The 69,855-nt window shown below is 50.1% G+C and overlaps 6 protein-coding genes and 1 non-coding gene across 9 annotated transcripts in view; 5 read left to right on the top strand and 2 right to left on the bottom strand.

Annotated features, from left to right (window-relative positions):
• Positions 1 to 18,603, top strand: part of LOC135817248 (phosphatidylinositol-glycan biosynthesis class X protein-like) — a 22,593-nt gene extending 3,990 nt beyond the window's left edge. The window contains exons 3-10 of one of the 3 annotated variants that reach the window (XR_010553523.1): positions 416 to 542; positions 881 to 1,061; positions 1,555 to 1,587; positions 9,106 to 9,212; positions 10,120 to 10,250; positions 16,293 to 16,414; positions 17,097 to 18,219; positions 18,384 to 18,603. Coding sequence is in view for 1 of the 3 variants with exons in the window: in XM_065330376.1 (XP_065186448.1) it covers positions 416 to 542; positions 881 to 1,061; positions 1,555 to 1,587; positions 9,106 to 9,212; positions 10,120 to 10,250; positions 16,293 to 16,414; positions 17,097 to 17,267 (872 nt within the window). In the remaining 2 variants the exon portion in view is untranslated. Of the gene's footprint in view, positions 1 to 415; positions 543 to 880; positions 1,062 to 1,554; positions 1,588 to 9,105; positions 9,213 to 10,119; positions 10,251 to 16,292; positions 16,415 to 17,096 lie in introns of all 3 variants that reach the window. The other 2 variants (XR_010553522.1, XM_065330376.1) reach the window with 2 other exon arrangements.
• Positions 2,931 to 8,296, bottom strand: LOC135816466 (wolframin-like). Its single transcript, XM_065329665.1, has 4 exons — positions 7,919 to 8,296; positions 6,679 to 6,984; positions 6,162 to 6,284; positions 2,931 to 5,011 (listed from the first exon to the last, which is right to left on the bottom strand). The coding sequence occupies exons 1-4, from the start codon at positions 8,294 to 8,296 to the stop codon at positions 3,215 to 3,217; spliced, it is 2,604 nt and encodes an 867-aa protein (XP_065185737.1). The 3' UTR covers positions 2,931 to 3,214.
• Positions 18,604 to 22,256: 3,653 nt separating the features above from the next.
• On the top strand, positions 22,257 to 47,183 carry LOC135817246 (mucin-19-like). The gene is made up of 14 exons (XM_065330374.1): positions 22,257 to 22,631; positions 23,947 to 26,631; positions 27,314 to 30,121; positions 30,519 to 30,818; positions 31,342 to 31,587; positions 32,010 to 32,984; positions 33,428 to 33,615; positions 39,371 to 39,584; positions 39,795 to 39,949; positions 40,897 to 40,996; positions 41,381 to 41,431; positions 41,727 to 41,855; positions 43,508 to 43,653; positions 44,220 to 47,183. The coding sequence occupies exons 1-14, from the start codon at positions 22,526 to 22,528 to the stop codon at positions 46,491 to 46,493; spliced, it is 10,377 nt and encodes a 3,458-aa protein (XP_065186446.1). The 5' UTR covers positions 22,257 to 22,525; the 3' UTR covers positions 46,494 to 47,183.
• On the top strand, positions 42,212 to 42,284 carry Trnak-uuu (transfer RNA lysine (anticodon UUU)). The gene has a single exon. It is a non-coding gene; the product is annotated as a tRNA-Lys (tRNA).
• Positions 47,184 to 47,224: 41 nt separating the features above from the next.
• Positions 47,225 to 50,293, bottom strand: LOC135817247 (heat shock factor-binding protein 1-like). The gene is made up of 3 exons (XM_065330375.1): positions 50,113 to 50,293; positions 49,190 to 49,213; positions 47,225 to 47,960 (listed from the first exon to the last, which is right to left on the bottom strand). Exons 1-3 carry the CDS (start codon positions 50,209 to 50,211, stop codon positions 47,811 to 47,813), a joined length of 273 nt encoding a protein of 90 aa, XP_065186447.1. The 5' UTR covers positions 50,212 to 50,293; the 3' UTR covers positions 47,225 to 47,810.
• Positions 50,294 to 50,597: 304 nt separating this feature from the next.
• LOC135817245 (muscle, skeletal receptor tyrosine-protein kinase-like) lies at positions 50,598 to 58,907 on the top strand. Its single transcript, XM_065330373.1, has 5 exons — positions 50,598 to 51,113; positions 55,625 to 55,746; positions 56,130 to 56,249; positions 56,927 to 57,069; positions 57,493 to 58,907. The coding sequence occupies exons 1-5, from the start codon at positions 50,969 to 50,971 to the stop codon at positions 58,133 to 58,135; spliced, it is 1,173 nt and encodes a 390-aa protein (XP_065186445.1). The 5' UTR covers positions 50,598 to 50,968; the 3' UTR covers positions 58,136 to 58,907.
• Positions 58,908 to 66,976: 8,069 nt separating this feature from the next.
• On the top strand, positions 66,977 to 69,682 carry LOC135817234 (WD and tetratricopeptide repeats protein 1-like). The gene has a single exon (XM_065330361.1). The coding sequence runs from the start codon at positions 67,182 to 67,184 to the stop codon at positions 68,982 to 68,984; it is 1,803 nt and encodes a 600-aa protein (XP_065186433.1). The 5' UTR covers positions 66,977 to 67,181; the 3' UTR covers positions 68,985 to 69,682.
• The last annotated feature ends 173 nt before the right edge of the window (positions 69,683 to 69,855 follow it).

Raw genomic sequence — 69,855 nt, 5'->3', positions numbered from 1 at the left:
AGAGGTATGTGTGTGTGTGTGGGGGGGGGGGGGGGGGGGGAACAACCCCCTGGAACTATTTTGAAACTAATCCTAGCATTCCTGGCATGAAATGGTGGATCTAACACACGTGGATGGAGCCTTGCACAGCACCTGAAAGCATGCAGCTGACATTCACTGACTTCTTGTGTAGCCTGTGCTGCAATATCAAGGGTATTCCACTCTATGCAAAACCCTGTCTTTGCCCCTCAATACCAATGTCGTCCCCAACCTACCTCGCCCTTGCTGTGAATGTTGACCAAGAGGATTTATGAGAACTAAATAATGGAGTGCAGATCAGTTGCCCTGGCAACCTTTCTCAGGGACCTAACAATTGTTTACTGGTTATTGCCTTTGTGTTTTGATTTGGTCGCTCTGATCTTGTTGTTTTGCTCAGTGTTCGTCATGCTCTTGCTTGACATTGTCTGTGTCAACGGTGGTGATGGCGTAGCTAGCAGCAGCAGTGACGTCATGGTGCGTGTGTCGCAATGGAGCTGGAAAGCAACAGGTGCAGGTCTGCACAGGTAAGCAGCAGCTGCACTGGTGAGCAGTGGTGGCATGGGGCAGTGTGGAGTGGTACGCCCGGGGGGGGGGGGGGACATTCGGATTTTTTTGCCAACGGTGCATGTTTTAGCACTGTACAACCCCCAATGGGCGGACCATCCTTTCCTTTGTGACTCTTTCTTTCCAGGATACCATGTGTGAAATGGCCAGATTTTTCAAAGGCGTGGTTTTCTCAAGAGCACACTTTTTAAAGTACTTACTGTGCACCAGTGTTCTTGTGAGCTGGCTCATATTATACTAGAATTTGACAGTTGTACCCGGTTCTCCTCGTTGACATGTTTGGATGCTTTCCATGCAGGAAACTGGCTATAACGGCGGACCTGGACGTAGGTCAGTCATCATTGGCTCTGCTGCACACCAAGTCTCCACCACCGTCACCGGGTCATGCGGAGGCAGGCAGGACAGGTAGCTCGGACAGCGGCGTCTTTGTCAGACTGCTCTTCACGATTCCAAGCACCATGTACATGGATATGGACGAGGTTAGTGCATTCTCCAGACTAAGCTTAGTGGGACTGAACGCCGCTCGATCCCTCTTGGGACTTTGTGCACGGGTGATTTGTTACTAGGGCTGAAACAGGTCACTATTACATGAAAAGCCGGGTCAGGAGAAAACCTGGTTCAGCAATCGCCAGCTTTGTAAGACCACTATTCGCTGGCTCCGAATGTGTGGAATGTGCAAGGGTTACCCTGGTTTCAAAGACCACAATGAGCCAGACAGGTAGGTGGTTGCTGAGCCCGGTTCTCCTATATGACTTCATCATAATTGTTATCTCGTCACTCTTCAGACAATGGCCGAAACGGGAGTCACTTTATTTGCACTTGTATCTTAATTACTAAATCCGGATGCTGGTAACGGCTTGAAGTGGTTCTGGTCTGGTCACGCTTGGCTTTAGCGTGGGTCTCCACTCACAAGTCACATGCTTTTAATTGCACCTATGTGTTTTGACATGTGCATGCTTTCTCTCTGCTCAGCTGGCAGGCCTGGCACACTGGCATGGCTTCACCGTAAGTACAATTTGAAGTTTTTGAGTTGCAACGTTATGGCACATACCAAGGAAATAGCCAGCCCAACCGCCAAAGTGTGTTTGCTGGGCTGGGCTACCATCAGTTGATTTTGAGCAGAAGTACAATGTACAGGTATTACCAAGAGTCCATAAACAAGAGTATGCAACTGTGATCTCTTTTCTATAGGCCAGATGCGCGGTGCGCTGCCTTCATGACATCATTCAGCTGCAGTCCGCGCACTGCGGAAAATCAAACACCGCACTTTCCCTCCAGTTTGAAATGAACTTTCGTACGGAACTGGAGTTCACGCGCCAGAATTTAGAGATCACGTAGGTACTGGAACGAATCGAGCAAAAACGGATGGGCTCGTACGAGAAGTTGGGGTTTGAGTGCATGCTTTCAGAGCGTGATGGAGGCAAGTTAGGTAATGAAGGCAGCACACCGCGCACTGACCCATAACCACAGTTACATACATGTACTCTTTTACAGTATCCACTCTTGCTATTACTCAGCGTTCATACTTACAGTGCTCAGCGGTCGGGTAGGCACGTCCAAGTTACTACAATGTGCACATACTAGTAGTTGCCTCTTTCTTCTCATCTGTGAAATTCCTTCCTGACATTGAACTATGTACACTGCACTGTGACGACATGGTTGTTTCGCCACAGTGCGTGCACAGTGCTTAGCATGGCAGCATGGCTCGCCTGCTGATGGGTGAACTCAAGAACATGCACATTTTTTTTCAAAGTGATATTATTATTTTTTGAATAACCATTGAGGAATCAAGGAATCAGTGTAGGGTCTTCAGATAATTAATGATAGCTTGCATGCCGTCCTACCGGTAGGACCACGGGTCCTACCGGTAGGACCCAAGAAATCGCGCTGCAAAAGTGCTTTCGGTTGAGAAATTTCTTGAAACAATTGTTGAGATGAGGTCTTTGTCAGGCAAAGTAATGGCGCAAAATGCAAGGCTATGTCCAGTGCATTGCATACGCGCAATTTTATCAATTGTCAAAATGGCCGCACATACTCCTGTCGGAGCGCTAGCAACTCTGTCCAAAGTGAATATTGACCATGGCACATCAATCGTGGTGAGGTACTAATGTTTTTATTAGTCTGCCAAGGCAGTGGAATGCATAATTCCATACACCGTTTCCATGGTTACCATGGGCTGTTACCATGGAATTTCGTAGTATGCCTTGTGCGATCACGTCTAAAATGTGTGGACTTCTTCATTAGCCCCTGAGCAACAGTTTAGGGTCAAGTTTTAGGTCAATGTTAGAACAGAGGCCATGCAGCATGTCTGTGTATGATGGTCCTACCGGTAGGTCCTACCGGTAGGACCGAGGTCTATGCAAGCTATCATTAAAGGCCAAAAAACCAAGGACACGCTCCACGTGTACTAGCAGTTCTTGAGGTCGATTGTAACATAGGACTGCAAGCAGTTTCAGAAATAACTCTGTCCGATTGCATCGTTTCGAGCAGGATTTTTGATTTGATGAATTTTTTTGCACCTGTAAAGCAATGATTTTTATAATTTATTTGTCATAAAATTGCACAGCTATACAGCAGTTCAGCCAGACAAATATTACTGTCGACGCCATGGCACAACTCATACTGTTACTTGCTATGGTTCACTGGTTCGGCTCCTCTCACTTAAATCAAGCTTGTCGACTTGACTCACTGCGCCCGCCAGAGCTGCCATCACTTCTTGTCCTGCCCGCTCCATTTCATCCGCGACCGACCTCTGCTCCTGCGGAATCTGCGATACGTGGACCTCACGGCCGTCCTCATCGAGAACGGATACTTTCTTTGCCGTCAGCGTGGGTCCCTTGTCACTTCCGGCATTGTGAATGACCGCTTTGAACTCCAGCAGCGTCCCCTCGGTTATATACGGTACATTGGGCAAGAGATGGTGACCGACACTGATCGTGAGCGAGTCGTCTGGCTCTGGCATTTGCACGGTCAAAGAGAACTTGTACACGTTGACCAGATCCAAGTGCGACATGGCCACGTGGTGAATTTTACAGTCGAGGCCGTCCTCTTCTTCGTGCGGACACCGCGAGCTATCCGGAAAGCCGAGCCAGTAGAAATAGTAGCCAAGTCCCCATGGGATACTGGTGAGCGTGGAGCGTATGTTGTTATTGATTTCTGTTATACGCAGGTCCTGCACCGTACCACGCCACTGGATCAGCTGACCATTGAAGTGGAGACACGCCAGTTGGCGAGTTGCCACACTGCTATTGGCCTTGTTGCACCTGTCCGCATAGTCCTTCCAGCCGATCGGCAGTACTGTGGAGCTGGCCATGGGGTTTATCACCGAGCTGAAGCTGCTGTGCACCAGGGCAATTGACATTGTAACGCCCAGTATAAATCCCGCCAGCAGCAGCAGCTGCGAGCCGACCTGCAGTTTTGAAAACCAGGACAGCGATTTGGACAGGTCCAGCATCCTGGCAAGCACTACCAGGCTACCGGCCACGATCAGCATGGCAGTGAGGATAAGACCGATGGCTACCAGGCCACCGCGTGATGCCAGATAGATTGGCGTGAGGGTGATGAGTACGGGTGAGAAGGGCAGGGCCAGGACAGCAAGGCCGACTTTCAGGAAACCGGCCAGGGAACACGTGGGCAGGATGAGCAACGCCAGGTCGAACCACGCCAGGAAGACCAGATGCGGCAGTACGACCAGCGGCCAGGAGATCAGGCCACGACGCAGACCGGTACGGACCAGCAGTCCCGTACTCGCAGCCAACAGTGCAGTCTGTGGGCCAACAGTCACGCTGACGCCAGTGTAGGCTAGAGGAATACTGAACCACGCGCCCAGGAAGCTACTCAACGGCGTGCCCTCCAGCAGACCACTAGAGCAGAACCAGCCAAGAGCCACGGCAGCAAGACGCAGCTTCATGGAGCGATATATCTCCCCAAAGTGGCTGCCAGCACACGAGAGAAAACTCACCGCCGAGAAGAAGAACGCCATCAGTGTGACCAGCTCATTCAGCAATCCCATTTCGGTTGCGAGAGGCCGTATAGCCACGATGACCACGTAGGCACTGAAGAATAGGACGAGGGAATGCAGGCCATTCTTGCGAGTGAACATCAGTTCGTATTTGTTCACGTCCAGCGCGCTGTTGAATCCGCTGAAGACGTACGAGTAGACGTGGTAGAATTGAAAGATGCGCTGGAACCAGATCTGCTGGAACGTGGCGATTATCATGAACGCCAGCGATGCGTAGAAGAGGAACAGCGGTACGAAGTGCCACATGACTTTCGGCACCACCACGTACGTCATGATGTAGAGGAAGAGGATGTAGGCCAGCTGGTGGTACGGGATGGCCTTGATCAGCCAGCGCTCGCCTTTGTCCTCGGCGAAGTGCAGCGCATGCTTTGCCACATTCTTGGCAGTCTTGAGTGGGTCCAGCTGCGCCTACAGTGGGCAACACAGGTAGAATTTGACAGGTAAGGAGAAATCAATTTCATTAATACCCCACAAATTCAGGTCTTTCCAGAAGCTTGTCCGTGTGACAGAAGTCAAGCAGTCCAATGAACACTGCAGAGTAAGGTTTGGGTGCTGTGGGCAAGTAAGTGGTGCTTACGGCAAGTGAGCGCCTAACATACAGTTTTTTTGCACTGGGACGTATAATGCACCAAATGCACATTGACCACCGATGCGTGGACGTGTTCATGACATAGAGTTTTTGCAACTCTGCTTGATCAGTCCTAGCGTTTTCCCACCGCCGACACAACTTAATTTCTCCGTAAAATTACAGACAGATTCGGACACAGGGCAACGCTGTAACAAGAAACTGACACAACTTCATTTCTCCGTGAAATTACAGACAGATTCGGGCACAGGGCAACGCTGTAACAAGAAACTCACAAACACTATAGAGCTTGTTGGCTGCATTTTAATTATTGCTTCAGCAACTGAAAATGAGATAAAGCTAGCCAGAAGGTGTACAGTGATAGCAATAGGATTAGGTGCCACTAGAGAGAAGCGGAAAAGGCGTATTAGCTGGTGAGACCTTGTTTCAGTAGAGCCCGGTTTGAAGTTTGGCGTTGGGAATTTATTTTTCCTGGCAATCTGGCCTCGCATCATTTCTCTTTTGACGAGTTCACACAGAGGGAACCAGTAGCAGAGTAAGTAGGTAAGCAAGTAAGCGCCATCATCCGCCATCACTCGTAAGCGCCATCCGGCATCACTCGCAAGCGCTTGCCCATGTTTTTATCCAACATACACTGAGCAATCGTATCCACATGTGTGGACATTCCACACACACAGATGCAGACGCCTAGCTAACTGCTGTAGTGGATTGTTATAGTACTGTCCGCACGTTCTCTGCAAGACGGGGACAGCGGAACCGGTCCGGTTGGTTAGACCACGGTTGGACCAACTGTCTGTCCACCGACATGCATATTCACCGCTGAGGAGGTCATGTGACCCCGCCATATCATACACAAACTGTATGAAAACCATGGTATGGCCGGACCAATCAAAAACTGCTTCTGCCGGTCCTGCAAGATCCTAATACCCAACTGGCAAGCATATTGTGTATGTTTAAACAGCCGTCTCTTACCCGCTCCACCCATCCTAATTTGTTAAATTCACTTGACTCGCGCAGTGCCTGCAGGTTTCCTCCTGGCAGTTCACCATTCGCATAGGAAACTGCCACAGCCAGGAACTCATCCTCGGATACCATCTGTGCCACACAAAGAATGAAAAAAAACAAAAAATAAACAGGCTATGAACAGGATGAGATGTGCCATCATCACCAAACACACATCTCGTGTAGAAACGGTGGTGTGTGTTCCCGCACTACAAAGTGCATATGTGCCATCTGCATGTAACAAAGATATATGTGTGATGTATGACCGTGTTAACGTGGGACGGCCTATATCTACCACTGAACTCAGTGGCACACTGGGCTTCTTAATTAATTCTTGTTCTGGCAATACACCCAGCAAACCCCAGCCATACAAGCCCCCCCCCCCCCCACACACCCACCCACACACACACACCCATCACACACACACATCACAGATTCAGCATTACAGACACAAGCCACGGCATCCACCACACCACGTTTAGCTCACTTTCTTGTTGTCATCTCCGAGCTCCACTGTCTTCTCGATAATCGACCGAATCGCCTCCCTTTGATCTTCAGCTGTTGCTGCCCCGGCTACATCATCATCATCCGCGCCAGCCGCTTGTTTGTCCGCGCTGGTCTTTGCAAACTTTTCCTGGAGCACACGCTCCAGCTGGTCGGCCGACATATTGGCGTAGTTTATGTCGGATCGTTCCGCTGCACTCTTCAAACCCGGAGTGGCCAGCGAGGTGAAGACCTCGCGTGCTGCCATGACCACCGGCTCTGTAGTCTGATTTCGGATGGTGGAGAGCACCTGTTAGTGTCAGACGTACATGTGCCGTCACCACGGTTACCAACATGAACATACACACATGTTACACATACACACACACACACACACACACACACACATACACACACACACACACACACACACACACTTATGTACAATGCTTTCTTTCGAGCATGCTCTCAAGTCTACCAAGGCTGTAGCTGTTCATATCATCACTAGTCATGCAGAATACTTTGCCATGGAGACAGTACGCAATGCCGTAGGATCCAGATTCCAGAGTACCGTATTTTCTCGATCATAGGCCCCATCTCCATTTTCAGGCCTGAGCCATCTTGTTTCAATACAGTCAACCTCGCGAATAACAACCTCGGATCTAACAACAGCTCACGAATAACAACACTATCTTCAGACCAAGTACTAGTAACCACGTGATCCCATACTTTTAACCTCGCGGATGACGACAACTCGCGAATATCATTTTTCTCCTGGCCGAACGAGGGTCATTATTCGCAAGGTTTGACTCTTATAAGTTATTCGGGGAAATACGGTGCTGTGGTCCCGGTGACAGTAAGATTAATTTCCGCCCTCGAACTTTCTTTCTCTGTATGGCTTTCTGAACTTATAAAAAGACGGTAGCGGCTTCTGTGGTTTTAGTAGATGAAGTCGTTGCTCCTACGTGGAACACACACTTCAGGCTGCCGAATTTGACTGACTCGCAGCTGCCATCCGGAGCACGCGTATAGCACCCGTTTCACTCGGCAAACCTGCAAGCCTGCTGAAAGCACCACTCCCTGCTCAAAGGCTTTCTGTGGAGAAATTAGTTGTAATTTTGTGCGTGTGCGTAGATCTACGCGTGTGTGTGTGTGTTGGGGGGGGGGGGGGGGGTCTGAAATCACTGTAATTTTCCAAGGGCACAGTTGTGTGCTCAGAGTTTCGAAACTACTAGTATTCGTACCTCGACGATATTTTTGTGTCCGATTCCACGACCTTTTGTCAGCGCATCCTCCAGCAGTTCCCTGGCTTGCGTGCTGCCCGCACGAACAGCCCGGACTAGTAGATTGATGGCTTTCTCGGTCGTCTCTGTGCCGTTTTGCGACGATGCCGGCACGGACGACGACGACGACGGAGGCGGCTCAGCGCTGGAGGAGCCGGAGGAGGATGTTTGCGCTTCCGACTGATGTTGATTCTCTGCTATGGGACTCGCCTCCGCTGCTCCTTGTGCTGCCAGTTCATCTCCCTGCTCAGCTTCCAGCAGCCTGCTGGCTCGTCTGTACAGCTGCGTGCCATCGCTCGACGGCGACTCGTCTTTCACTGTCAACAGAGGCTCACTCATCCTCTCCGTCTTTTTCGCCTTGTCTCGGTGCAGTGACAAGAAGTCGACAACTTGAACTGCCGTGCACACGCAGGTTCAAAGCAAAGTTCTTCCTCTCGCTAATATTTTCATTTCTTGATCGGCGAGATGAATTGAAGAAATTTTCAAATTTTGTTTCCGCAACGACGTGCCGGTGCCTAGCGCCTAGCGCCTTGGCACCCCATAATATGCACACGAACGTCGTGAAGACGAAATAAAAATTTCACAGAGTAGAGCTGTCACAGTCAGATCTGATCTAGTATGCAGCTGTCGATGCAGTCGGTGGTGTGCAGAATGACCCTGACAGCAGTGGCCAGTGCTGATCAGGCGACACTCCACATGCATGCATGCCAGTCGGCAGACACAGTCTCGATCTCGTGCACCTGTTTTTCCAAGCTGATTCGCACGTGCACATCTAGAACAATTAGAATATTGAATAATAATTGTTACATAATGCTATCCATGCTGCTCAATGAAATCCTAACAGCCCAGTGTTCGCAGGTCTGCAGTTGCTTCGTCCCTAATTTCGAATACCGGTATTCGATCCGACGGTTCAGATATTCGGCATTCTTCTGTATTGGACCGTAACGAACACACGTGTATACCATGCCGCCGTCCATGGTATACTGATCATTGCGTCACTATTGTTCCAGAGAAAGTCTCTATTTGTCCATACTTTTCTTTGCCGGGAGTTCAAAACTGGAGGTTCCCCTGACAACTTCCCATGCATTATTGACCCCGTATTGCTGTGTAATGCTGTGCTGTGCATTCGTTCTATCTGATCTTTGCAGGCCAGGACGAGAACTGCTATCGACGTGGAAAAGCCAGCACATGACTCCACCGAGCACCAAGTGGCCGTGTTCTTGCCAATCGCGCAGTCAGCATCACAACTTGACACGTTAGTACACAGTAAAACCTGGTACTACAGACCAGCCTGGTACTACAGACCAGCCTGGTACTACAGACCAGCCTGGTACTACAGACCAACCTGGTACTACAGACCAGCCTGGTACTACAGACCAGCCTGGTACTACGTAACTACAGACCAGCCTGGTACTACAGACCAGCCTGGTACTACAGACCAGCCTGGTACTACAGACCAGCCTGGTACTACAGACCAGCCTGGTACTACAGACCAGCCTGGTACTACAGACCAGCCTGGTACTACAGACCAGCCTGGTACTACAGACCAGCCTGGTACTACAGACCAGCCTGGTACTACAGACCAGCCTGGTACTACAGACCAGCCTGGTACTACAGACCAGCCTGGTACTACAGACCAGCCTGGTACTACAGACCAGCCTGGTACTACAGACCAGCCTGGTACTACAGACCAGCCTGGTACTACAGACCAGCCTGGTACTACAGACCAGCCTGGTACTACAGACCAGCCTGGTACTACAGACCAGCCTGGTACTACAGACCAGCCTGGTACTACAGACCAGCCTGGTACTACGTAACTACAGACCAGCCTGGTACTACAGACCAGCCTGGTACTACAGACCAGCCTGGTACTACAGACCAGCCTGGTACTACAGACCACTTCGCCAGGCACGGACAGTCTCACATTCATATTATGTGCGGTGCAAACCTCTAACTAAAGACCACCTGCCACCAAAGACCGCTTTCTCTGGCCCCAAGGGGTGGTTGCTAGTCACAGGTTTTACTCTACATGTGTACTGTACTATGCATTCACCATGGTCAGGGTGGCACTAGTTGCAAGTCCGCACCTCGTCGGTGTGTGTGTGTGTGTGTGCATCATGTGTATGTTACTATGTTACTATGTTTGCGTGTTCTTATGCCAGCTCGGAGGCATCAGCGACTGTGAACATCACCCTGCCGATTCACTTACGCTACCAGGCGCCTAGTTCTCACCACCAGTATGCCAATGCAACGATTGCAGTGCCGGAGCTTCACTTGTTTGTGTCTGCACAGAGTACGTACTGTGTAGCACCGTTGTATGTTAGGGCCTTCATTGCCCAGTTGGTTTGGTTTGGTTTTTATTATTTCAGTTCGTTGCCTCAACAGTACAAAGTACAAATATCAAAAGGGACGAACGAAAAGAGAAAGTAAAACAGAGCAGAAAGGAGGATGCAACTGGAAGGAAAGAAAAACGGAGAAGGAATGTGGACTGGGCGGATTCATGAAGCATTACTAGAGCGGGGCAAGACATGAACAGAAGGGGCAAGTGCGTCGATATTCATGTTTAAAAAGTTCCAAGCCTTATTTTATTGGTAAAATACATTTTCAAAAAGGAGGGGATATAGGGATATTATTATAGCCAATTTGTCATCATTAAGAGCGTGAAAAAGTTCTGTACAAAATGATCTAATGTCTTCAATTCGCTTCAAGTCATCAGGGAGGGCATTCCACATAAGGGATGCTCTGGTGGAAAAAGAATTGTACCCTGCCATGGATTTAAACAAGCAAATTGGCAAATTGTTAGTTGTAGTTCCACGAGTTGACCGCATAGAGGTGGGCAAAGGGAAAAGACTACGTAAGCATGATGCAGGCTTAACAATATGACAAATAAACGTAAACGTAAGAAATTGATAAATGTATGACATTCAAGGTGTTCTATTTGAAGAGCAGCAAGAAGGGGTGGAACAGCAGCATGGTATGAAGCCCCACAGGTAATTCATACAGCTCTATGGAACAAGGTAAACAATCTCTCCCTGGACTGTGCTGATAGGTGAGAGGCGTAAACAGGGAAACAATACTCAACGTCTGGCTGAATCACACTAAGCCGGTACTGGCGACGAGCAAATGCTGCCATTTGGTGGAAGGTGCGTCGCAGCGCGCCTATCTTGCATGACGCCTTGCTGGTGAGGTGATCTACGTGTGGAACAAATGAGAGCTTGTTATCGATAAGGATACCAAGGCAGCGAATTACACTCACTTCCCTCAAGGTAGTGCCACCCAGCTCAACAAGAACTGGTCTTCGTACGTCAGGAGCATTCTTCGGCAAGATCATCATAACCACGGTTTTGCCAACATTAACGCTCATGCCCAGTGACGTTAGTTCCCTGTGTAGCTTAGCGAACCATTTCAGGGTGCACAACTCGATCAAAGGCCTTGCTTAAGTCAATAAATGCTCCAAGGGTTGTATGATCCACGTCCCTAGCCAACGTCCAGTCATTTACAACCAAGGTCATGACCTGCACTGTTGATCGCTGGGGCCGGAAGCCAAATTGATGATCGTGTAGACAAGTATACAGGTCGAAGTCCCGAAGCAGTTGATCAAGGGCAAAACGTTTGAGCATTTTGCTGAGAATGCTCGTAAGCGACACTGGGCGATAATTGGACGAAGAGGTGTGATCACCCTGTCCGAATTTAAGAGGGGGGGGGGGGGGGGGGGGTGATATTAGCGATTTTAAAAAGATGAGGGAAAGTCGAAGATTGAAGAGAAGTACTGTATTGAAAATGGCTGATATCATAGAAGGAGCAATAACATTGGATGTGGCCTTTAGGATACTGGGAAGAAGACAATCGGGTCCTGGTACTTTGCTGCTGTCGAGGGAGCCTCCGAGGCAAGTCTTGCCCTGACGTCTGTTACAGTGACTTGCTTAAACATACCAAATGCAGATTGAGGCGCGGGTCCATCTGGGATGTCGTATCTGGGGTTTGGATCAGTCACTATCTTGTGGAAGGTGTTCAACTTATCAGCTGCAACCGCAGGAGGGATGTGGGAACGACATCGATTGGTTATGTGGTTGATAGTGGACCACACCAGCTTTGGGCTCTGTTTATATTTTAGGCACACATTCTGGAAATGGGAATTTCTAAGTCGACTTCCTTCCGAGTCCATTCTAAGTCGACGGTAGAGATTGTTGCACGCAGTTCTTAGAGAGGTAAAACATCGCTGTAATGTAGTGTCAGTGCAGCCACTGGCGCGATATCGACGAAAAGCTGATTTCCTCTGGCGGATGAGTGTCAAGAGCTCTGGGGTCATGAACGGACAGTTCTTCTTGCGCGGTCTTGTGGGTCTTCCAGGTTGTTTGTACGGCGCGACCGCATCTAGAACGGTGTTGAATTTCCCCAACCATTCGTCAAGCATTAGATCGGCGTTGGTAGACGAGAACGAAGACAAGTTTGCATGCTCAAGCAGACCTATCAATTCTGGGAAGTTGATATTCCTATAGTCGCTGGTCTTCAAGGTAGCATCGTAAGCAAGTAGTTGTATATTGGTCTTTACGTCCAATGCTGCACAAACCAGATCATGATCGGAGACCTCGCAGGGAGACACTGCTCCGTCTCTGGCTGAAGCCAGATTTGTGAGGATATAGTCAATTGACGAAGCAGATGAGGGGGTGGTCCGTGTCGCAGAGCAAACCTTGTTCAGGAGGTTAAGGGGAAGAAGTAGCGACGTGTTTAAGCCATTGGCCTATTGGTCTGGAATGAATCAATGTTCAGGTCGCCTAGCAAGATAATATCCTCGCCCTGGATGTAGTGGACAAGCTCCTGAACACGGCTCCGAAATTGAGCATCGGCTGAAGGAGGACGATACAAACAGCCAAGAAGAAATGCTCTCCCAGCCAACTTTTCTGTAGAACGCAGCCAAATCATCTCCACTCCATGGACCAGTATACTTGCTTTGCAGTTCCCAGTGCAGTTCATGCAACATATTAGACTTTAGGCGCTCACTCTGGATGATTGTGCGGATGCAGTACACACGTCTTGGCCATGCATGGTGTCTGGAAAGCTGTGACAGCTTGCCACGGTAGAACGTTGATTTGCAACACGCTCACGACTCCATCACATTGAACGGCCTTTTTTTAGTGTAGCCTGCTGAGAGAGTTTTGCCGAGTATCGCCGAAGTCACACCAACCTCTTCTTTAGCCTGCTCAATCCAATGTAAACTGAAGTGTTAGTGTTTGCAATACTAGTTTTGCTTTAATATTGTAATATGGCAATAAGTAGGACGAGCTGAAGCGACATGTGGACTACTTTATTAACAATGTAAGCTTGTTCGAATCATCTTTTTTTTTCCATTGCCCTTTTTCTTCTTACATGTATTTTTCCTTACCCTTTAGGTTGTTTCTTGCATCGTCTCCATCGCTTACATTGTTAATAAAGTAGTCCACATGTCGCTTCAGCTCGTCCTACTTATTGCCATATTATTAAAAATTATTGTCTCCTCGTCGAATTTTTAATATTGTAGTTAAAAATTTACACAAGGGAATGGTCTCAAACTGCGGAGAGTGCTCAATGCAAGCGAGGCAGAGCTTCATCACACACAAGCGGAAAAACCGTCAGAGATCAAATTCCATTACACAGTGTTTCACCGTTCAAGCAACGGATCATCAGATGGATGATCAAACAAAGTATGATACACTGGTTATATACTCAGAAGGTGTGAACTCCGTCACTATGGAGTGTGAAGATTATCATTATGTCGGGTCCCGGATGTGACAAGTCCATTTTTCATGATGCATTGTACAGAGTGCCTAGGTGCTAGATGAGGGTGATGATATTGCGGGGTGTGACCAGCCCATTCTTCATGATGCATTGCACAGAGTGCCTAGGGAAAGGTGATAGCGCAGAGTGGTGCCATGCCAGGTAACAGATATAGAGGCGCTACCAAGGCCATAGAATAATCACTGTCCTTATGTGATGGGCCCAAAATTTGATAGGACATACTTGCTTTCGTGCCTGCATTTTGACACAATCTCATTTCGCTTGTTTAGCCTAGTGCGATAACACGTCCAAGAGATGCGGCCTCTGCACTACCGAGAAGTATCACATCCTCGAAACCGACGCCCGCACTAGGCTAAACAAGCGAAATGAGATTGTGTCAAAATGCAGGCACGAAAGCAAGTATGTCCTATCAAATTTTGTGCCCATCACATAAGGACAGTGATTATTCTATGGCCTTGGTAGCGCCTCTATATCTGTTACCTGGCATGGCACCACTCTGTGCTATCACCTTTCCCTAGGCACTCTGTGCAATGCATCATGAAGAATGGGCTGGTCACACCCCGCAATATCATCACCCTCATCTAGCACCTAGGCACTCTGTACAATGCATCATGAAAAATGGACTTGTCACATCCGGGACCCGACATAATGATAATCTTCACACTCCATAGTGACGGAGTTCACACCTTCTGAGTATATAACCAGTGTATCATACTTTGTTTGATCATCCATCTGATGATCCGTTGCTTGAACGGTGAAACACTGTGTAATGGAATTTGATCTCTGACGGTTTTTCCGCTTGTGTGTAGTTTAAAATTTAAAAGAAGACTGGATTGTTCTAGCAGTACCTTCTCTGAGATCATGCATAAGTCACGCACCTGGCATTGCCATACACCACTGCTGCTTCAAGGCAACAATCTACACTGAGCTACGGTATAATGCGGTCTGCATATTTTGAAAAGTTCTCAGTGTCGTCATTGGCAGACAGGAGTGTGTGGTTATGGTACATGGGCGTAACAGATACAAACCAAGAAGAACTCTGCAATCCTTATACAGTATAAACGTTTGGCGTAGCCGGGACGTGTCTGCAGTGGCTCACCAGCTATCTCACTGAACGTCGACAGAGTGTCCGAATTGGACATGCCCTGTCCGCCCCTCAAACAGTCCACTCTGGAGTGCCCCAGGGCTCTATCTTGGGGCCTCTATTGTTCATCGTATACGTTAATGATTTGGCAGGTTTGGATCATACCTCACTCTACGCGGACGATACAGCGCTCCATATAACCGAGCCAGGCTTATTGCAAGCCTGCGACTCGCTACAGTATCACATTAATCAAGTTGTGCGCTGGATGTCGAAGTGGAAACTCCGCCCCAATGTGTCGAAAACGGCAATCCTTTGTATCCCCCCACGACCCTCCAGTGACCTCACCCTCCTTACGACTCGGCTTTTTACTTTCCCTGATGATCCCATTGCTATCAACATTGTTAAAAATCACAAACACCTTGGTATATTTCTTGATGAACACTTGTCCTGGGATTCGCACGTAACCTATATTGAAAAGCGAGTTTGCTCCGCGATAGGCTGCATTTCTCCTCACATCTCCCATCTACACCATGGTTGTCGAATACAAATTTATCACTCTTATGTTCTTCCTTTGTTTGATTACTGCTCTCTCGTTTGGTCCTCCGGTCTATCCTCCGCTCTTATGCATCGGTTAGAAGTCACCCACCGTAAATTACTTCGATTAATATTTCGCATGCCCCCTCTGACCTCCTCTCAGACGCTATACATTTTGGCTTCCTCTTCCCCTCTCTCAGAACGCTTTCCCCACTCGGCATGCAAATTCATTCACCGTATTAAGCTTCAACTTGCTCCTCCTCATGCACTTGCGCATTTAAGCTGGTTCAATAATAGCTCGCGTACTAGATGTTCTCTCCATTTCCCACTTGCCAGGTCATCGATCCTTTTAAAATCCCCTCTGTTCAAGTCCTATTCTCATTGGTCTCGGCTTCCGCAGGAGGTAAAGTCTCGTGACACCTTCGCTGCATTTTGTTCCATTCTGCCCGCGCCTAAGTTGAATTGAATTGAATTCGTTGTTTTCCATTGCTAGCCTAATCTTCATACTGCTCTCTCCAGGTTCCTATAGTACTCCTTTTGTTTTGTTTTCTTTTCTCTTTTTCTTCTCCTTCTTTTTCTCAGTTGTCCCCACCATGGCTGGTTAAAATCGCCCGCATCACATGCTTATTGGCACTATGTCATCGTGATTGTGAAATAATAATAATAATAATAACTTCCCTTATCCGGACGTCCCTAATCCGGGCACGTACGTCTACCAGGCACCTTTCTGACCCATTTAGAGCCACACAAATCGTCTTGTCAATGAAAAACGGTCCCAAGAACTATTGATTGTTTACTTGCATGCAACACATAATTATGTATGTCCTTAATTACGGGCAGTGCCTATTCGCAACCTGCCCGTATAGGAGGACTTCTACTGTATGTGTATAGCTGTTCCAGGAGAGTTTACTTGTGTTCCCACGTGTGCTTCCTTGTTCACAGACATTGTTCTGCCGTTGTCCAGCGGCTGCAGTCGTGTTGATAGCGCTGATGTGTGGTCCAGCTTGGATGGAAGTAATGGTCTGCTGTGCCCAGTGTCCTTGATGTCCCCTGACAACCAACATGTACGTACAATCATGTACTTCTCAGCACTGTTAACCTGTGTTTAGTGGCTACCTGCTATAAGGGACCACCTGTGATAAGACACCACTTGTGATAAGAGACCACCTGCCTTATGCAGCCGGTCATTTCAGCACCTAAAGCATGCTTCTTCATTAGTACAATGATGGAGAATGTGTTGAAATGAGCGTAATTTAGCTGCTTTGAATTTCACCGCCGGCGCTGGGGGGTCATCTCAGGCCCTGGACCGTGCATCAACGTACATTCTGACCCGAATCGTCTGTGCACCACGATGCGTTTTCATATCGGCATGGAAAGCAGCTGTTGACGTGTGCGAGTATCGACTCCACAGTCTGTGGGTACTACCGGCATGCAAGGCTATTTATGGACTGGATATGGTTCTGCGTTCCGCATGCCACCAAGCACCTCTTCAAGTTCAACGAAGGTCCCAACAGCTGCTGGTCTTCCACCAGGTATCGTCGGCACATGTGCACCGATTTGCTGCCTTGAAATGCATCCAGTGGGATAACAACACTTTGAACTATCAAATCTTAGGTGCGTTGCGACTCCGACTTGCGAGCTTCTTATTGCTGACACGGTTCTCAGCTTTTGGACAATTTCTTTAAAAAGAAGTTGTTTGTATCATGTGGTAGAGGCTGCATTTTGTGTTTGCGTTGCTGTCTACAGGCTGCGGCCTCGATCACGCTACAAGTGCCCGTTGGGATTGCTCAGCACGAGAGCATGGTTGCTGCTGCTACCGTCCTCGTCACCGGCGTGGTCTGTGTGCTGCTCGTGTGGAGGATCTACGTGACAGCGGCTCAGACTACGCGTGCAGGAGCTCACGAACACCATGACTAGGGCACCTGCAATGCAGGTAGATATTGGTGCAAGCTCCATCAATGATCCCGTTGACGAGTCACCTCCACTGTAGGGTTTTCCTATGCTAGTAGAGATGACACAACTTGTCTGCATTCTGCACCGAAACAGTCCCTGCCATACATTGTATGCTAGGGACTGTGCTGACTACGGGCAGACACGTGCTCAGACCCATTTTACCATGTTAGCTTCTGCTACGAGCTCTTTGATGGTACCAGTGATGAACTCAATGGTAGACTACAAGCGGAAAGAGAAGTCGTGGTAGAGCTGCACTGCTGCTCAGATAACCAGTGGACATCAGTTACACCTGCTAGTTGCCTGAGCTTGCCACTGCAAACTCAGCTGTATTGCGACATTGAGCAGAGAGGGTTAGTAGATCTACTGCATCATTCCGTTTCTAATCGGCAGCAACTGGATTCCATCTCCACTGCTGGGTGGGTTTGGTAAGCACTTCAACTGCTGCCCCACACTGCAGGTCTTCACAATACAACTAGCCCACCTGCACAGCGCACACCTACATACCGGTAGTATTGGGTATGTGCACAATACGGTGCTTGTATAGCATCATCATGACATCACTATGACATGCTGGTGACATCATCGTTTTCAAGGAATTTATATGTATGTGCAGTATGCACACTGAGTCAGTTCAGAGGGCAGAGAAGGGCTGCCCAGACTGCCGAATGTGGTTCGACGTCTGCGTAATCCTCTTCTGTCAGAATACAATGTACTTCTGCCCAAAATTCGGCAGCAGTTTAATCTTGCTTCTAAACATGGCCAACCTACTTACTACTATGATGCATTCATTTTGTGAGTTGTTCTCTGCAGAATTATATGTTTGAACTGCACAACAAAACATTGGTCAGCCAGTTCATTGGTCAGCCAGTTCATTGGTCAGCCAGTTCATTGGTCAGCCAGTTCATTGGTCAGCCAGGTCATTGGTCAGCCAGGTCATTGGTCAGCCAGTGCATTGGTCAGCCAGTGCATTGGTCAGCCAGTGCATTGGTCAGCCAGTGCATTGGTCAGCCAGTGCATTGGTCAGCCAGTGCATTGGTCACTGAGCCAGTGCATTGGTCAGCCAGTTCATTGGTCAGCCAGTGCATTAGCCAATATACGATGACATTGTCTTGCCCTCTGCTGCCCACTATCCTTCCTTCCAGTCTCTGTTGGAGCCCTCCCATGCTTTTGCCATTTGCAGCAGGTCTGCAAGGATGACATTCATGCTAGTGGCTGTGCCCACAATGTACGAGCATGTCGGTTTTAGCTCGCTTGTCTGCAAGAACAATGCGGGTCCACCCTCGTGAGTCAGGGAATCCTATATCAAGTAGTTGTGTCCTTTTTTTAAACATTCCCGGAGAAGTCAGTGTGCACTGCAGGGGAGTTTGGTTTGTTTCTTGTTGTTTCTTTTATCTAACAACCCCCCAAAAGAAAATACCCCGGTACATGATACAGTAATTATATAATTTGGGATTTTTGTCTGGTGACAAAATGACGATGCAGTGTGAGTGCCCTCCGCATCACATGTATCCGGCAGCAACCTCCCATCTTGCTCACTGACTGTGTGTGTGTATGTATGTGTGTGTGTGTGTGTGTGTGTGTGTGTGTGTGTGTGTGTGTGTGTGTGTGTGTGTGTGTGTGTGTGTGTGTGTGTGTGTGTGTGTGTGTGTGTGTGTGTGTGTGTGTGTGTGTGTGTGTGTGTGTGTGTGTGTGTGTGTGTGTGTGTGTGTGTGTGTGTGTGTGTGTGTGTGTGTGTGTGTGTGTGTGTGTGTGTGTGTGTGTGTGTGTGTGTGTGTGTGTGTGTGTGTGTGTGTGTGTGTGTGTGTGTGTGTGTGTGTGTGTGTGTGTGTGTGTGTGTGTGTGTGTGTGTGTGTGTGTGTGTGTGTGTGTGTGTGTGTGTGTGTGTGTGTGTGTGTGTGTGTGTGTGTGTGTGTGTGTGTGTGTGTGTGTGTGTGTGTGTGTGTGTGTGTGTGTGTGTGTGTGTGTGTGTGTGTGTGTGTGTGTGTGTGTGTGTGTGTGTGTGTGTGTGTGTGTGTGTGTGTGTGTGTGTGTGTGTGTGTGTGTGTGTGTGTGTGTGTGTGTGTGTGTGTGTGTGTGTGTGTGTGTGTGTGTGTGTGTGTGTGTGTGTGTGTGTGTGTGTGTGTGTGTGTGTGTGTGTGTGTGTGTGTGTGTGTGTGTGTGTGTGTGTGTGTGTGTGTGTGTGTGTGTGTGTGTGTGTGTGTGTGTGTGTGTGTGTGTGTGTGTGTGTGTGTGTGTGTGTGTGTGTGTGTGTGTGTGTGTGTGTGTGTGTGTGTGTGTGTGTGTGTGTGTGTGTGTGTGTGTGTGTGTGTGTGTGTGCTGGAGGTGCTCCGAGTTGCTCGGGGTGTATGTTATTGCCTGGCCTAAGGCTAATAGGTCAGAAAAGGCCATACATGGAAATTCACTGTATGTCTGCATGGTAGGAAATAGTTATTATTACAATAATGTACATGATACACTCCGGGCCGCAGATGCAAGATTAGATGGTTTGCGTCACAGTCAGACAGACCGCAGGATAGCCTATGTCGACTGTCTGTCGTTTCTGCGTGAAAATGTGACATATCGAATGGCCATGAGGTCAGGGACAGCTGATCCTCTGTGCATGTGAGAGTGCCCTCCGCATCACATGTATCCGGCAGCAACCTCCCATCTTGCTCACTGACTGTGTGTGTGTATGTATGTGTGTGTGTGTGTGTGTGTGTGTGTGTGTGTGTGTGTGTGTGTGTGTGTGTGTGTGTGTGTGTGTGTGTGTGTGTGTGTGTGTGTGTGTGTGTGTGTGTGTGTGTGTGTGTGTGTGTGTGTGTGTGTGTGTGTGTGTGTGTGTGTGTGTGTGTGTGTGTGTGTGTGTGTGTGTGTGTGTGTGTGTGTGTGTGTGTGTGTGTGTGTGTGTGTGTGTGTGTGTGTGTGTGTGTGTGTGTGTGTGTGTGTGTGTGTGTGTGTGTGTGTGTGTGTGTGTGTGTGTGTGTGTGTGTGTGTGTGTGTGTGTGTGTGTGTGTGTGTGTGTGTGTGTGTGTGTGTGTGTGTGTGTGTGTGTGTGTGTGTGTGTGTGTGTGTGTGTGTGTGTGTGTGTGTGTGTGTGTGTGTGTGTGTGTGTGTGTGTGTGTGTGTGTGTGTGTGTGTGTGTGTGTGTGTGTGTGTGTGTGTGTGTGTGTGTGTGTGTGTGTGTGTGTGTGTGTGTGTGTGTGTGTGTGTGTGTGTGTGTGTGTGTGTGTGTGTGTGTGTGTGTGTGTGTGTGTGTGTGTGTGTGTGTGTGTGTGTGTGTGTGTGTGTGTGTGTGTGTGTGTGTGTGTGTGTGTGTGTGTGTGTGTGTGTGTGTGTGTGTGTGTGTGTGTGTGTGTGTGTGTGTGTGTGTGTGTGTGTGTGTGTGTGTGTGTGTGTGTGTGTGTGTGTGTGTGTGTGTGTGTGTGTGTGTGTGTGTGTGTGTGTGTGTGTGTGTGTGTGTGTGTGTGTGTGTGTGTGTGTGTGTGTGTGTGTGTGTGTGTGTGTGTGTGTGTGTGTGTGTGTGTGTGTGTGTGTGTGTGTGTGTGTGTGTGTGTGTGTGTGTGTGTGTGTGTGTGTGTGTGTGTGTGTGTGTGTGTGTGTGTGTGTGTGTGTGTGTGTGTGTGTGTGTGTGTGTGTGTGTGTGTGTGTGTGTGTGTGTGTGTGTGTGTGTGTGTGTGTGTGTGTGTGTGTGTGTGTGTGTGTGTGTGTGTGTGTGTGTGTGTGTGTGTGTGTGTGTGTGTGTGTGTGTGTGTGTGTGTGTGTGTGTGTGTGTGTGTGTGTGTGTGTGTGTGTGTGTGTGTGTGTGTGTGTGTGTGTGTGTGTGTGTGTGTGTGTGTGTGTGTGTGTGTGTGTGTGTGTGTGTGTGTGTGTGTGTGTGTGTGTGTGTGTGTGTGTGTGTGTGTGTGTGTGTGTGTGTGTGTGTGTGTGTGTGTGTGTGTGTGTGTGTGTGTGTGTGTGTGTGTGTGTGTGTGTGTGTGTGTGTGTGTGTGTGTGTGTGTGTGTGTGTGTGTGTGTGTGTGTGTGTGTGTGTGTGTGTGTGTGTGTGTGTGTGTGTGTGTGTGTGTGTGTGTGTGTGTGTGTGTGTGTGTGTGTGTGTGTGTGTGTGTGTGTGTGTGTGTGTGTGTGTGTGTGTGTGTGTGTGTGTGTGTGTGTGTGTGTGTGTGTGTGTGTGTGTGTGTGTGTGTGTGTGTGTGTGTGTGTGTGTGTGTGTGTGTGTGTGTGTGTGTGTGTGTGTGTGTGTGTGTGTGTGTGTGTGTGTGTGTGTGTGTGTGTGTGTGTGTGTGTGTGTGTGTGTGTGTGTGTGTGTGTGTGTGTGTGTGTGTGTGTGTGTGTGTGTGTGTGTGTGTGTGTGTGTGTGTGTGTGTGTGTGTGTGTGTGTGTGTGTGTGTGTGTGTGTGTGTGCTGGAGGTGCTCCGAGTTGCTCGGGGTGTATGTTATTGCCTGGCCTAAGGCTAATAGGTCAGAAAAGGCCATACATGGAAATTCACTGTATGTCTGCATGGTAGGAAATAGTTATTATTACAATAATGTACATGATACACTCCGGGCCGCAGATGCAAGATTAGATGGTTTGCGTCACAGTCAGACAGACCGCAGGATAGCCTATGTCGACTGTCTGTCGTTTCTGCGTGAAAATGTGACATATCGAATGGCCATGAGGTCAGGGACAGCTGATCCTCTGTGCATGTGAGAGTGTGAGCTAGATGCAATGAAGCCTTTGAAGGTCCTTCGTGCGTGCGCTGTTTCACCATGTTCGCCGCGCCCCCTGCATATCCAGGCACAGACTAGACGTCTATGAACTAAACTGTATTCAGTCATGTAGATCTACCAGTACTACAACTTTACAAGTACCTAGTAGTAGTAGTCGATGAAGTCATACGGGGGAGTCGAAATTTTACAACCATCTTAGATTTTCCGCAAAGCCTTGCCACATGCACAGCGGGCCGCAGGGAAAAATCGCCAAATCACGACATCTTGTGCGCCTTGTGCCTGGCTCGCCTGTGTTTTGGACGTCTTCGTCGAGTTTCCGCTGAATGAACGCCGGACTGCGTCGCTGGCTCGGTAACAGAAGTCTTTTCGGAAGCCCTCTCAGAATTTTTCCAAAATAGCTAACGAGGAATCAGTGCTGGTCTGTTATGTGGTCATGCTGTCGGAACGGACAAACAGCTGGAGACGGTGAATGAAGGAAATTGGCTGGGACGCGACCTTACCTGCCTCGTGGACGTGTGCACGCGGAGAAAACCATGTGTACCGTCCCACCGTCCTCATCGTGGTGCCGCTTCGCCACTAGCACCTCGTTCCTGATTGGTCTCGTGCTTATCGGGATTTCGACCTTGGTTCAAGGGCAAGGTAAGCGTGCTTTGGCCGCTCGTCAAGGTGTTGGCGTGAACCTCACTTGTAGTCGTATATGGCATGCGCTGATGTTACAGCGAGTAGAACTACGCCCAAAATATTTCGACGGGATTCCGCCGTCACAGCACGGTAGAATGGTCCAACGCAAAGGTCTTCCCGACGTTTGTACAATGCACGTAATATACGCAGAATACGCAATTCTAGTGGCTGGCAGTTATACCGAAGGCTCTGTGCGATCGTGGTCTTGCAGGGAAATCTGTCATCTCCATGTTCCAGAGCTTTGAGTCCCAAAATGGCCAAATGGCCCACATTTCCTTCCTGTACTTTTGGACTAGTGAGCCAACCCGGGGAAGAAGTTGTCGGCATATTTCTTTCTGAAGAACCCCCCGCTAAAGTAAAGGGTCAATTGCTTTTCTTTGGATGGTTATAACTGCTACCATCATCGAACAGTGATGATCAAAAGGTTTTTAAACCTGACAAAGCAATGAACATGTCTAAAATCATGTCTAAAATCATGTCTAAAATCATGTTCATTGCTATGTCTTGTGAGGACGCACATTCATGTGCAGCCTTGTAGAGGAAACCGGGAGAGCCCTGTTACACGTGAGTGTTGTACAATGGCATGCCGGCACTATCCCATGTCCAAGCCTCTACACTGCATACATCGGTTTCATAAAGCACAAATTCACAGAGGTCCGAGGGCCAACAAGATGGCTCGCGGCTGTCATGTGCACGCATTACGTGTAGTTTTCGACTAACAGATACAATGTAAGATGGTAGTAGCACACGAGCAAACCATTCAAACAGGGAACCGAGCAATCCTATAGACAAAGCTACCCTGTTTTTACCAGTTCAGGTTTTTCACAATGGAGCACATACATCAAAGCCAGACACACACACCACGGTCAAGTCCGATTCGTACAGCGCTGGTCGAAAATCCGACCACTCACTCGAGAACCGGCGCACCACACATTGAATGGCGGATGTGAGACCTGCAACCGTGCTGTGTTTTTCAGCCTAGGCTCTGCCTGGATCAGGTTGGAAAAATAATCAGAGCTCAATTACTCCTGAATGTACTGTGAGCTGGGCTGCACGACTGTATAGCGGCAAGGGTTGCTTCACTCCGGGGCGCTTATCATACCCAGGTGATCGGATGTCCGTGGCCAGCATTATGCGATATGCCCTCTAATTTGAACGCATACCGTAAGGTGTAGGTCAGGACAAGCTGTTCTACACACCTGTATGCAGTGAGCGTGCATGGCGCATACAGTCATGCTTATGCCTTTATGATGTCCATGTGTATTCCTTACAGATGTGCAGCTGGCGGCCATGTTCAACAGTGGTGGCGTGTCCGGGCAGATTGTCTTCCAGCAGGCAAGTCCAGTCTCTAGCGTGATCATCACCGTCAGCCTCACGGGGCTATCGTCGACAGGCACGCAGTCGCTACCCTGGCACGTTCACCAGTTCCCCATCGATGTAGACCTTCCCCCTAGCCAACGGTGCTCGGCGGCATCGGTCGGCGGGCATTTCGATCCGGACGGCCGCGCGGGCACCAACTACACGCAGCGGTGTACGAGCGACCCGGCACTGTGCGAAGTGGGCGATTTGAGCGGACGCCACGGCGGACTCAGCAACGCAGTGTTCAACGACAGCACGCTTGCGCTTTCTCGATCAGCACGCAGTATAGCCGGTCGGAGCGTTGTGATACACCATGCGAATGGCAGCCGGTGGGTGTGCGCCTCGATTGGCTACTCTGCTGCCCGCGTCACGACGGCGATCGCACGCCTGCAGGGCACGCTGCGTGGAACCGTCGTGTTTCGGCAAGCAGCGGGCAGCAATGACACGACCGTGCTCATGCGACTCTATCAGAGTCAGCTGCTCGGTGCATTGTCCTATCACGTTCACGCGAAGCCCGTCCGAAGCAACACCGATCAAACCGTAGTCCGCTGCAACGCGACCGGTGGCCTCTTTGACCCGTTCGGCATGGCCAGCGCCGCAAACTACTCTGCGCTGTGTGCTGCCCAGCGCAATGCGTGCCAGGTAGGCGATCTCTCGGGAAAGCACGGCACAATCCCTGCATCGCAGAACTTCACTACGCTGTTCTTCACGGATACGTATTTACCTCTTTCGGGAGTAAACACCATTGTGAGGCGCTCCATCGTCTTTCACAACTCCTCCTCTGACAGAGTGGTCTGCAGCAATATCCAAGAGCTCAGGAGCAGAAGAGCCACTGCCGTGTTTGATTACGGCGGCGTCAGGGGTCGTGTGGAGCTGAACCAGCAGTCACCGTGGGACAATACGATAGTATCGGTGCAGCTTAATGGTCTGATGATGATGGCAGGTGGCTATCACATCCATGAATGGCCTGTGCCGTGGCTAGATCTCCTCAGTACCTTGCCGCCACTCAGCACTCGGTTTTGCGGATCACAAGCGGTCGGAGGACACTATAACCCCTTCAGTGCCTCAACACCGTTGCCACCAGGATTAACGCAGGACTTCTATGAAGTGGGAGATCTCAGTGCGAAGTTTGGTGGCCTTGCAGGCTTGAACAGCCTGAATGCTACGTACAGCGACACGTACATCACATTGTTTGGGCCGTACAGTGTTGTTGGTAGGTCCATTGTACTGCACAATGACATTGCCAGCTCACCTCGCTGGCAATGCGCCACCATTCTCCTGGAGTCTACAACCCTGAGTGTGGCGCGTGCCTATTTCACGGGCTCTGTGGTCGGATCGATCTGGTTCATACAGGACGAGAGTTCAAAACCGTCCGATACGACTGTGTTCTCGGATCTTCGCCTAATCTCCGGCAACTCTACGGCTACATCTCACAACTGGCATGTGCACAGCTCGCCCTTAGGTGCTGATGGCCTTGCCACGACATTGCGCTGTGCCAGTGCAGGCGGGCACTTCAATCCACACAACGTCGACCTCTCTCCAGCCCTATATCAGTGCTCGCTGTCTAACCAGCTGCTGTGCGAAGTCGGCGATCTTGTGGGAAAGTCATCGCAGCTGATGCTCTCTACCGGTGCATCGGCAAAGCACTTCTATACGGATGTGGACTTGCCCGTGGCTGCAAATGGAATTCTGGGGAAATCTGTCGTAATTCATGGTACTTTGTATGGTGGTCGGCTGGCTTGTGCTGACATAAGCAGGTTTGCAGTTCAACGTGGTGTGGCAGACTTTGGCACCAAGGGAAGGATTGATTTCTCTCAGATCGGTCCATTTTCGCCCACCCAGCTTGCTGTGAACGTGGCCAATCTAGCCGGCATGGCAGGCGGATATCATATCCACCAGCTGCCCGTGTTTTCCCACTGCGCCTCTACCGGGGGTCACTTCAACCCCCTACAGACCATCTACAGCGGTGGGGTTGTGCCAGTTGGTGGCACGCTGGATGCGTACGAAGCGGGCGATTTGAGTGGAAAGTTTGGCTCACTCTCGGGTCTCGCATCTCTGGACAGAGTCTACAGTGATCTGCGATTCGTTCCTCTGCTTGGCAAGCTCAGCTCTATTGGTCGGTCGGTTGTGGTGCACTTCCCAAACGGCTCGCGTTGGTTCTGTGCCAACATTGGGGCTCCATCATCGGCCAACACAACAACCCTCACGGCAACTATATCAAGTTCGTTTGTAACCGGGACGGTCACGCTCTCACAAATCCCATCCAATCCGGCATTGACTTTTGTCACACTTGATCTACAGCTTGTGGCAGGTACTGGTGGTAGTACACGCCGGAAGAGACAAACTACATCCTCTGCACCGTACACGTGGCTCCTGACGTCGTCGCCACCCTCTGCTAGCTGTAACGGCATTGCAATTGATCCGAGTGGCGCAGCGCAGGCTAGCGATTACGCACAGCGGTGCAGCCAATCGCAACCACTCCTGTGCAGCACAGGCGACCTGTCCGGGAAGCTTGGCAACATTATGTTCAGTGGCAGCTCGTCGGTACTCCGTCAGTTCAGCATCACTGAGAACCTACCTCTCAGTGGATCCAATTCAGGTAAGAAATCAACTACATGTAAAAGGTGTGAAGCAGCATGTACATTTGTACGTGTTGGAGCATGCTCAAGGTGCACCGAGAAAAAAAGTCTCCGTGGCTGTGCATTGCCTCAAGTGCGTATGTTGGTGTATCTTGGGCACAGGGGCTAGCCTTTATTCACAGTCCCCCTATGCTTGTGAGTCTGTACATGTTCTTGAAACCTCCAGTACATGAAAACAACAATGGACGTTGAAAGACAGTAGTAAATAGCAGAGGTCGCTGGTGGCATATTTGACTGTACTCGGCAGTAGAGATGGCGAGCAGCATTGTATTGTAGCTGTGATGTGATTAGGTTGTAAGTCGTAGCGTATTGACTAAGCCGTGGAGTTGCACAGATTGCATGTGATTGGGTACACGAAGGAGGTAATCGTACAGCTCAGCATAACTATAGTATGCATGTTGGTGAATGTGTGTGATGTCGACTGATCTCAATGCCTAATCATGTCCGGGATTGGTTCCAGGAATATTTCATGGGGTATGATGGGTAATCTCTTGCTTAGTTCTCTCTCTCTCTCTCTCTCTCTCTCTCTCTCTCTCTCTCTCTCTCTCTCTCTCTCTCTCTCTCTCTCTCTCTCTCTCTCTCTCTCTCTCTCTCTCTCTCTCGCTCTGTGTCCATCTTGCTTTTGTTCGTTTCATCGTTCAGTTGCCAGCACCACAGTTGTCTTGGCTGATACAAACGGCAACAGAGCGTGTGCTCAGCTGCAAACACCATCCACAGCTCCGACCACATCTGCGACAACAAGTCCTACCACTGCAGCCCCAACCACTGGGAACCCGTCCACCGCACCGCCAGTTACAACACCGCCCACAATGCAGTCAAGCCAAGGAACAACACCCGGTCCATCGACTCAGCCAACAACAGTGCCCAATCCATCCACACAGCCAACAACAACTCCTAGTCCTTCAACCCAGCCAGTAACAACTTCTGGTCCTTCAACTCAGCCAGTAACAACTCCCAGTCCCTCAACTCAGCCAGTAACAACTCCCAGTCCCTCAACTCAGCCAGTAACAACTCCCAGTCCCTCAACTCAGCCAACAACAACTCCCAGTCCCTCAACTCAGCCAGTAACAACTCCCAGTCCCTCAACTCAGCCAACAACAACTCCCAGTCCCTCAACTCAGCCAGTAACAACTCCCAGTCCCTCAACTCAGCCAACAACAACTCCCAGTCCCTCAACTCAGCCAACAACAACTCCCAGTCCCTCAACTCAGCCAACAACAACTCCCAGTCCCTCAACTCAGCCAGTAACAACTCCTAATCCCTCAACTCAGCCAGTAACAACTCCCAGTCCCTCAACTCAGCCAACAACAACACTCTCCCCATCCACGCAACCAACCACAACGCCCAGTCCGTCTGGCACAACAGCAGCACAGCCCATCACTACTCCCCAGGGCACCACTTCTGCTCCCATGACAACCATAACCCCATCCGTACCCGTGACAACCATGGTTGTTTCTAGTACTCCTGCAACAACCATGGCACCTTCCACCCCCATAAGAACTGCACCAAGTACACCTACAACTATGGCTGCCTCCACTCCCTTGACATCTGAGGAGATCACCTCCCACATGACAAGCTCGACCACGGGAGCCACATCTGCCACTGGTACACCGAATCCCGCAATCACTACAGGTACCTTGTCTGCGCCGTCCACCGTTCCAACACCACCTCTGACTAGTGCGGCCATAGTGGCAAGTGTATCAACAACTGCCCTGGGCACAACCACTGCAGCAGCCACTACACCAATAGTAACCACTCCAGCAGCCACCACCCCACCAGCCACCACCCAACCAGCCACCACCCCACCAGCCACTACCCAACCAGCCACCACCCAACCAGCCACCACCCAACCAGCCACCACCCAACCAGCCACCACCCAACCAGCCACCACCCAACCAGCCACCACCCCACCAGCCATCACCCAACCAGCCACCACCCCACCAGCCACCACCCCACCAGCCACCACCCAACCAGCCACCACCCCACCAGCCACCACCCAACCAGCCACCACCCCACCAGCCACCACCCCACCAGCCACCACCCCACCAGCCACCACCCAACCAGCCACCACCCAACCAGCCACCACCCCACCAGCCACCACCCCACCAGCCACCACCCAACCAGCCACCACCCCACCAGCCACCACCCAACCAGCCACCACCCAAGCAGCCACCACCCCAGCAGCCACCACCACCCCAGCAGTCACTACCCCAGCAGCCACCACTGCAACAACATTCATGACAACCACGGCTGCTATGACATCACCCGGTTCAACTCCTATGGCAACAACAGCTGCTATGACATCACCCGGTTCAACTCCTATGGCAACCACAGCTGCTATGATATCACCTGGTTCAACCCCTATGGCAACAACAGCTGCTGTGATATCACCCGGTTCAACTCCTATGGCAACAACAGCTGCTGTGATATCACCCGGTTCAACTCCTATAGCAACAACAGCTGGTATGACATCACCCGGCTCAACTCCTATGGCAACCACAGCTGCTATGATATCACCTGGTTCAACCCCTATGGCAACAACAGCTGCTGTGATATCACCCGGTTCAACTCCTATGGCAACAACAGCTGCTGTGATATCACCCGGTTCAACTCCTATGGCAACAACAGCTGCTATGACATCACCCGGCTCAACTCCTATGGCAACCACAGCTGCTATATCACCTGGTTCAACCCATATGGCAACAACAGCTGCTGTGATATCACCCGGTTCAACTCCTATGGCAACAACAGCTGCTATGACATCACCCGGCTCAACTCCTATGGCAACCACAGCTGCTGTGATATCACCTGGTTCAACCCCTATGGCAACAACAGCTGCTGTGATATCACCCGGTTCAACTCCTATGGCAACAACAGCCGCTGTGACAACACCTGGTTCAACTCCTATAGCAACAACAGTGGCCATGACATCACCCGGTTCAACTCCTATGGTAACAACAACTGCTGCTATGACGGGAACCACATCAGCGGCAACTGCGGCAGTGACATCACCAGCAGGATCCATGGCAACAATGACATCATCAGCGCAGACTCCGTCAACGCAAGCGGGAGGCATGTCATCAAGCATCACCGGCGCGGCATCGACGACATCATCAGTGACATCATTGGGAGCTAGTAATACACTGGGCGGTAGTACAGGTACATCAGCACAGTCAGCCTCCACCAACCAGGCTAGCTCCATGACCATGCAATCAACAGACAGCACTCCCACAGCTGGAGCTGCCACCACAAATTCACCCGCCCCATCCACAATGGCTGCCACGACGACGGGTCCAAACACTCAAACCACAATGCCCACCACAGGGCCGAGCACGGCTCCTCCGGTAGCCACCACGCCAGTTGTTCTTCCACCGACCCAGCAGCCCGTGATGTCAAGCACTCCAGTTCTCCCGGCAACCACTACTCCGGCGACCGAGGGCAGTACTGATGGTAAGGCGAAACACGCTGTGTCTGCTGTCTTATAGGATTGATGATCATGATTCTGATGTCACGCATTCATTGTAGTGTCCACTGAGCACTGGGCTGCACATGCACATGCCGGGATGGCTTCTGACATGATTGTTTCTCAGCTTGCAACAAGCCTAGAGATACTCAGAGCTGATCGGTACAGGTAAACAGTATCAGCCTGTACCACGTGACGTGGAGGAACACTATTGGTTAGGTGGAATAGCACAGATGTGTGTAGAGCCATAGGCTGGTATACTAGTACGTTGCTTTTCTTTGTCCTGTGCACCGGCAATGAACATATTGTCACCACGACTTGCGCTGATGGCTCAAACATGACACATTTTTAAACTGCTCTTTTCTCCACTTTTCTCCCTCACAGCGGCCGGTGGTGGCGGTGGAGGCGGTGGTCTCTCTGCTGGTGCCATAGCTGGCATAGCTGCCGGGGCTCTGCTGGTCCTGTTCATCGTCTTCCTGGCAATCATGTACTGTCGCAAGCACTCGTCCGCCAAGCACAGCTTCATCTCCAGCTCCTCGGCGCCAGACAGCTACAGCACCATGACACCGGCCAATCAGAACAGCGTGGACACGGTCAGCGGGACATTTCATCGTGGCACCGCTGACAACGTGGAGATGGGTAGAATGCGTACCAATACCGTGGTTGTCACCGCCGAAATGATGTGTAAGTTAGTGACTGGTTGCAGTTCTTGATCAGTTGCTCTGCTGGGGTTTGGAAATCTTTGTACAAGATCAACAACTGACTAAGGATTGTAGGAAACATGTGGATTGTGTCATCAACTTTCTCCACGGTACGTGGAAGTTTGACTTGGGTAACCAAAGCAGTAGCAATTGTCTCCTGTCAACACGCTGCTCATGAATCCCTACCCATGACTCTTTATCCATGAATCCCTACCATGAATCCCTAACCATGAATCCCTAACCATGAATCCCTTCCATGAATCTCTATGAATCTCTACCCATGCATCCCTAACCATGAATCCCTACCATGAATCCCTACCCATGAATCCCTACCCATGAATCTCTACCCATGAATCCCTCACGGGCCATGAATCCCTCACCGCCTATGAATCCCTTCCCATGAATCCCTACCCATGAATCCCTGCCCATGAATAACAAAACAGATGTGATCTTCCCATCTCGTGCTCATGCATCGTCTGTCTGTGATCTGGGTTATTTTTGCTTAGCTAACGAGAAGCACCACTTTGTTGCCATCTATAACTTCGCTGCCACGCAACCTGATGAGCTGGACCTGAAGGTCGGCGACATTGTCATCATCACAAAGAGCAGTGAATCCGGCTGGTGGAGGGGTGTGATGCGGGAAACAGGCGAGAAAGGATGGTTCCCAGCCGAGTACGTCGTGAGAAAGATGGATATGCAAGATGAAGAGACGACGGGCTTTGGAGATGCTGAAACTGCCGAGGCAGCAGCAGGTAAATGCTATAATGGCTCTTTGATCAGTGCCAGTGCATCATGGATATGCTTGCTATGCAAATGCCTCCTCAGAAACATAATGCCTTGCAATGTCCTGTACATGCTTTCCTTCTGTCCCACCGAGCAACAAAGCACGGTAGTCTATAACTCATAATTATGTGTATTAACCGAACAACAAAGCGCGGTGTGCTCTGAAACCCGTGTATGGATTCCCTCTGCTTTTCCGAGGCTTCTGTCCACATAAATACATAAATACAGCCTTGCCAGTAAATTAGGTACACGTAGATGTAATCTAGCACCCATAGCAGAATGTTTGCATACTTGTCCATGCATAGTACATGCATAGCACATGCACAGTACATGCAAGTTATTATTAGTAACAATGTGATGATGCATGGGCTATGCTTGACCTTTTCCACAGATGCAAGCATGGTCTCAACGACTACTTCGCAATCCTACAGCAACGAAGATCAGCCATTGATCAGTGGAGAAGGTAACAGTGCAGCCGAACAGGGCACAGGCAGCGCCGCCGAGGATGCGGCTGAGAGCTCCGGCGGTGGTCTCAGTGTCATGCTGGCCAGTGCGCTGAGAAAGCGTGCCGACAGCAAGAGCCACAACCTTTCGTCCGTCACGGAAGAACGCGGCCTGCTCTCGGCTGAAGAAGCCCCGATGCAGGACCCATCCGACTCCTATTCCCAGTGGGGAGACAACTCGACAATGCAGTACCCAGAAGATAATAGTACTGTCTTTGCGAATGCACAGGCTGATGACGGATATCCAAACACTGGAGTTGAACAATCTTCCGCTGATTTAAGCAACACACAGTCACAAACACCTCACCGCGCTACACAGCCGCAGAAGGAGACCGGACAGCGCAAGACCTCCTCGGTTCGGAAACCGTCTGCAGCGCCACCTCCACCGCCTGCAAAACCAACGGCTGCACCCCCACCACCCCCTGTAGCTGCAGCTGCGGTGACGACAGCGGCGGCGGCAGTAGTTGCTGAACAGCCAACGAGCACAGCACCCGATGTGCACACGTCTGCCCAGTGGCCGGCAATTTCGGAGGAGGTTTCTTCTTCAGCCGACGCATCAAACCAGGGTGCTTCCTCGACTGATGATGCTCCAACTGGCATGGCTGCACTGTCGGCAAAGCTTGCTGCAGCATTCGTCGGTGGTGTGGCACTGAAACCCCAAGCTCAAGATGATGGTAATCAATCCAGTGCCACTCCCGTTGCCGCTTCGGAGGTCCAGACCGACCATCCAGCAGTGACGGAGAGTTCACCGTGGGATTCTGCAGCCGTGGAACCAGCGGTGGTAGCTGTGGATGTAGCTGCTACAACAACGGCCGCATCACCAGACACGGTCACTGCTGCTACTGCTGCATCTAATCAGCCAGGTACCATGTGATATCAAACAAATATTTTGTTTTGCTTTTTCATTAGTTGTTGTGCCAGGCCAGTGGTATCATGTCACTTCTGTGATTGCCTGTTTAAAAGAGGATTCTTCACACCGTGTGATATCCCAACAGTCTTGGTTGCCTGGTGTATTGTTGACTTGTAGCTAGTCACTGGACAAACTTGTCGTTGTGTTCACACAGGGTGCACTCAGTGTCGCGGCTGAAAGTGCATAAATGCCGCAGGGGCAGAGCTCGGCACACTATGAAACCTCGGTCCAGACCACTGCTTTACTGTGCAACATCATTGTTCTACTCGTAACATTTTCATTCTCGAGGTACCTCTTTGCCTGTTCCGTGTTATCTGTGAAGGAGATGCTCCATTTCCTCCTTAGTCAACTCAACTGTGTTTTCTGCCATCATTCTGCTTTCTCATGATCCCATAGATCTTGGGACGTTTGAGATCCTCTATGACTATGCACCCACGCGAGATGATGAACTAGCCCTGGTGGCCGGAGACAAAGTCAAAGTGCACGAACGAAACGACGAAGGCTGGGCGCGTGGCACCTGCCAGCAACTCAGCGGCTGGTTCCCAGGGAATTATATCAGTGAATCGCCCGAGCCAGTCGAGGAGGTGAGAATGTTTACTACTTGTGCTTAATCGGGTAGCGGGTTAACGCCATTAGAGAGGCATTCTGACGAGGTGTGAGGAAATGTGAGCCTGATGCTGCTCAAACGAACAGAACAAGCTTCACGTCCCTCACAACACTGCAGCACTTTCAAACATTTCCACAAGAACTGTCAATGCTAACTCATCAGGTGGAAGAACACTGGCCTAAGAAACCAAACAAGCACTAGCAAGCACTAGCAAGCACTAGCTGCTAAGCAGCACATGTACATGTAGCTGATACTGCTCAGCTGTGATCAAGCACAGCCGAGAAAATCATGATTGTGTACTGTTAGTATAAGCCGGCTTTTAGCCGCTTATCAATGGCGTGGTTGCATTTCTTGCCTCAACAACAGTGCAAGTGGGAGGTATGCATCTAAGATGGCCGTCACTTTTTTGCGGGGCAAGTTACCCCATACTTGGCAGGTACAACCCGTTATTGCAAGTTTTGCGTAGCTAAAGTATGTTAACGCGGTGACGTAATGTTTTCACTGTATGCTGATGTCTATCACGCGCGTGTTCGCGCCAGCTCACGGATGCGCCGTTGTGCGCATGCGCAAACTCTCCCAGCAGCTCGCTTTGCATACGTACACCCTTCAGCAGCCTTCGTGCCTGGCTCTCTTTGTTAGTTGCATTGGCTCGCATGACTCTTGCTCCGTGTTTTCAGTTTTCAAACTCCGGAGTTCTTCATGACTCTTGCTCCGTGTTTTCAGTTTTCAAACTCCGGAGTTCTTCAGTTCTGTTCAGACTTCCTTGTACAAGGTGACATCGTCGTTTCGGTCTCTTGTTGCCTAGTTGTGGTGTCCAGTCCCTGGGCGGGCTGGAATTCTGAGTGCTGTATCCGCGGAGTGGTTTACTCAAATTTTCTCAAATTTTCCCACGCTGAGGCAAGAGATGTCGCGCAGGTCCGCCAGGTCATCTTCTAGCCCCTACGCTAGAGCAACATCCTCCTCTGCTCCTGGAACCACCCAGGCCGGAGCCCCGGCCCAGAACCCCGCGCCGCCTCGTGCTCCTCGTGCTCCGGCTCTACCTGGCCAAGTGCCTCCGTCTCAGTCAATGCCGGCCGGCCAACCACCCCAGCCCTCGCTGGCGAGCCAGATCTCCGCCGCCGTGGCTGTTGCTATTCAGCCTCTGGCCGACAAGGTTACCCTGCTGGAGCAGGCTGGCGCGGCCCAACTCGCCGGCCCAGGAACTGGCGTCAACTCGGGACTCGCTCATGTTCCGACGTTCAGCGGGGCCTCGCTTTGTGCTGCCGGATCAATCGCCACTGCAGCGCCGGTTTTACCAGCATCAGTACCGGCTGCCAGCCACCCGCCACAACAGTGGCCGTCATCTGGAGATCTCCCCGTGGTGCCGCCTCGCCTTCGAGACCGGATTGTGCGAGGTGAGTTCACAGAATTGAGTGATTTGCTGCCTGAATCCCTGGGTTTCGAGGGGGATCATGATGTGATGCAACTCGACGTGGGCGCGGGCCGATCTGTGCAGCTCGTCCCCAAATCTTCCCACCGGCAACCCGCCAAACGACACATCTATGATCTTGCCACATGGGTGGAAGCGTTCACCACCTACTCGAGGGTGCTGGCCGACGCCTCACCACAGCTGGCAGGTGATCTCTGGGCGTATCAGGCCATCATTGTCGATGCCAACGTCCGGTTCCACAATGATGCCTGGCTGTCCTACGACCGCAAATTCCGTATGGCCAAGGCGTCCCTCCCTCACCGCTATTCCTGGTCCGTCATTGACCCGAACCTGTGGCAGTCTTGTCTCACGGGCCGTGGGCGGCCTCCGTGCCAGCGTTGCTCCATGGTCCAAGTCAGCCCAGCAGCTGCCCCTTTCGTGGGGGGCTCCCAGCCCCAACAGCGCCTACTGGGAGCCAGTTCTCGCACCAGCCTCGCTTTGACGGCAAAGCCATCTGTCGTAATTTCAACTTCGGCAGCTGCTTGCTCTCCCCCTGCTCCAGAGCACACGTCTGCATTCAGTGCCGCGGCCGTCACCCCGCACGCCAATGCTCCAAGTCTGGTGACTCGACCAAGAAATAACTCTCACCCCAGTGGTGACGCTGCTTTACAGGTGCCCACTAGCACGCCTGTTCATGTTCGGCGCTTTATCAATCTTCTCTCTCCTCATCCAAATGCAGTATTTCGCTCTTATGTTTCACAAGGCATGCAGTATGGCTTTCGTATTGGCAGCTCTCGCCCCATTGCATCTTCTGTTATGTCTCCTAATCACCCTTCGGCTTGTGCTTGCCCTGCTGAGGTTACTACTCATCTGCTTACCTGTTGTGACCGCGGAGAAACTGTGGGCCCATTTGCATCTCCGCCATTCCCTCACATGCATATTTCTGGTTTGGGTGCTATCCCGAAGTCTAATGGCAAACTGCGTATCATCCACGACCTCTCGTCCCCTGCCGGCTTGAGTGTGAATGACGGTATATCTCGGGATGAATTCAGCCTGCAGTACGAAACTGTCGATACAGCTATCTCTCTGATCATGCAGGCAGGGCGTGGCGCTCTTTTGACGAAGGTCGACATCAGGAATGCATTCCGTCTCTGTCCTGTTGCCCCCTGTGACTGGCCCTATCTAGGCATCTTCTGGCAGGGACAATTCTATCATGACAAAGTGCTACCATTTGGATTGCGTTCTGCACCATACATATTCGATAAATTCGCCACAGCAGTCCAGTTTATTCTCGAGGATGCATGCCACCTAAGCCAATTACTCCACTACCTGGACGACTTTCTGAACGTTAGTCCGCCCCACCTGCCCGTTGCGGAACATCATCGCTCACTTATCTTAGACATGCTCCGCTATTTGCAGATACCGGTGGCCTCTGAGAAAGTCGAAGGCCCATCCACATGTCTCACCTTCCTCGGCCTGGAGCTGGATTCGCTGACGTTTGAGATCCGGCTACCGTCCGCCAAACATGGGGCGTATCTCGGCAAAGTCAACGGCCTCCTTCAATCAGGCATGGCGTCCCGGCGCGAACTCGCCTCCGTGTTGGGCAATCTCTCGTTCGCGGCCCGGGCTATTCCTGCCGGTCGTACCTTCCTGAGGCGCCTGTACGACCTTGACCGTGCAACAAGCAACCTTCCAAAGCACAAGGTTCTCACCCTGTCAGCCGGAGCAGTGAACGACCTCAAATGGTGGCAGCGTACCCTATCAGTCTGGCCAGGGAAGTCGTTCTTCCTCCTGGACAAATGGACAAAGGCGCCCAACTTGCAATTGCAGACTGATGCCAGCGGTAACCAGGGCTATGGAGCGTACTTCCAGGGACGATGGATCCGTGGAGCATGGTTGCCCCACCAGCATTCAGAGTCCATACAGTATAAAGAACTGTACGCTATTGTCATCGCAACCAGTACATGGGCGTCAGAGTGGAAGTCCCTCCGTATTGAGTTTCAGTGCGACAACTCAGCTGTTGTAGACTGCATCAAATCCGGCACCAGCAGATCGCCACCCATGATGTCTCTAGTTAGGTGTCTGTATCACCTTTGCGTTGCTCACGATTGCCTGATTTCAGCAGTGCACATCCCTGGTGTTACTAATACCATTGCCGATGCTCTTTCCCGGAATCTGTTGCAGGAATTCCGCTGCCTGGCACCCACGGCACAGCTCCATCCGGACATGCCGATCTTGCCCACACCGGACTGACCGAAGACGTGGCCAGGCTGGCGTCCCTGGCAATAGCACCGTCATCCAGGAGGACATACTCAGCGTCAGAGCGGCGGTACCTGGATTTCTGTCAGCAGCATGGCGTCGTGGCCCTGCCTGGAAGCGACGTTACGCTGTGCTACTACGCAGCCCTCCTCATGCGCACACTGCGGCCGGCCTCGGTTCGCACATATATGTCAGCCATCCGGAACTTACACGTCGAAATGGGCCTCGAGTACCCGAATCAGCCGACGTCCCTGCTGTCACGAGTGTTAAGAGGCATAGCCCGTTCGTCGGGACCTGGCCGCCCTCGTTTGCCTATCACAACACCCATCCTCCGGCAACTCTGCCAACGCCTCCAAGTTTCCTCCATGCGGCACCCAGTTGACCAGGCAATGCTGCAGTGCGCCTTCACCCTGGCCTTTTATGGCTTCCTGCGCTGTGGTGAGCTCACCTCGTTGACGTTTGGCAACGTGGCCCTGGACCAACAATCATTTCGTATCACCATCACGCTGCTGCAATCAAAGACGGACCCGGACGGTAGGGGCACGGTAGTCCACGTGGGCGGCTGTACCGATGTCATCAGCTGCCCTGTTACGGCGATGGTGCGGTACCTGACGGCAGTGTCAGCGGAGTCCCAATCTCCTAGAGATCAGCTGCTCGCCTACCACAATGGCCAGCCTCTGACACGGGCGGACGTCACGAGGGAGGTGCGGACCCTCCTACCGCTTTGTGGGATTACAGATCCGTCCAGCTATGCCAGCCACTCATTCCGGATCGGAGCAGCCACGTCTGCAGCTATCGCAGGCGTACCAGAGCACGTGATCCGCCATATGGGGCGATGGCGCAGCGACGCCGTGCTGCGCTATATCCGTGTTGAGCCATCCGAGGTGCGGCTAGTATCAGAGAAGCTGGCCACAGTGAGTGACTGACCAGTAGCGCTGCACCTTGACGAATGTCTCCTCCGGTATACATACCAACTCTCAGTACCGCTATCGGTACCTAGATTTCTCGACTGCTAGCAGCTCCTGCTATACTCCTCGTTCAATGCTCGCGTTATTTCTGAGCACTGACTTATTTGGTTGGCCCACCAGGGTAACTAGCTTGGGCACTGAACTCTCAGTAGCTGGCAGCATTCTCTCTACTCTCCCGAATCACTCTATTCGGTTACTGCCCTTGGCAGGTCAGCCGCCATTTCGGTCTCACTCTCGGTCCCCGCCTCTGTCGGGTCGGCCGCCTCCATGGTTACACACTGCCAGCTCCTTCGCCCAGTTACCCTGTGGTGCCAACCAACTACTGCTGTGTCTGTGTGTGGGTCGTGTATGCCTCCGCGTACGGAGCATGCGTTAATGCAAGTTTTGCGTAGCTAAAGTATTTTAACGCGGTGACGTAATGTTTTCACTGTATGCTGATGTCTATCACGCGCGTGTTCGCGCCAGCTCACGGATGCGCCGTTGTGCGCATGCGCAAACTCTCCCAGCAGCTCGCTTTGCATACGTACACCCTTCAGCAGCCTTCGTGCCTGGCTCTCTTTGTTAGTTGCATTGGCTCGCATGACTCTTGCTCCGTGTTTTCACCCACCCACCCACACCGACTTCATTGTGTTACAATTCTCATTCTGTAGCACCCCGCTTATACTACTAACCTCATTCGTCTTCCAAACTCACTCTGCTAAACAAAAACAAGCAGGGATTGGGCACTGAACTCTCAGTAGCTGGCAGCATTCTCTCTACTCTCCCGAATCACTCTATTCGGTTACTGCCCTTGGCAGGTCAGCCGCCATTTCGGTCTCACTCTCGGTCCCCGCCTCTGTCGGGTCGGCCGCCTCCATGGTTACACACTGCCAGCTCCTTCGCCCAGTTACCCTGTGGTGCCAACCAACTACTGCTGTGTCTGTGTGTGGGTCGTGTATGCCTCCGCGTACGGAGCATGCGTTAAAGTACATTATGAGTATGACCTCACAAAGTTCATGACCTTTTATGCCGAGTTGGTATCAAGGTGTGTACTGTTGTAGTGGACTTGCATGAAGCCCCTGTCTTTCTTTTCACTGCGGTGTTCTACTCATACATAGGATGTGAAGAATGAAGTGCGTAAGATGGTTAGTGCACTGCACCTGGACACCGTAGCTGCAGCAGCAGCTGCCCCAGAACCCGATGCCAACCGGCCGGAAGAGAAACAAGATGAAACGCAGACAACAGTAGAACAAACTCCTGTAGCGGTATCCCCGGCTGCCGACAGCTCCAACACCAAAACAGAGACCGATCAGTTTGTCGAGCAGGGAATTGGTGAGTGTTTGTTTTACTCTGTTAGCCTAGCGTGTACTCTAAACATGTACAGCATGTCAAAGATAGTTACCATGAGGCTCTGCGCTTAGACACGGTTCCTCCTGGTATTTCCACTGCACCTCTGGATAGTATGCCGTGACGTACATCTGAGAGGGTTGCGACATGTGTGTGCTTTGCACTGTCCATTGTGTGGGTGCTTCTACGCTGCAGAACATCGTGCACTGTACGCGTACACAGCACAGCGGGATGATGAGCTGACATTTGAAGACGGCTGCACAGTGCTGGTGTTCGACACTCCGGACAGTGGGTGGTGGAGAGGCGCGGCGGGCGAGAGGACTGGCTGGTTCCCAGGCAGCTACGTTGAGGTGCGTTCGGGTGCAATCTGTGTAGGCGTATTCGGTACTGTGCCCTCACTTTTAGACTTGTGGTTGTAGAAGTTTCACGTAAGGAGGCATCAGTATGATTGCTTCACTGCTGTAAATGTGCGAACCAGCCAACACTGTCCAGCGCTAATTCATAAGAAACCAGCTTGATCAGTGCTCATTAGCGTGTATTGTTCTTCTCCTGCTTCACCAGCTAGTAACTTGCAGTTCACCAATCCAGTGACATGCTTGTACATGTACAGTCAACCTTGGGAATTACGACCCGGCTCGATTGTGCATGAGAAACGTGTCATTATTTGCGAGTTGTCGTTATTCGTGAACGGTTGAAATTAACCAGTCAAATGGTCACTGGGTCTGACGGTTGTGTTGTTATTTGCGAGTTGTCGTTATTCGTGAACGGTTGAAATTAACCAGTCAAATGGTCACTGGGTCTGACGGTTGTGTCGTTATTTGCGAGTTGTAGTTATACCCGAGGCCAGGGCGTTCCTCGCGGGACGGTTGTTATACTTGAGGTTGGTACTCATGAAGTTGACTGTGTGTACATCCATATGCTTGTTGTTAGCATGATCAGGGCCCTTTATGATAGTGCAGGCACATCAGGCATCCGTGACACAGATATGAAGAAGCGTGCTGCACACCATAATATCAGTGCCTGTACCGGATCGGTGGCACTCGCTGTTTGCGGCTGCCTGTGGTCACAACACAAGCATGTATTATAATTGTATTGTATTATTTTACTTGGGCATTCCCAACAGACCCTAAGGTCTTCTTACAGGGTGCCCAAGATGAATGAAATTGTTAAGTTCCTGGCGAAATGAATTGGGGATATGATTTGTGCGAAGGGATTCGGGAAGCGCATTAAAGCGGTCAGCACCAAGGAATGAAATAGATCTGTACTTTGTGTTCTCCTCCTCCTGTCTTCCGTCCAGCCTATTCTTACCATGTACGATGCTGGAGATCAGGCCGAGGAAGCTACTTCTGCAGCAGCAGTGCCGGTAGTCGAATACAACGCTACACCGGCCACTGAAGGTTAGCACAATTTCCCACACGTCCTTGCTCGCACTAGTTTACCAATGGCACACATTCTAACAACTGCCCATGCCATGGGAAACTGAACTGAGGTATGCCCGTCAGCCCAGCCGTGTGCACCGAGCGTGTTCCACCTCTGCAGCATCTCTCTAATTCCCTGCATACAATACATCAAGCCTAGATCCTCTACTGCTGAGGTCCGAAGTCTGGGACGGGTGCACTAGTCATAGAATGTTGCATCCGATACTAGTATGTCCTACATACGGTGTATTTGCTGATCACTGAGATATTCAGTTATAGTTATAGGCAACCAATGGTTTCCTGATGGAATGACATGATGCTACATTGTGACTATTTCTCCTGTGTCGGTTGCCACACCATCAGCTGCTGAAACATTGAGTGCCCAGGAGCCTGCTAAGCAAGAAGATGCTGAACGTAAGTCAGTCCTAGATGGTGTTGTACTTTTGATGGTTGCCTACCTTCAATATCAGTAGACTTCTTGAAGTTCTTGTACTACCACATCTGACACCTGATCATGGCGTGGTGGCGTCCCACGGAAGCGGAAAAGTGGTTCTTCACCCGCCCTGTACGGGACCCCGTGCAATTTTTTTTCTTGTACTGATTCACCCCAGCCTTGTGCAGACTAACTTGTATGTGTCGTCTGTGTTTGCGCGTGCTATATGCTAAACATTCTGTGCCTTGTTTTGTGGCCATACTGCTGTTCACATAGCGTCACCAGCCATGCCCGCCATGGGTGGTTTCCAGGCTGAGCTACTGAAGAGCTTGAATAAGACAAAGCGCACACCGGCAGCTGCCACCGAGACTGGGCCACAGCCACCGGTGGAGAAAGCAGTCGAAGGTATGTATCTGCTGGACTTTGTTTCCTTACCTCGATGCATTGCCAACTTGGTGCAGAGGTACCATACCATTGAATCTACACTGTCACGGGGGATTTCAAAGGCTCAGTTATGAACACTATGAAGACCAGATATGTCAGTCCCATTCATGGAGGTGACTTGATTACGGAATGCATTGAAACTAGATTGGGAACAGTTGGGTCTGAACAAATGTATCCTGTATGTGGAGGCAGTCTTGGTTGAGTAATGTGCCGTCCTGTCTACGTGGATGAACATGTGACTGTGTGTTCTACACGCCTTTCATGATTTGAGGTCTGTCTGTGAGGAGAATGCGTTCCGCAACTATAACAATAGAGCTGCCCGGTTAGCTCAGTTGGTAGAGCATCAGACTTTTAATCTGAGGGTCAAGGGTTCAAGTCCCTTATCGGGCGTAGCAGTACATTTTTTCTTCTTCCTTATCATAAACTGCCAGAATGATAAAATTGATGTGGGTTTGGACAGATAGGTGCATACATATTGATAAAGTGACTGCATGCTGCAAAGAGAACACAAAATAGTGCAAGTCTGCTCAGTTTGGCCCATCGTGTATTTCTTTTTGCTGACAACCTATCCGGAGATCATGTACAGTTGAACATCGATTATCCACACATCGACTATCCGACCATTCGATTATCCGTAACAGTTTTTTTGGGCGCACGTGCCGTAGAGTACGCACTGTGCATGTAGTGAGCCATTCAAAAAATACGAAAATTTTGAAAAGTAAAAAGTAAAAAGGTCGTGCGGCTAGTAATAACCACTGAAAGTGTGTGAGTGACAGTTTTTTCTTATCCGGAACATTTGCCTTATCTGAACACCGCCTGACAGTTGTCTGCCCAGAGGTGGTCGGATAATCGATGTTCAACTGTACTGTAAAACCGGAAAGTCTAACGAGTCACAAAGTCTAACGTTTTAACGTCCAATTATTTTTCGTTATTTGAAAAAACCGTTATCGAGAGATGTCTGTCCAAAGATGCTCATACAGATGGGTGGTCAGGTAGTCATCGTTAAACTTTCTGCACGCTATCATGCCAAAATTACAAAAACGTTAAACTTTTTGGTTGTTAGACTTTCCGGTTTTACAGTACATGTATTCCCCCGTAATACAGAGTACATAACCTCCCAGACGGCCAGAGTGTGCAACGCCTGATCCAGCTCTGCATAGGGTCATCAAGAGTACATAACCCCCCAGAGTGTGCAACGCCTGATCCAGCTCTGCATAGAGTCTTCGTCGAGCGTAATCGGATCTTTGCGTCATAATACCGTACACATCTGAGGGGAACTCGGGGAGTCGCGGGTACTCTCGGATCAAAAACATGGTGCACTGCCTCGAGACTGGCCTTGCGCTGGTGTGGAGTGTACGCATGACATCAGAAGATCCGATTCCGCTCGACCAAGACCTTATGCAGAGATGGATCGGCGTTGCACACTCTGGGGGGTTATGTACTCTTGGTAGTACAGAGATGGCTCACGACTTGGATCTTTTTTACTCTAGATAACACAAATCCACAGTGGATCAAGAGATTATGCTAGCAGCAGAGTTACACTCTTTGTTGATGTGCTCTTCGCATGCTGCTTTAGGCTGAGTGCTGTGCTTATTGTTGGTGTGTTCTCACAGTATCGCCACATCACGTCGAACAGACTCCAGCATCCGTATCTACAGCCGAGGAGCCCGTGTCCACTACACCTGTTATCCCTACACCTGTTATCCCTACACCCGCACCAGTACAATCTACAGCAGCACCCGCACCAGCACAGAAAGAGGTTGGTTTCAGATTTGAAGAGCCATTCTGATTCTCAGGCTTTCATTGAGCCCCACTACATAGTGCTAGTGGTGCAATTTGACTGATTGCACGGGGAAGATACCGTTGACGGCGAGGCAAAGCCGCTTGGCGCAGCAGGCACGCGCTTATGAGCCAAAGGGAGTCTTCCTAGCCTGTACTGCCATTCGATTTTCCGAGCCACATTAGTGCACATTAGTCATTAGTCCTTGTCCATGCATGTAGGTATGTGCATAATAATATAATACTACAGCTCGCACATAGCTCATATGAAAAAATCAAATGAGGGTCATGCATCTGTCGACAACGTCGAGCCAGCGCGTTCTGTATGAGGCAAGTCGCTCCAACATTATAGAAATGACCGTTTACTTCTCAACAGTGTCTCTTTTGGAAGCGGAGCAACTTGCCTCAGACAGAACGCATTGACTCGAGTATGTGCATACTAGTAAATTGCCATATATGGTGTAGCCATTGTCCATGCATGTAGGTATGTGCATATATTGCCATATAATGCTATGGTGTGCGTGTTGTGTTTGAACCTGATCTCAGGTACCTCTCACCAGACGGCAAACCAAGCGCAAGGCGCCGGTTGCGCCCCAAGCTCGCAAGAAGAACATGCTACAGGTCCGCGATGGCATGGCAGTTGTGCAGCGTGAGTTTGTGCACAAAGCGCCGGAGCCAAGCACTACTAGTGCTACCACTACAAATACTGCTGATGTTGCAGAAACTCCTGCAGGAGAAGACACAGCACCGACTGATGCTCCAGCAGCTGCAGCAACAACACACCGCCGTCCTCCGCCTCCATCGCGACCACTTCCACCACCACCCACCCGGCCAGTACCTGCTGAGCCCAAGAAGAAGCAGCGGTCTCATCGCCGCTCTGCACCACCACCACCCAAGCGCGGCATGACACCTTCGACCTCAACGTCGACCGTGGGGCAAGCTGCCAACACTTCAGCTCCACAGCCGCCAGCACCAGCAGTACCAAACGTGGTCGCTCAAGCAGCAGCCAAGGAAGCTAAGCCGGCACCTGCTCACCCGGCTGAGCCACCTAGCAATGCGGGCAAGTCCAGCTCAGTCCCTGCTCCCGTCAAGCTACCCCTGCTCACCAGTCCCAAGGCAAAGCCTAGTGTGGACAATGTGACCAAGCCTGCGACGGTCCCAACAACCAAACCAACAGGCGGAGGAGAGTCTTTAACAGAGCTCGTGGACGACGTAGATGATTTGATGAGCTCCCTGGAAAAGCCGCCGGTAGCCAGCTATACTAAACAGCCCAAGACCATCACCCCTGTGAAGTCAGATACCCGTCCCGAGAAGCCATCGGTCACACCGCCCAAAGATGCGTCTACAACTCCCGCCGGCAACAAGGAGCGGAGGTCTGCACCAGGGAAGCCTCAAAAGAAAGCAGAGACACCGACCACAGCAGAACAGCCAGCAGCTAAGAAGGATTCCAGTGTGGATGGCGCGCAGTCATCAGATCCATCTGGGAGTAAAAAGTTGGCTGCATCAGCGCCAACAATAGCAGTGCAAAAACCTGCCCCAACCAAACCTCCAGAGGCACCGGTCACATCAGGCAAACCCAGCACATCAGGCAAACCCAGCACCCCAGGCAAACCCAGCACATCGGCCAAGCCCGGCGCAGCCCCAAGAACAGCATCCAAGCCTCCCACGGCAGCACGGCCTCGGCCACGAGCAGCTGTAGCTGTGGCTGCGACTGGCGCTGGCACTGCAAGTGAGCCGGTATTGGATCCTAAACAAATTAGCAATGATCCACCACGTGCAGTTTCTCCTAAGCCACCCAGCAGACCAAAACCCAGACAACAGCCAGCAGCAGTAAAGGCAGAAGATCCGACACCTGCTGACACTGGCAACAGTGCTGAGACGTCCAAAGCTCAACCACCTAAGCCACGGCCAGTGCGGACACCCGCAGTTTCTGCTCCTGTTGCTCCTTCTCCTTCGGAAGAGAACGGTGCATCGCTCGCACTTGGAAAGGAGGAGAAACCAAAGCCATCACCGAAACCTCGTAGGGTGACACAGAGCACCACGGAGAGGTCCGGTGTGGATGTCAAAGCCGAGTCCAAGCCTGAGGAACGTCCTGCATCGCCAGCAGAAGCACCAGACGAGCCGGCTTCAAAGCCAACGGCACCGAAGCCAGCCATTGCACCCTACAAGCAATACAAGAAGAGCAGCTCTTCCCAAGACGACGCAGAGAAGCCTAGTCAGCCTCAAACATCTACTACTCAGCGACCAACAGAAGCAGTAGCAGCAGTGCCAAAAAAGCCTGGTCCACAGAGACCCTCAGCTGGTCCGAAGAGGCCAACAACTGGACCAAGCAGACCACCGCAGGCCGCAGCAACTGCGCCTAGCTCTGAGACGACTGCATCTACACAGCCAAAGCCAGGCCGGCCATCGCGACCTCCTTCAGGACCAACAACACCTGCTACGTCCCCGACTTCTCCAACCTCTCCTGGCTCCAGTGAAGGCATCGGTGAGGAGCCGAAGGCCAAGCCTCGTAGACCGACGGTCAACACCAAGGCAGTAAAAGCTGCACCTCGCTCCGAAAAGTCGAGCTCGAAGAGCAGAGCAGCCGAGGGTCCCCCGACACACCCAGCGCCAGTTTGCTCGGCAAAGGCAGTGCGCACTGGAAGCAGCACTGTGCTGACCGCTGTCATGTCGTATACCGCTGAATCAGATGCAGAACTCACCTTTGAGAAGGGCGTCTGTATGATGGAACTAGAGCCGGCAAATGAAGATGGATGGGCGCTCGGCTTGACTGACGATGGAAAGCAAGGGTACTTCCCCATCACATACTTCTTCAGCTGAGCACGCTCGTCTGCAGCTCAATCAGTCAAGGGCAAGACAGAGTATTGGACTGCAGCTTGGTTGCCATCCAACAGGCAATCATGCTCGCCGCTAGGTAACTGGATAGACACCACATGCACTGGCTGTATGTGCTGTAAATTGTGTAAGCGTTTTCGAAAATAGTGCAGTTTACCGGGGTAGTTCCTGCTGGACCTTCTTGCATAATAGTTTGTGCTACTGGGATTCCCCCTTCTATTTCTGTAGGTCCCAGTTCCCCCTCTATAGCAGGCCGGCCTGCCCTGAATATGAGAATAATTTTCACAGTATACGAGTACACATAATGCATTTTGTGTAACGAATGCTTCGGATCAGAGTGAATATCGTAATTATTGTGTAATTTTTGAATGTATCTACATGGACTGTATTTTCAAGTTTTCGCTTTACCTTTCTGCAAAGCTATTATGTCATTCACTCGTTCGAGGGAATGGCTACCCGACGTGCGATTGTTTTATACTCCAAAGCATCTGCAGGCAGGCCTGCAGGTAGTCACCGAGCCACCCTGAACTGCATTTGTCTGCCTTACTATGCGCCCCCCCCCCTTTTCCTGATCACAAGTCCTTTCTCTTTCTTTGCCTGGAGGCTGGCCTCCACTGCTATACTGTATTTACACATGAACATTGTACACGATGAAAACATCATTGGCTCTACCAACATCACGTGCCACCAGCATGACTGCAATGTATGCCGAGATGTTGAAGAAACGCTAAGGTCAGTATCCGTGAAACGAAGAAATCAAGCAACTACGTTGTGCCACATCTGCAGAACACATATGCACGGTGTGCACGCAAATACTTTGCAGTTGAACACCTTAGCTCATTGTACTGTTCTGAAGTATCATCACCACTGTGGTATAGTAGAAACCATATAAAAACCGAAAACTTGGATAAAAATAGCATGTACAGTCATGTATCAATGCTCCCTGATACACGTTGACTTTCATCACAAAGATGTGACAGCCAGCAAAGAGTGCATTAGCTCAGACCATCAGCTTTGTACAGGGATGCGTGAGCAGATGAAGAAAGCCATCATCACAGCTAACGGTGTTTGAGACGGACCGGCAAAAGCAAGATAGGTTCTCGAACGATGCTGCACCAGTGGTCGCACTGGCAGTAGACATATTTACACATAGCACACACAAGTATGTACACTCGCCATGGTGGTGAAAGCCTTGAGCAGCACAGATGCTGACACACTGTTCACAGGGCACCCACCACTCGACGATGGCTAGCACTTCAGAAGCACTTCAAGACATTACTCTGTAGATGTGGTTGCTGGGGCTTACTTCTTCTCATCCTCATCCAGTTTTCCCAGGTCAGCTTTACTCTCCTTGACAAGATTACCGACCTGTGCTTCCAGCTCATCCACGCGCGCTGTCATCTCGTCCAGCTTGCCCAGAATCGCATCCGACATGTGCTGGAATTTGTCTTGCTGCAGAGTCGAAACAAAACATAATAGACTGGCTCCATGATCAACTGCTTTTTCATGATGACATCATCGGACGATGTCATCACCAATACCATGAGAGGATTGAGAGCACACCAGAACAGACTTTTTTCTAATCAATGGAACAAGTCATGCAGTGTTGCATGCTATGCGAGTCCAGTCTTCAAACCATCCATGCACAAAGTCTGCAGCAAATAACCAGCTACACGCAAACCAAGTGACATATGTGCGACCCCTCCACTCCGTGCAAACTAAAATCCATTTAAATGGAGAGTGAACCTTGAAAATTTGTTGTACGGACCATTCGTTTGATAATTATCAGTTGGGCTAAAAATGTTGGACTTCAAACTAATGAGTCCGGAGTACATGACAATGTACAATCAATAATCTATTCATGCACACACACGCACACACACACACACGCACACACACACACACGTACACATATACGCACACACACACACACCTCAGACCTGCCCATCGCAGAAGCGATGATAGCGAACAGCTATGTTAGACATAGCAACTTGTGCTGGGATTACACCATTCAACAGCTTGCAAGGCTGATGAATTGACCGCCACTAATTTTAGCCTGATATCCGCCACACAGCTGATTGAAGTGGCTTTTTCTGGCCAGTGAATCCCTATTTTTCATTTTTCCCATTTTTTCATTTTTTTTACACACACACGCCACACCACATACTCCGGCATACACTGGCTGTTGGTAACCACCCAGGAGAATGAAAGAAGAGCTAGGAGAATGAGAAAGAGAAGAAAGAAAGACGTGTGCGACCATAGTCGTCGGGAATTGAACCCGCAACCTCTCGATTGGAAATAGACTGCACACACACACACACACACACACACACACACACACACACACACACACACACACACACACACACACTTGTACACGCACACACACACACACACACACACTTGTACACGCACACACACACACACACACACACACACACACACACACACACACACACACACTTGTACACGCACACACACACACACACACACACACACACACGCACACACACACACACACACACACACACACACACACGCCATACACACCACAGGGTGCTCTGAAACACTAGGAACACGCTATTAAATCTGTTGAGCATTGCTAGAAAATGATACATGTATGAACACCATCATGCTATGTTACATGGTAACAAGTAGTAAACACTAGATGTCCTTCTTACCATTTGAGTTAGTAGTGTTTGTACCTGGTATAGAGCTAGGGGTGAAGGAAAAAGCAGAGCAGTATCAGAGCTTACATTTCAATTGAGTGTTCCATTTATTTCCGAATTTGGGTCGTCTTTTTGCTTTGCTTCTTACTTGATGGTTTTTTTTTCGCGATTGGCCCAATTGGTGTTGTGAATAAATCTGGTCTCAAGTATCAAAGCTAGCTCAACGCATGTTGTACGGGCATGTGGGCATACGCGTACCATGTTCAAACACTCCGCAGCATATTATTTCGCAAATTTTCGCTTTCAAAGTACATGTACCGGCGATTCCTAATTCCAGCGACCATCACCCAATGGGCCTGGCCTATTGCGGTCTCGGAACGCAGGTACTAGGTGGTCTCCGAAACCAGTGCGATCCTTACACAGTCTACACACTCAGTGCAGAAGAAAGGTGGCCTTGCGGACCAGGTGGTTGCTGAACGCTGGTGGTCACGTGACCAGGCTACACATCTACATGCATACAGTAAGGTCGTGATACATGTAGTTTTGTGTGTCACATACATACCGGTATGTAGTTCGGAACATCAAACGTCTTCGTATGCGTCTTTATAGTTAAATTGTGGATGTTGCACTTGTATATGTACCAAACATTCAGTACTCTGCCTATTGGGGGTAACTACTGTGCGGCAATCATCATTGAACCAGCAGAATACTATTCGTGCACTCTCGGCCAGGAGAGAACAGATTCAAGCTGTCCATTTATTGGTTAATGGCTGCGTCCCAAGCCAAAGCTTCAAGTATCTAGCATTCTCGCAGGCACATTTCACAGCCAGCCACAATGAAGTAAGGAAACGAATAACAAGAGACCCGATGCCACTAGAAATTAGAAACTGTCAGAACCCTTGCTTCTATGAAGCAGAATCATATGCGAAGGATACGAATCCGGTGAGGTCCTCCACATTCTCCACGGCCCCTGGGTCACCCTCCTGACCACCTGCAGTCGCTGGGGGCTGAGAAGGCGCTCCTCTATCAGCCATAATGTCCTCGGGATTGTTCAAGCTTTGCTCCAGACAACCACTCCAGACTTTCGTTGATTGATTTGTTGTTGTTGATCATTCTTTTCCTTGATTTGTGACTCTCTTTTTGTTCAAACCAGCAACGCGACACGTGACGTAAATGATCACGAACGGACGTGTACATGCATAAACGTAACTACGACATGTATCTGTGTCTGACGATGACGTAGCTGTGACAATGTACGCCATGCAAGCTTTGCACCCGAGCGCTCTGTCACTGTGTCAGTACAAGATTTTTACAAGTGACATGACGGGAGAGTCGCTCGAGATCGAGAGTTCGAGTATCGAGTGGACACGTACACACGATCCGCAAGCATGCAGCAAGTTTTAGAAAGCATGCACAAGCCGACAACTGTATTTTAGTCAGTGTGTTTTGTTTACGTTTTGCAGAGAAGGGCACTCCTCCGATTAAGTCCGGTCGTGTGCTGGATCTGTACTGCGAAGGTTGACATGCTGCGTCAATGCTGCTCCTCTCTATTTCAGTGAATTGCTCCTTCAAATTGTACTGAGTGGTCTTTTGGGCCCCCGATTCCCGAAACGTATCAAGCACCGCCTCAAGAGTCTCACTCAATAACTGGCCGTTGTTACTGTTGCTTCGTCAGTGATTTGTTGGCAGCGCGAGCGGACGTTGCTCAGGACACTTCTCTGCAGAAATAATTATTTTTGTTCAGTTCAAGGATTCTGTGTGCGCGATCTGCTTCCTTGGAACGGGTGCACGATGCTCGCGGCGGCACTAGCTGCCAGTGCAGTGGTGTGCGTGACTGTGTTCACTGTGTTCTTGTGCCTATCTCGTCGCCGCCGCCGCACAAAGTTTCGAGGTCGCCAGCGCTTGACAACGATCCACCGGTCTCCCTCCGTAAAAGGCAAGTACTGCTAACATGCCATACTCTTCTTGAGTTTCTTTGTGTGCGACCATCCCGCCCTGGCATTTGGTTTTGGATAGTGCAGAACACGGGTAGATCTACGATGAACAGCAGTTCCCATTTGCCCTTTCAGTGAAACGGCGCTTGTGACAGTCATGTAGCATAGACTCGTGTGCGGCTGTGAGCCTCCCGCAGCGCGTTGATATGATTATGAGTGTCTTTGCGGAAAGCCACAACGTGTGACACGACAGTGTACACTGGTCATGTACTAACGTTGGTGTCAGGTCAGTGGAGAGCGTGATTAGTACTGATGACTAGTAGCTGTCTACACTCTGGAAAAAAGCATTTTTCATTTTGCACTTTAGTCGCAATATGCCTGAGGCGTTTCCTGCATTCGAAAACATAGGGTGCACAAGGGGCGGCCATGTTGTGCCGGCATGTACAACCACCAGGTATCACCACCAGGCCCAGGGGCTCTCCTGTGGAAGGAAAGATGGGGATGCGGACACATGCACCCCCATCTGTGCATTGACACTCTAGCAACCTCAACCTCAACCTGGGCCATGCGTGCGTTCATTCTGCTGCACTTCCTCATGACATTTGTTGTAGGGGTGTGCACGGGTAGTCGGGTACCCGTGAGGACCTTGGGTAGACGGGTACAGAATAGCACCCGAAAAACCGAAGTCGCAGATGACACACACACATATACACACACACAGACACACACACACACACACACACACACTACTACTACTACTATAGCATGACTGCCCATTGGGCAATGTCACCCCCGGAGGGGGCCAGAGTTTGGAGTGCACCGTCATTGGCAGGACTTCTGGTGCCTCGTCAAATCTTGCTGTCGTCGGAAACGTTTCGGGCAATGCATGCAGATCAGCGGCAGTGATTCCCTATCGGCTGCAGCAAGACGTTTTCCACGGTTGCAGTTATGGCGGTTAAAACCAGCCCGGGACTTGAAGCAGCGATTGCAGCGTTGACAATGCTGGAAGCAGCAACTAGCGAGAGACGCCGTCAATGCCGTATCTGCATGTTCAGGGAGTGCAGGCTGGCAGCGATGAACTGCAAGCCCACCCTTACTACGGAACCATCGGCAGCAACTGACGCACTGTGCTGAACCACGCTGTTGGTGGACGGGAAGTTGGCGCTCAGCCAAACACTTGTGCCGTGCCTTGTCTTGAGGACGAGAGAAAGCCCGGTTGCAAGATGAGCAGAGTACGGATTTCTCTACTGCCCGAGGAGGCTGAAAAACCAGAACCTGCTCTCGCCAAGCTGACCGGTCTTGTGCGCAATCAAACCAGTTTGGAATGGTGTCAGTAGCCACAACGTCTCTCCACCTACGCCTGGGACCGCAGAAGGGGCGCGCAGCCAACAAACGACCAAACAACAGCTGCAATGGGACACGGTCCTCCGACATCCGAGCCACATGACCAAGCCACTCTAAACGACGATGGCGCATCTTAACAGAGAGTGGCACTGGGTCACCCCAGTGACGACGTAACTGCGCAGACGTGATGCGATCGGATTGCTGCTGACTGCGAGGGATGGCTAATATTGTGCGGATGCAGCGATGATGAAAGGCATCCAAACGTCTACTATCAGCTTTCAAGGGCGTCCAGCACTCACTGCCGTACAGCAAAATGGACAAGACACAGGCCACGTATAGCTTTCGCTTACTGACTAATGACAGCGAGCGATCCGACAAGACTGGAAGAAGAGCTCCAAAGGCTTTGGAAGCCTCAGCTATGCGGCGACTGACGTCAGTAGAGGAGCGGGCATCCGGTGTCACGACGGACCCCAGATAAATGAAGGATGGAACGTGCTCCACAGTATCACCGTTGACGTTCATATCGGCTCTATCAGGCATGTTGACTTGGCTACCTGCCACGAGAAATTTCGTTTTAGCAGCGTTGACGCAGAGGCCAAAGGAAGAGGCAACCGTGCAGAATGTTTCAAGGCACTTCTCAGCACCAGGGCGGTCTTCAGCGAGCAAGACCGCGTCATCTGCGTACTCAATGTCGTTGATGATTGCGGCAGTAGACTGGCGAGCGGGCTTTGAGAAAAGGTTGCCATTGATGCTAAATTGGATGGGGATGCCAGGTGGATGGTCGCTGTCCTGCATCATTTGTGCCCACCGCTCAAGCACAACACCGAAGTACAGATTAAAAAGTACTGGGGCCATCACACAGCCTTGACGGAGGCCATTGTTGACCGCAAACGGCTCGGTAGTGCTGGCACCGACGCGCACAGCTGCCTGCATGCTCTCGTGGAACGATTGGATTAGATTGAGGAGCCCTTCAGGAATGCCTAGCCTCCCCAATGCTAGCCAGAGTGCTTGGCGTGGTACGGAATCATATGCTTTCTTCAGGTCTACGAAGACACAGAACAGCTTCTGACGGTGCTCGTACGATTTCTCGATGAGCTGGCGAATGGAAAAGATGGCATCAGCGCAGCCGCGACCAGGGCGAAAGCCACACTGGGATTCTGGAAGTTCTTGTTCCGCGACAAGTTGGAGACGGTCCTGAATGAGACGGCCACAAACCTTGCCAGCGACATCTAGGAGGGCAATGCCGCGCCAGTTGTTGCAGTTGGTCAAGTCACCCTTTTTGGGAATCGGGACGAGTTGGGCATCCCGCCAATCCTGGGGAACCGTTCCGTTGGTCCATGCAGTGTGAATAACATCAAGCAGAGCCTCAAGCAATGGTGTACCACCAGCTTTAAGCAGTTCAGGTGCAATTCCAGATGAGCCAGGAGCCTTGCAATTAGCCAGCTGGCGTATAGCCATAGTGAGGTCCTCTAGCGAGGGAAGTTGGCCGAGTGACTCATCAACTTCACGCTGCTCAATGTGGTCAAAGATGGTAGCATCGAAGGTGCTGCGAACGTTCAATAGACGGGCAAAATGCTGCAGCCAGCATTTCTCTTGCCCCTCCTGGGAGCTACAGATAACTCCGTCACTGCCACGGATGGATGGGATGGAGATAGGTGATAATCCCGAATAGCACTTCTGTATATCACGGATTGCAGACCATGCGTGCTTGCCACTAAACCGACTTGACTCAACCACATTAGCTTTACGTCCAATCCACTCACTCTTTGCGTTACGCACGGCAGTTCTGCACTTGCCACGAGCCTCGACAAAGCGACGCCTGTCAGCGTCAGAACCAGAGGCGAGCCATTTGCGATGTAAGGCATTGCGGCTATCCAGCATAGGTGCAAGAACATCAGCACACGCTTCAAACCAATCAGGCTGGCGACGACGTGGACGGCCAAGATGCTTCTCAGCGCTGGTGACGATAGCAGATTTGACGGCCACACACACACACACACACACACACACACACACATGTACGAGTAGGATGGTACTGCATGTACATGATTGTACTACCAGTAGTACTTGTGTCCCCCCCCCCGCACACTTTCCCAATTTCGTTCATGTTCACTTTTTGCATGGAAGTTGTTTTCTGACGGCCGGCTGTCCCCGTACTTCAATAATTTTCACTGCACAGCTTGCTGCTGCATAATGGATCTTGTGTGTCTACAAGTAACGTTTGTTGACACAGTATATGTATGCACAACAGCAGTGTACCAGCCAAGTCTGATGATGAGATCAACAATGGATACTGTAAAGTACATGGTTGATTGCTTCAATGGGCATGTTGGGGGAAGTCCCCCGCACACCAGCCAGATGGCAACAGGCATACCAGTGATAAACCGGTTAATGCAAAAGAAAGTTGAAACTCTGCAGACATTTCTAGTTTCAACTCGGATACTGAGCCAATAAATGTAATTAAAATAGAAGTAATCACATGGAAACGAGTGTTGAAGCAGCTATCCACAACTGTATCAAGATAATAAGCAGTCAGAAAGTGCGATAACAGGGCACAAAGTCCTGTAACGGTCGGCATTCGTCGTTGCCATGGGAATTAGCTTGTGCACATTTTCGCTGCAGTCACCTTCCCCTCATTGGTCCCACCATACCCTTGAACCTTCCAAGCTGGAAGGCTGTTGGTTTGCGCACTGGAGATGTTGAATGACTCACTAACCTGACAGTTTTGTGCCCTGTTATCGCACATTCTGACTGCTTATTATCTTGTTACAGTCGTGGGTAGTTGCTTCATAACTCGTTTTCATGTGATTACTTCTATTTTAATTTCTAGTTTTACAGCAGCAGAATACAAATGTTCGGGTTTTTTTAGTGCCTAAGCTAAATTTATTCATTCTACTATTGTGATATGCCTGTAACAAGCATGGTACACATGTGATAGTGTTGCTTAGGAACTGGGTGTATGTTTGTTGTGGTATTTAAATAACTGGGGAGCAAACACCTTTCCTGTGAAATCATCGCAACAACCGGTATAATTATCAATGAATCTGTTCTACCTCCACCACATGCGCTCTCTGGCCGACCTAATTCACACCAGCAACATGTAGAATTATCATTTTTCTAACGTATAATTATGTTGTGCCCTCTTGATACTTATTGTCATCTGGTGCAGCTTTCGATGGAGCGAACGAGCCCGACAATGTCCAAAGACGACCGGTGCTGGGCGTCGAGCAGGAGTTTTCACGTGACGCGCTCTGCTTTCTGAAAACAATTGGCGAGGGTGACTTCACGAAAGTGAGTGCCAGCAGCAGTTTGGCTTGTGTTACAACTACTTACAAGAGTGTGTCTTTGCTGTTAGTGTTGCTGTGTAAAGTACTTGAAAGTACTACGTGTACAGCGCAGCAGGCTGCGGAGTCGGAACACCATGATGTGGACATCCACTTGCTGCACCGTACAATATCATACTGCTTTTAATAGTAAAAAAATAAAAATGTAATTTGTTGCATATACGAACTCGTACGAGTTCGGTCTCCGCATCACAGTAGCGTAGTCTTGGCCAGCTATATTTCTTGTGCGTGTGTTTCCTTTTGCCTACTGCTGTGTGCGGACCCCACCATGTGTATGTGTGTTTGACTGCTTGTGCGTGCAAATGTTGTCCAATGGTTCCATGTGCACAGTTAATGAAGGGTGAGGCGTCAGGCCTGTTGCACAGCGACAGTGTATCCACAGTGCTAATCAAAACCCTGGCCAGCACATCGCCTAAGGCAGCACGCCGCAAGTTCCTCGCGGAAATATCTGTAAGTGCTATCAGTCAAACCTACAATAGCATGCATTCTGTGCTAACATGTTCTTCTTTCACACTGTATAGTTTAGAGCAATTGCAGATTTATTCTACCATTTAGTGTACAAGCTAAGTAGAGGTACAGGTTGCGACTTCAGTGATACGCTGCAGTGTACAAGTTATGCGAATGTTTCTTTAATCCGTTCCTGCTCTGCTGATAAAGCAGCTGAAATTTTAACATGCACGGTCCATTCTGACCCCCTGCGCTCGTCTTCTTTCCGTTTGGTCAGATGCCTCTACTGGATCCCGCAGTGAGGTCTTGTTCCTCTGGCTACATGCATGAATTGGTCTGAGGCCAAATGAACTGCAAGCACTTGCATCAATTGCATTGTATTTATTATCTATGCTGTTGTGCGATGCCATGATGCATAAAATAATGCTGCACTACCATGGCAAAAGTGCTACTCAGTATGTGGGTAAAGTTCACACTATCATGCGTGCCAAAAATAGCCTCATCCATGCTTCGGTCATCCAACCATACGTACAACGTGCAGCCTACAGTGCTAAACGTGTTATTGTGCTGGGGGAAATCAAAGCCAGTGGATCACTGCTATGCGTGGATGTCCCATGTCATTCGCTGTACCCGACTGTACTGTGGTGTGTCTTCATTCCCACATGGATTGTGTCAATCAGGTACTATCACGACTTGAGCATGCCAATATTCTACCACTACTGGCCGTCTGCAGTGAGATTGATCCACCATGTATGATATTCGATTATAGTGAAATTGAAGATCTGAAGAGCTACCTGCTGGCGGCGAATCAGGTTGGGACGAGGTAAGCGCGCTGGAAACTTGAATTTGTGTTTGCTGCAATGGTGTGTGTGTGTGTGTGTGTGTGTGTGTGTGTGTGTGTGTGTGTGTGTGTGTGTGTGTGTGTGTGTGTGTGTGTGTGTGTGTGTGTGTGTTTGTGTACCAGTCTGTTGTACCTGCATATTTTAAATTTCCGATCCCTTGACCCACAACGAAGCCTCCTTTATCCTCGTCATCACTGGATTAGTGAGGTGATGTTCAGTCATCACTGGATTAGTGAGGTGATGTTCAACAGAGGCTCTGTTAGCACTCTCTGTAGAAGTTCTGGTGCGCTGAAGATGGCTAGATGGACTGGCCAGTTTTCTTGTGTGTGCCATTGGAAAAAGCTTCGCACTCCTTTCGATTGTTTTTAGAACTTGCACTCTCTGTGCTATGCTTTCTGCCTCAGCGGTGGTGACGACTCCATGTTTTCTATGCTGCGCACGCCTGACCTTTCGGGCATACTGCTTGACATCGTGATGGCGGTGGACTACCTGCAGTCACGGAACATATGCCATACGGACATCTCAACACGCCATTGCCAGGTGAGGAGTGGAGGTCAAGTGAGATTAGCTCCGTTTCAGTTCATTGTGCCGTCAAAGTACACGGATGACTACTGCGTTGTCGGGGACTATGAGGTCGAGGATGGTTTCCGCGGCGCTCGCACGTTACCTGTTCGGTGGATGGCTCCGGAATCACTGGAGCAGGGTGTGTTTCACTTGAAGTCGGACATCTGGGCATTGGGCGTTACTGCCTGGGAGATATTCTCCTTCGGTGCCACGCCGTACCGGGGATTCTCGACCGACGAAGTCATCGATCAAGTACCGTCTGGTCAGCTGGTCCTCTCCACGCCGCCGCAGTGCCCCATTCAGTTGTGGAAGGTTATCCGAGCGTGCCTCGCCTACGAGCCGTCCAAGCGCATCCCGGCCAGCACTCTCTTGCGCCAGGTCAAGCAGCTGCACGCAAACATCTCCCGCTCCAATGTCATCCTTGATCTTGGCGCTGTGGATGGTGATATTGGAGATGGGCTCTTGATATCGCCGGTGGAATAACAATTGAGGTTTTCTCTAACTCACCGGACTCCCAGCTCCGTGTGATTGAGTGGTTGCCGTATTTTGGAATGTAGACAATACTACTAGACATGTGTCTGATCCTCAAGAACAAGAATTCTTTTTTTAAGTCCACTTTTTTATACCAATCGGCCCACTGCATGCATGGCCCATGTTGGTCAAGTTACTATACCAGTCTATGTTCTGGAGTCTCACGTATCCAGTTTGTCGTGGCACAGCATCCTGGTTTTCCACGAGGCACACCATTTCCACGGATGGTGCCCTTGTTGTCGTGGGCAACACTGCTATCTTCTATTTCCTTATTTCTCCTATTTAATATTTGTAGTCGAGAGTAGAAACGTTTACGCAAACGCAACATGGTTTTATCATTCCATTCATGCAAACTATTTTGCAAGTACTCCTCCCTGCTGAACCGTTCGTGTGCCCTCCCACTTAACCAGCTATTACGTTGCCCTTCTTTCCATTGCATTATCCTTCAGCTCTGTTTATTGACTAGTAATAATAGTATCCTCTTGCTGCGATGTGCTGTAGTAATTTAGGTTGTGACTTTCTGCTTTACGCCAATACCCACATTGAGTTAGCACCGCAGCCCGCTGGCTTTCACTCCATAGTAGTTGACCATGCATGCAGGCAATGTACGTGGACCGTACACGTGCTGTATATGTGCCGCATATGCACTCATAGTGCGCTGATACACTTTTGTCTCAACTTGATTCACACCGCTGTATAGATCATGTCTTGCCGTGAACTGTTACCATACTTTGAGTTTGGTGTGCGCGAAGTCTGGTGTCCGACATTTCATCAAAACACCCCACTCATATTGTCATGGTTGATCGTGCCTCCCGTTCTGTCACTCCGAGAAGGGCCGGATAATCACCCCTTATTCTTTCGCTAAGAAAAAATGGAGGATCCTGCTCCCCCGTCAACACATCGGCTATTATGTTGACTGATCTCGACTGTTAATGTGTTTCAGGCGTCAGAGGGTGTTGGGCCGTTGTCTACTATTGAGGTTTGTTTTGTAGCCGATGTCGTACTAACACAACGAGGGTGGACCTGTATTTGTAATTTTGTATTACATGTAATTCTAAGATAGGTGACGAGTGTTACCGTAAAGTCGCGGATAAAAGCCGGGTTTGCATACAAGCACATCGCGGATAGAAGCATGGAAAATTAAATGGGTCAATGCATATAAGCCTGTCGCGCGTAGAAGCCTGGCTTCTATGCAAGCGCGGATCGGGTACATAATTTGTAGTCTGTAGGTCAAGAGTGCATGCGCTATGTACAGTGCATAGTAAAACTGCCGCCATACCGGTAGTCAGTGGTAAATTATCTACGCGTGTCGCGCGTAGAACTTAGAAGACTGGTTTCTATGCAAGCCCGGATCGGCCGATGTGCATACAAGCCTGGCAAAAATATCAGTGGTGCATATAAGCATGGTTTGCATACAAGCTTGGTTTGCATTGAAGCCTGATGCAGGAAGCGGCTTATGTGGTTATAAGCCCGGCTTTTATCCGCGACTTTACGGTATGTGTGGCTAATGGAAGGAATATGTATACGGTGGCAGGATCATAAGAGCATATAGACCCGTTCTCACAGTACTAGTGCAGTACTACCGGGCGCCGAAGAATAACTTGGCTAGAACCTCACCAAGCACAGCATACCGTCCGCATGTATACACGGCGCCTCAACTGTGCATGACTGTAATGCATGAAAATAAGAAGGAGACTGATTTCGGCACGCGTATTAACCACCCCGCCAGCTGAGACATTGACGCTTGTCTGCTATCAGCCTTCCCAGTTGTGCACCACCCGACTGCTGGAACTCAAGTGGAAGGTGTTCATTTCGGCATACCAGCGTGGTGTATGTGTATTGTGCGCAGAAGCTGGTCAGCAGTCTGCGCCGATCGGAGTGACTGACTGAAGATGGCAAGATGTTCTTGCAGCACTCTGTTGATGGCTGGGAGAAGACCATTAACAAAGAGCAGCCCCCAGGTCGTGTCGTCTGTAAGTATCTCTGCTCATGCCAGACTGGTTCGTAGACTTGCCGAAGAGCTTCTCGAAGGGCCTGCCATGCGCTCAGGCTAGCATCAGCCTCTTGCGAGGCAATCAGCCACAATCTTGCATTGCCTCCCAGGAATCCAGAGGCGTAGTCCTGCATTTGTGCAGGGCCGTTGATGCCCAATGCCTTCACCGCTAACTTCACGGAAACGATCCACTCCTTGAAATCTGACGCCTCACCATGGAAGACAGGTGGCTCCTTCGCATGACGAAGCTTGGCAGGAGTGTGTGTGGCAGTAGACTGTGGTTGTATGGTCGGAGAAGCCTCTGAATTGCGTTGGCATTCATTGACCTCGCAGGGTAACCTGCACAGAAGAAAGCTAAGGCAGAGACTTCCAAACAAGAAAAAGGTCCACGACTTAAAGGAACCAATCATCCTCTTGCTACCAGTGCAACAGATTTACTTGGTATTCAAGCAAAGGACAATGCCTGTGGGTATGAGAGCCTAGATAAGGGATGATGGTGCCAGATTATACAAGTCATGTAGTTGTGGTGCCAGCTCACAGGGTTGGTGCTGGGGGTGCAGGAGAGGTGGTGTGAATGTGGAGTTGGGAGTGCACGGTGTAGAGTTTAAAACTGTACATGTGATATGTGACAGGAATAGGTGATGATGTGACACAAACAGTGTGAAACTGATATCTAACTAGGCTAACCGGGATCTCCAGCCTCTAACTAGGCTAACCGGGATGACTTTCCGTCACCCGCGGCTCTGCCATCTCAGAGGATGCTGCCCGCCCGCCTGGATGTGGTTGCATCGGGTTGACATTTCGAACGGGCGTCCCTGGACATCCGGGTGTTCAACCCTCAAGCCCTTTCCAACTGCCATCAGTCCGTAGCCGCGACCTCAAGGCCTACAGGAAGCATGAGGCAGAGAAAAGGCATGCCTTTGGAGAACGCGTCCAAGAAGTCGAACACGCTTCATCCCTCTGCCAAAGTTCCAGGATTGGCGGGAGCGTTGCATTCTCTTCTTTCTCTCTGGCTTTGCTTTTTTAAGGTCTTTGTAGCCGGTAGCTGGCAGCTAGCAGCTAGAGACGCACTGGCAAGTGACGATTACATAATTTCATGCGTAGACTCCATAGTCTCTCTGCTTCGTTTTCTGATGCCGTCCCGGACTTGTGCAACTTCCGATCGTTCAGGTTCTGGTGTATGGTTATGGTTGCCTACAACTGAAACAATACGGCCACCGTCTGTTCAACCTTCCACGACATTTCATTTCGTCTTTTCTTTCGCAACGCCAATAGCAAAATCGCGTCTGGGCCATTCTTGTCCTTTACGTAGCCATGTCCTTTGTAGATGATCTTCTGTCCACCTCGCTTTGTCGTCGTCACATAGTTGGCAACGTCGCTTAGAAAGTCCATCATTACACAGGAGAAAGAGGACGAACAGATGGAAAACCACTTCTTTTCTACCAGACTAAGGTGTGCATTGTGACAGGGCGCTATCACCGCTGTGAACTGTGCCGATGTGGAATGTCCATGGTGTGAATTGACCCGCTGTGAATCGTACCACTGTGAAAAGCCCACACTGTGAAGTGTCGGGTTGTGAAGTGTCGCGCGATGAACTGTCGCGCTGTGAAAAGTATCTCGACGAACTGTCGCGACACCTTGTTGGAATAGGGCTTGAAAGTGATGACGTCAAAAACGGCCAGGGAGTAGTAAGTTGACATCAGATTTCTATTTTGGATCCACTAAGGTGTGACTTTGCTATTGCTCATGTATGTGGGTGCATAGCAACCCACTCATGTCGCATGCAGGTTTGACTTTTATCTCGCCACCAGTTGTCACCCCGGCCCCATTAGCCAAATCAGTCAGTTTCACTGGCTACATCACCTTGCTGTGTTACTTGAAATGTGCTTGGATCCATCAAGCCCTATAACGTATAACACGTAGGGACGATCAGCCAGCCACGACATAAGCAGTCAAGACTCAATATAGCTCTAAAGGAGTGTCCCCGCTAGGGAGTGACATATTTCAGGAATAATTGACTGCTTAGGTGCAGCAAAAATCAATGGGAGTCAATGATACTGAGAGAGTGATAAACTGGTTGAGGGAAAGGATTTTAAAATAGACCGGGATTGATATAAGGCAAAGTTGGTGGGTAAGTAATACAGTTTCAAAAACGTTTGATCGTGATTGTCATCAGTTGGAATAACATCACATTATTCGGATACGAAGGAAAAATAACAGAGTATCGCGCATATATCATAGAAAGTGAGGCGGACATTATTATTATTATTTATTAAATTTTGAATAGGGCCTTCCCACAGGCCGAAAGGGCGATTCACAATGCAACTTTCTGCGACGCGACACGCGATCTGCGACAGTCGCGGCAAGAAAATGCTTGTCGCAAGCTGTCGCAAGGCACCTGTCGCAGAAGTTGAAGAAAGTTCAACTTTTGCGACATGCGACACGCGACATACACAAATGGAGAACAGTTTCGACCCTGGGTGCACGTGCATGCATGCAGTGCACATGCATAGTACTACTTGTGCTTGAGGATATCCGGATGTCGCAACAAACATGAAGAATATTGTGAACCGTGTGTCGCTGTCGCGTCGCAAGAAGTTGTATTGTGAATCGCCCTTAAAGGGCGATTCACAATACAGTTTTCTGCGACGCGACACGCGATTTGCGACAGTCGCGACAAGAAAATGCCTGTCGCAAGGCACCTGTCGCAGAAGTTGAAGAAAGTTCAACTTTTGCGACATGCGACACGCGACATACACAAATGGAGTACAGTTTCGACCCCGAGTGCACGTGCATAGTACTACTTGTGCATGAGGATGTCGCAAACATGAAGAATATTGTGAACCGTGTGTTGCTGTCGCATGTGTCGCAAGTCGCATGTCGCGTCGCAAGAAGTTGTATTGTGAATCGGCCTTAAGGCCTTCTTCCGGGGGCATTGTGAAAAACAAACGAGAATATATTAAATTTTATCACTCCCTTGCATCATAGTAGACGTGTGAGCGGAAAGACGGTGTGACCACGAATCATCACAAAACCTCTGTGTGACCTCTCACTTGTAGTCTACCATGATGTACTAGTTGGAAAGGCTTCCTGTCTGAAGCCTTTCCATACTGGTACTCGATGTTCCAGTTTTGTGACACGAGAATGGCACGAGAATTAGTGTACCGCTGAGTGTACCGCTATACACGTGGTCGACACTTAGTCGACACGTTGTTGATACTTTTTTGACACGTGACCCCGTCAACGGTCTGCTTTGTGCCAATGCCACTCGGTAAACGCCGATGTCGCGTACGACAAAGACGACTATCCCGTACGCGAAATAGTTGAGAATTGCATGACGTGGACCTGACGGCAAGGACAACTGCGAGGAGGCCCCTTTCGGTACCCCTGACGGGAAGGAGAACTGCAGAAGTCGACGAAGTCGAACGAGGAGGTCCCTTTTCCGTACCCCATACTGCAAAGTGCCATTGATGCCATGATGGATACCTTTTGCACCTGGAACGACCCCTTAAACGCTGTCGCGGCGACTATCCCGTACGCGAAATAGTTGAGAACTGCTGACGTGGACCTTTTGCACCTGGAACGGCCCCGTAAACGCTGTCGTGTCGGCGGAGTGAATGTGCAGGGTACTAGGGTGAAAAGAATTGCTGCAAAGACGTCCCCTCTACTAGGCTCTAGGCCTTTGCCTTTGGAGACATCGTCGGCGAACTGAATGCGCAGGGCGAAAAGAATTGCTGCAAAGACGCCCGCTCTAGGCCTTTGGAGACATCGTGGGAACTCCTTCCGGTACTATACAAACTGCTGACGTGGCCGTGGACATGTACATGGAGAGTCATGGTGGGACTTCATGTACATGGATACATGGTGGGAATTCCTTCCGGCACCCCCGTACCGCAAAGCCAACGGTGGGGAAGGAGAAGTGCAGACGTGCAGGAAGACGAACGAGGAGGAACCAGGACGAGCGAGCAATGGCAGGACTAGCTGGACCGTAAGTAATAGCTGAATTGTGCATGACAACTTGACATCCATGCGGCACTCGCCACTTGCCACTGCATATTTCTTGTCCACTAACAATGTCTCTCTTCTGCCCCCTGTGTGTCCACGGCCCTGTTGCTGAATTGGCCCGATGAATCAAATGTCTTCCGCAGCTGGAACGGCCCCGTGAACGCTGTCGCGTCGGCGACTGAATGCGCAGGAGGGAAAATATTGCTGCGAAGACGTCTCCTCTAGACGACGGTAAGGCACCCCATTGATATGTTGCCAGTGTGTGCCAGGGTATCGCGCGATGGTGAATGAGGAATGATGAAGGGTACGGTGGGACTGTAGACCTGTATTACGTTACCTTCTACTAACACGTTATCAGGTGGAGAGTGTCTTGTAGTCACTCTCTCTATTCCTGTACTTCATTACGTTTAAGGTGTACGTATAACTTCTCAAAAAATGTAATGGTCTACAGTCGTGTCGGAAGGGTACGGTGGGACTGTAGACATGTTACCTTCTAACACGTTATCAGGTGGAGAGTGTCTTGTACTCACGTTATCACTATATCAGGTCGAGAGCGTATTGTAGTCACTCTCTCTATTCCTGTACTTCTTTACGTTTCAGGTGTACGTATAACTTTTCCAAAAAATTTAATGGTTCACGTCTTCAGATAGAGAGCGTATTGCACCGTCTAGTCTCTGTAGTGCATTGAGATTTTGTTGATCGAACATGAAATGGATACACAGACATAAAGCCAGGCCAAGTACATGGCGAGATGTCGCCAGAAGAACGTCTTCAGGTAGAGAGCGTATTGCACCCACTGTCTAGTCGATTTTGTGGATCGCACATGAAATGGATACACAGACAAAGCAGGCCAAGTACATGAGAGAGTGGACGATGTGCAGATCGACACGGCCTGCGGGTACTTCATTAAAGTTACCCGTGACATAACTAGGATAAAAGTTAATCACTGCAAAAACATTGCCAAGTATGTGAGCACTTTGGACTTGACAGAAGAGTGCACGGGCGACGTTGACAAAACATGCGGCGGTGACTGTCACTATCATGACAGCAGGGCACATCGCACGCAGCATCGCAGATCGTGTCGAATTGCGTATCATAATATTGCAAAATTGCTCCTGTGCATGCAAGTGGATTTCATTGCACTTCTCAGTTTGGGAAATGCTCGATTATGACAATTCTGCGTGTGAGTGCACTAGCCCTGAACAGACATGTAGGTGAACCGTTTGTGGTGTCTCATAGCCTACCTCACGACCTTCTGCTTTCTTTCTTCATCACTTGTATCTTGCAGGTATATCATCCCGTGACGACCACATTGAAGTCTGAATTTGAAGTGTGAAGATGCTTCAGCGACCACATCGTACTTTTCCATTGCTTTCATTGTGCTTCTACTGTGCATGTGTGTAACTTGTGGGGTAAACATGTGATGACATTGTATGCTGGCGACACGGTCAGATGTTCATGCGTCTAATGTACACCTGCATGTTATGCATTGAAAAGGGTTTGCCACTTGCGATCCTGGGACGAGTATCAGGTCCGCTTTGTCCTGTGTGGGCTGTATCAGATTGCTGTTCACTTCTCTATCTGTTGGATATGTGACTTTCTGCAAGTTTCTGGTGTATGATGGCCACGTCCTTGCTTGTCACTTTGTATGATATTACATTCTGTATTCGCTGCTTCCATGGCATGGTCTGCAAACTACAATCCTTGGGCAAATGTCATGTTTGCTATGTTGTGCTTTGGCCGTCAGCTTGTCTACACGCTGTAGTTGAATTATTTTTGTTTCACAACTGACTTCCTCAAGTACGGTGGCCACTGCTTTGCATGGCATTATACATGAAGAATTTCCTGTTTGTGTCGTGTGCATGTGCGTATGTGTGCGTGGCCACGTGTGTGTGCCGTGTGCATACACATGTTTGTGTAGTTGGGGTGGGGAGGGAACGGAAAAAGAGCTGAAATTATCCATATAAAAATCGCTCTGTGAGCGGTTCTGAAAAACCTTTACTGGTACTGCCCCGTCGTAAAAGTAAGAAATTAGAACTGGCCAATTGTCCCCCCAAATGCGAACTGATCCACCTAAATCGCGAATGACGGGACCCGAACGCACCAGTAGCACGAGGTTCCTACCTGTGGATGCAGATGGGGACGTTGGTCCGGACCATAGGCCATGTACTGTACTAGCGGAAGGCTTCCCTATCAAAATAATAAATAATTCTACTGCTACTACTGGTGTTACCCTATGATAATTGCCGTGATCCTGTGCCCTCCCGACCTCGTGCTACTGGTGCGTTCGGGTCCCGTCATTCGCGATTTAGGTGGATCAGTTCGCATTTGGGGGGACAATTGGCCAGTTCTAATTTCTTACTTTTACGACGGGGCAGTACCAGTAAAGGTTTTTCAGAACCGCTCACAGAGCGATTTTTATATGGATAATCTATACTATAGACCTGATACTAGTGATAGACTCAAGGGCCATTGACAAGCTTCCCAGCTAGCGCTAGATATCTTGTTGATCTTTTTGCAAAGCTAAAGAATGACTTTTGTCTTTTTGTCCGTCTTTACATCATTACATTAATGATGTAAAGACGGACAAAAAGACAAAAGTCATTCTTTAGCTTTGCAAAAAGATATATAGACTAATTGTAGTACATCATGGTAGACTACAACAAGTACAAGTGAGAGGTCACACAGAGGTTTTGTGATGATTCGTGGTCACACCCACCGTCTTTCCGCTCACAGTCACACGTCTACTATGATGCAAGGGAGTGATAAAATTTAGTCATCAGCATGATCAGTGCAGTGCAGTGTATGTACAATTAATGTACGGCGTATGATGACGTCATGTAGATAGTACATGTCGACATGTCCTGTCTTTGAAATTGAAGTCTCGACTTTTATTTGAATTTCAATTTATTTCTGCAAGAAACTACAGTGAGCTGCCGTGAGCTTGAGGTTCGGAGAGCTAGAGGTAGGAGCTTCCGGCTCCCCCTGTAATACTAGTCCATGGCCGCCAAAGAGAATGTATCTTCCCTGGTGAGACGCAGGGAGATGTGCCGGTCGCACAGAGTCAGCGGACGTTTGCATGCCACGAATGGGTTCGTCGACCGACTCAGTAAACGCACTCTGCTACAAGGACACGAAGGATGTGTGAACTGTATGGAATGGAACGAATCTGGGACTTTACTTGCTTCTGGATCCGACGACAAAACAGTGAAGTTATGGCGACCTGATGGAGATGACAAGAGTCCGCTTGTTGACATCCAGACAGGTCATACAGAGATAATTTTCTCAGTGAAATTTATGCCAAAGTGTAATGACCGCAAGGTGGTTAGTGCAGGCTCGGACCGTCAAGTTCGCGTGTATGACCTGGAGCAAGGACAAACTGTTAACAGCTGGAGTTGCCACATGTCGAGGATCAAGCGCATAGCAGTTACACCTGACGTGATTTTTAGCGGCTCTGAGGATGGAACCGTAGTTAGACAGGATATGCGCACGTTACACCCGAGCTGCGGATCTCATGGACGAGTAGTACAACAGTGCTCGAATGCTATCATCCGTACGTCTGTTCCCATCAAGTGCATAGCTATAAATCCAGTTCGAACACACTTAATGGCCGTCGGCTTATCAGACAAACATGTTCGGCTGTACGACTTGCGCCACACTAGTAACAATGAGGATGGCTGCCGTCCAACATACTTTTGTCCTGGTTCAGTATTCAATGGGTCCAGCGGTGGCGTACCCCCAGGGACAATGTCAGTCACGTACGTAAGCTGGTCTGCAGACGGCCGTAAACTGCTGGCTAACTACACGGGTGATCAGGTCTACATGTTTGATGTCCATGAGGATGTGACTGTGAGTGCTGGCGTGCAGGTCCAACGCAAAGATCGTCAATTCTCGGTGCCACGGTTGCCAGACCCAGTGGACACTATGGGTAGCCACGCATCACTTAGTCATGCAGCATCTGGCGTGCCTGATTCATTGCAGGAATGCACAGCAGTAGGTGAGCTTGAGCAATGCCTGGAGCAGCTTCCGGACAACTGGCTTTCATCCAAAGTAGGAGAATGCTGGTTGGCTGCGCACCGCATGCCGCTGCTTCCCTTTGGTCATGAGCGCCTGCGCCAGGAGCTTGGGAAGCGTAGCTGGCGCGGAGATCGGTACGCCGCGTTGCTCGCCGCACGCACAGTGGCTGCTCTCCGTCCGGACTGCGCGAGTGCCGCTCTCAACGTCCTGGATGCCTACACGAAACTCCGCTGGTGGCGCGTGGCCGCTGAGTGCGAGACCGATCTGGTGGAACGTTTTCCACACGTCGTCGAACTGCCCGGGTACCGATCCTTGCTGTCGGATCTGCAACACCCACACCGCCCTCACCGCCCTCTGATGCAACCACCAGATTCCGTATTGGACTGCAGCGGTTATTTCTGCGGACATGTTAACCGCCTAACCGATATCAAGGAGGCAAATTTCCTTGATAGGGATAGCAAGTATGTGGTCGCTGGTAGTGATGATGGCAGGGTTTACATCTGGGAAACGGACAGTACACGACTGGTGCGAACGATGAGAGGTGATACTGAAGTATTGAACTGCTGCCAGCCTCACCCATACCAGATTCTGTTGGCCACCAGTGGAATTGACGACACCATTTCCCTGTGGTGTCCCGGAAGCCAAGAGCAGGTGGACAGTGACGTCATCGAAACAGGTTCAGAAGTAGAGAATCTTGCACGTCTTAGCCATGACAATTACACTGCACATACCGGTAGTAGGGTGTTTTCGCTTGGTGCCATCAGCTTTCGGCCTCTCGAGATATGACTACCGGTATGAGGTAACTTTACAAATTGCATTTTTTTTAGCCATGGACTCCGTCTATATGTGTTCAGTTGGTACCTCCACGTTATTCTGTTTCATTGAGTGAGACTATCTTCCTGCACACGTTTCCTTGTGTAGGGTATCGTACTGTTCCGTCGCAGTTTGCTGCGAGGGTATTTTCTTCGTCCACACACTTTTCCGTATTTTTGTCTGTCGTCCATCCGGAAAATATTTACAAAATTACTCACTTCGTTTTGTTTTCATATATTCTTTCTACACAGTACCCCACAGTTACTGTCCCGCTACCTGAACTGGCTGCTGCTGCGGTTGCATTCAATGTTAGTATCACCCCAGCTCTTAACCCCCAAATTCGCTCGCACAATTGCTCTGCTCCCCAGCTGCTGCTTGCACTACTGGCATATCACTTGAAACACTCGCTGCAGTTTGTTGCTGCTTCGGCCGAATCCATGTTTGTCTTGCTACTTGTTCCCACTCAGTATACAGTGTATTGCATGTTGAGTTTTTACCATGCTATGCTGCTGCTGCTGCTGCTGCTGTTGCACATAGCACGTTTTAATGTGTGGCCTATTCCCGCTAAGATGCACTGGATTGACCCACGTTTAACTCACATACAGTAAAGGCGATTGCGCCTGTAATTGTGTTCAAAACACTGTAAGTGTAAAGATGGTATGATAGTGGCATCAGCGTGTCGCGAAGTTGGGTTCGCTTGTGCCCGGTTATAACTTATAGGCCCGTGCGCTTTTATGCGCGCCACTATGGTATCCTGTGCTTTAGGATAGAGAATGCGATGTACATGTACTTTGGAAGAAGAATCTAGTATGAGTCTACGCAACGCAATGCTGCTATCTACGCT

Source organism: Sycon ciliatum, chromosome 5 (assembly GCF_964019385.1).
Source record: "Sycon ciliatum chromosome 5, ocSycCili1.1, whole genome shotgun sequence".
Taxonomy (NCBI): domain Eukaryota; kingdom Metazoa; phylum Porifera; class Calcarea; order Leucosolenida; family Sycettidae; genus Sycon; species Sycon ciliatum.
The sequence above is the reverse complement of the archived record's forward strand: the minus strand, read 5'-3'. Positions and strand labels throughout refer to the sequence as shown.

Bases quoted from the DNA above. Each gene is read 5' to 3' on its own strand.
- LOC135817246 (XM_065330374.1), top strand. From the start codon at position 22,526: ATGTGTACCGTCCCACCGTCCTCATCGTGGTGCCGCTTCGCCACTAGC. The intron at 22,632-23,946 runs GTAAGCGTGCTT...TATTCCTTACAG, and splicing joins GACCTTGGTTCAAGGGCAAG to ATGTGCAGCTGGCGGCCATG. The intron at 43,654-44,219 runs GTTGGTTTCAGA...ACCTGATCTCAG, and splicing joins CCGCACCAGCACAGAAAGAG to GTACCTCTCACCAGACGGCA.
- LOC135817247 (XM_065330375.1), bottom strand. From the start codon at position 50,211: ATGGCTGATAGAGGAGCGCCTTCTCAGCCCCCAGCGACTGCAGGTGGT. The intron at 49,214-50,112 runs GTATCCTTCGCA...GCTCTATACCAG, and splicing joins TGGAGGACCTCACCGGATTC to GTACAAACACTACTAACTCA. The intron at 47,961-49,189 runs GTAAGAAGGACA...TCGACTCTGCAG, and splicing joins AAACACTACTAACTCAAATG to CAAGACAAATTCCAGCACAT.
- LOC135816466 (XM_065329665.1), bottom strand. From the start codon at position 8,296: ATGAGTGAGCCTCTGTTGACAGTGAAAGACGAGTCGCCGTCGAGCGAT. The intron at 6,285-6,678 runs GTGAGCTAAACG...TGTGTGGCACAG, and splicing joins TCGGAGATGACAACAAGAAA to ATGGTATCCGAGGATGAGTT. The intron at 5,012-6,161 runs GTAAGAGACGGC...TGCCCACTGTAG, and splicing joins AATTAGGATGGGTGGAGCGG to GCGCAGCTGGACCCACTCAA.
- LOC135817245 (XM_065330373.1), top strand. From the start codon at position 50,969: ATGCTCGCGGCGGCACTAGCTGCCAGTGCAGTGGTGTGCGTGACTGTG. The intron at 51,114-55,624 runs GCAAGTACTGCT...CATCTGGTGCAG, and splicing joins CCGGTCTCCCTCCGTAAAAG to CTTTCGATGGAGCGAACGAG. The intron at 56,250-56,926 runs GTAAGTGCTATC...TGTGTCAATCAG, and splicing joins AGTTCCTCGCGGAAATATCT to GTACTATCACGACTTGAGCA.
- LOC135817234 (XM_065330361.1), top strand. From the start codon at position 67,182: ATGGCCGCCAAAGAGAATGTATCTTCCCTGGTGAGACGCAGGGAGATG.